Source organism: Apium graveolens, chromosome 10 (assembly GCF_009905375.1).
Source record: "Apium graveolens cultivar Ventura chromosome 10, ASM990537v1, whole genome shotgun sequence".
In the NCBI taxonomy this organism is placed as follows: Eukaryota; Viridiplantae; Streptophyta; class Magnoliopsida; order Apiales; family Apiaceae; genus Apium; species Apium graveolens.
Window position 1 is genome coordinate 227509505 of NC_133656.1, and position 70902 is coordinate 227580406.

A 70902-nucleotide genomic window follows, 5' to 3' on the forward strand; every position below is an offset into this window, starting at 1 on the left:
TCGTCAGCATGTGAATAATATGAAGCATGATAGGTCTAAGACTGCTAGTCCTTCTAAGGCTAGAAAGGAGACATTTGTGCTTAAGCCTAAACAGAAATTTGTTAAGGCTGTTTACAAGGTCAAATGTTCAGTCATTGAGAAAGTTGAGACCATTAAAGTTAAGAATGTTGTTTTGCCTGATAAAGGTCAATTCTACAAGTATGCCGGGCCCAACTAAGTTTGGGTTCCGAAGAAGGTCTAATCCATTTGTAGTGCAGGGCAGTAAACAGGTGGAACCGGTAGTGTGGATTCTTGACAGTGGATCGTCAAGACATGTGACCAGAGATAGAGCCCTGCTATCAAATGTGGTTGAGAAAGCTGGCCCACTGGTTACCTGTGGAGATAACAACAAAGGTTTAACTGAGGGATATGGCTGTTTGCAAGCTGGAAATGTTATCATTGAAAATGTGTATATTGTGCTAGGTTATTATCAGGAAGCAGTATCTAACATATAGCACCAGTGACGAGACTTGAGAATATTACAACATATCAGGAACCTGATGCACATTACACTTGGAATTGGACTCTAGTAAGATGTGTACAAGTGTACTCCTGGTTGGTAAGTCAAAAGAGGAAGTCAATGCACCACAGTTCATGGACTTTGCAGTTGCAGATCTATTGGACTATGCAATCTCTTCTTCACAATCTCACTTCAGGTTGGTATGAACTAGTGTACTACTCAAGCAATCATCAAGAACATGGTATGACACTCTAACTGAAGTTACAGTTTAATATGAACTAGTAGAGTCGTCATATTAATAACTGTTGTGCATATGTTGTGTACTTGATGATTTCATAAATAAAACATCTAAGTAGATTTTACTTAGTGGAATAATGTAGCACTCGACATATAAGAATTATAGTCCCGACGGATAACTCATTATAGTCCCGACGGATGTTAACTTATTATCCATCGAGTGAGTAGCTTATGTAATAATAAGTCTGTAGCACAGTTCTGTATACATCTTTGTATAGATTCTGTAGTAGACTATAAGTCATGTTGACTTTAACTAGATATGCAGAATAGGTTGATTAATTGTATATAAGTGATGTCTTGTAATTCTGCATAAGTGAAATGAAGTCAAGTGCCAAAATAGCTACCGCCGGATGATTAACAAAGCCATCGACGGATGATCAAATGACTATCAACGGATGTTTAGTGTAGCAGTCGACGGATGATCAATGAAGCCATCAACGGATGTTCAGAAAGTCGACGGATGATCATATATCCAACGGATGTTCATAAAATCCAACGGATGATCATATAAAGAATTCAAACAACAGTTGACAGTGAAAGCTGAGCACAACCGTCGAGATGTATACAAATCTACTGTGGAAACCCATTAACTGGGTAATAGAGGACGAAAAGCAGCAAAACTTAAGACTGATAGTTTTTATATTTATTCAGTCTTTTTGACTTTGTAATCTTGGTAATATATAAACCAAGAACGTAGCAAATAGAAAAAAAATGTGTTGAGATACAAAAACAGAGAAATCTTTGTAAGCAGAATCATTAGCATTTCCCTGTATTCTCAGTAGTTCGATTTGTAAGCAGTTGTGAGCATTCTTGCACAGAGTCCTCTCAATATATAATATATATCTATGGTGGAATTGTTTAAATCCACCAGAAAGTTTTTAAAGACTCTTGTTTTTAATTACTTATGTTTTGATTCAATTAAGTTTCTATTCCGCATTGTGCTAATCAAAACACTTATATCTATATTCGAGTTGAACATTTTTATTTCAAGAAAAAGGTTCAAGAATTCCATTCAACCCCCCTTCTGTAATTCTTGCTATATTGTTAAGGGACTCACAATTGGTATCAGAGCAAGCTCTTAATCTACAAAGAGTTTAAAGATCAAAACAATTCAGCAAGATGAACAAGAAAGACGTTGGAGTCAAGATTCCCTTTCTAGATAAAGATAATTACCATCATTGGAAGGTAAAGATGCATCTTCATATGCTTTCTCAAGATGAGGCCTATGTGAATTGCATAGAAAAAGGTCCTCATGTTCCAATGAGAGCTGCAACAGGAAACGAGCCATCAGTTCCCAAGCCAAGGCACGAATGGTCTGAACATTCTGTTCAATGGAGTTGATGCAGACATGTTTGACAATATTATTAACTGCAAAACTGCCAAGGAAGTCTGGGATACTATACAGATAATCTATGATGGTACCGAGCAAGTTAGAGAAAATAAAATACAGCTCTTAATTCAACAATATGAGCATTTTCACAATGAGGAAAGTGAGTCACTCACTGACATTTTTAGTAGATTCCAAAAACTACTAAATGCTCTTAAGTTGCATGGAAGAGTCTATCAGACTAAAGACTCTAATCTGAAATTCCTTAGATCTCTTCCAAAGGAATGGAAACCAATGACAGTCTCATTAAGAAACTCACAAGATTATAAAGAGTTTATTTTGGAGAGACTGTATGGCATCCTGAAGACCTATGAGCTTGAGATAGAGCAGGATGAAAGGATGGAGAGAGGAAAGAAGAAAGGAGGATCCATTGCACTAGTTGTTGATTTGGAAAAGGAGAAGGAAGTGAAGATGGAAGCTGTTGAGTCAACTTCTAAGGTCTGTGAAAGCAAGGGCAAGGGGATTGCAGTAGAAAGTGAAGATTCATTGAGTCAAGATGACATGGAGGACATTGATAAGCACCTAACATTTCTTTCCAGGAGATTTGCCAAGCTCAAGTTTAAGAAGAACTTTGGAGCAGCCAAGCCAAATAGAAACATGGTGGATAAGTCAAAATTCAAATGTTTCAAATGTGGCTTGGCAGGGCATTTTGCAAATGAGTGTAGAAAGTCAGATTCCAGTAAGAAAAGGTTTGAGTCTGTGGATTATAAGCAAAAATACTTTGATCTACTCAAACAAAAGGAAAGGGCTTTTATTATACAAAAGAATGACTGGGCAGCAGATGGTTTGGATGAAGATGAAGATGTCAGCTATGTCAATCTAGCCCTAATGGCCAAGTCTGATGAAACAGAGACAAGTTCCTCAAGCAATCAGGTAATCACTACAAACCTTGCACATTTATCTAAAGCTGAGTGTAATGATGCCATAAATGACATGTCTACAGAATTATATCATTTGCGTGTTACACTTAAGTCTCTTACTAAAGAAAATGTTAAAATCAAAGAAAATAACTTGTTTTTAAGTGAGAGGAATAATGTGCTTGAGTCTCAGTTTGTTGATTTTGAGAAACTAAGGATTGAGTGTAAGATTGCCAAGGAGGAATTAACTGAGTCCTTGAAAAAGGAAGAGATTTTAAAGAAGCAGCTCGAGCGTGAACAAAAGGTGATTAAAGCATTGAAAACATCCAGGGATGTCCATGCTCAAATCACCAAAGTTCAAGGAATTGAGTCTTTTTGTGATGAAGCCTGGAAAAAGAATAAAGAGAAACTAGAACCTAATTTGGTAGATGGTTTGCTGACAGATGTAGACTCGACGGATGATGAGGACTATCCGTCGGATAACAAAAAGTGTTATCCGTCGAAAGATGAAAATCCTCATCCGTCGGCTGTGAGCAAGCCCATTAGCAAAGCCAAACTAATCAAGCTAAATGAGAAGTATGGGTCTGTTTCCAAGAACTTTGTTTCAGGAGAGTCAAGTTAAGAAAGGAAAAAAGGGTAATGTTGGTCACATGACTGTCAAACAACTAAGTGACAGACTTGAGAAAATTGAGATAAAAACAGAGACTAAAAGGAAAAACAACAGGAATGGTAAAGTAGGGATTAACAAACACAATAACTACACACCTGATAAATATGCTCCTAGAAAAATCTGTGTCAAGTGTGGTAGTGTAAATCATTTGTCTGTTAATTGCAAATCTGCCATGCCTACTCCCATGTCTGTTTAGTCTCAATTTCCCAACATGAATGCAATGCCTTCCATGCCTGTTAATGCTATGCCTACACTGAACATGAATGCACAGTTTTCTAATATGCCATTTGCACTTAATCCATATTATGCTGCATACAGTATGCCTCAAATGCCATTTAGCATGCCCTACTGGAATAACATGTTTACACCAAGCATGCCATTTCCTGGTAGCCATAATATGCATGATAATTCTGTTGCATTAAATGGTTTCAAAGGCCCAACCCAAATGACTAAGGAAGAATCTGAAATTCCTAAGTCAAATGAGTTAAGACCTAAGAAACAGAAGAAGAAAGCTAACAGGACAGGACCCAAGGAAACTTGGGTACCAAAATTAACTTGATTTGATTTTAATGTGTGCAGGGAAACAAAAGGAATCTTTGGTACTTGGACAGTGGTTGTTCAAGACACATGACTGGTGATTCTACCCTGCTCACCAGAGTTTAAGGAGAGAGCTGGCCCAAGTATTACTTTTGGAGATGACAGCAAGGGTTATACTGTGGGATATGGCTTGATTTCAAAAGACAATGTCATCATTGAGGAGGTTGCCTTAGTGGATGGTCTCAAACACAATCTGTTGAGTATCAGCCAGCTTTGTGACAAAGGCAATTCAGTAACCTTCAACAAAGAAGCCTGTGTTGTGACTAATAATCAAAGCAACAAAGTGGTTCTCACTGATGTGAGAAGAGGAAATGTGTACCTAGCTGATTTCAACTCAACTAAAGTAGAATCTGTAACTTGTCTTCTCAGTAAAGCAAGTCAGGATGAGAGTTGGCTATGGCACAAGAAGCTATCTCATTTAAACTTCAAGATCATGAATGAGCTGGTAAAGAAAGAATTGGTAAGAGGTATTCCTCTAGTGGACTTTTCAAAGGATGAACTGTGTGATGCCTGCCAAAAGGGGAAGCAGATCAAAGCATCATTCAGGAAGAAACTTGATTCCGCAATTGAAGAGCCTTTACAACTGCTTCACATGGACTTGTTTGGACCAGTCAATGTATTGTCAATCTCAAGGAAAAGATTTTGCCTAGTAATTGTAGATGATTTTTCAAAGTTCTCGTGGACAAATTTTTTAAAGTCTAAAGATGAGGCTAGTGAAATCATCATCAATCACATAAGGCAAGTCAACAATCATCCTGATTTCAAAGTTAGAATAATCAGGAGTGACAATGGAACTGAGTTTAATAACTCTGTCATGGGAGCATTCTGTGAAGAAAATGGGATACTGCATGAGTTTTCAGCAGCAAGGACTCCACAACTGAATGAAGTAGTGGAAAGGAAGAACATATCACTTATTGAAGCTTCAAGGACAATGCTTGAAGAATCTAAACTACCAACATATTTCTGGGCTGAAGCTGTAAATACTGCATGCTACACTCAGAACATTCTCTGATTAATCAAGCAAGATGAATGACTCCCTATCAATTGTTCAAGAACAAGAAGCCAACTCTAAACTTTCTTCATGTCTTTGGCTGCAAATGCTATATCCTGAGAAATCAAACTGGTCAAAATGGGAAGTTTGATGCTAAAGCAGATGAAGGAATTTTTGTTGGATAAGCTGTTGGTAAAGCATATAGAGTCTACAATCTAAGAACCAACATTGTTGTGGAATCTATACATGTTGTGTTTGATGATAAAAAGATTGAAGGACTGGAAGATGGAGATTACCATGAGAGCCTCAAATTTGACAATATTGAGATGGTTAGTGATGAAGGTGATGATGAGAGTGATCAAGAAACAGTGTCTAAGGATAATGCAGACAAATCTACCATCAATGAAGTACAAAACTCAACATCCGTCGAGTTGCATAATGCTTCATCCGTCGGAAGGCAATCTGTGTTATCCGTCGGAAGACAACCTGCCTCATCCGTCGGTACTCAAAATTCACCATCCGTCGGGTTATCAAATGGAGCAGGAGGTCAAGACAGATCACCTACAGAAAATTCTCCTTTCTCAAATCAAAGATCCACAAACTCAGGGGGAGTTTCTAGCAATCAAATCTCAATCACACATCAAGACAATCATGAGGCATCTTCATCTAGAGCTAATCTACCTCAGCAAAGGAAATGGACAAAAGATCACCCCTTTGAGCTTATCATTGGTGATGTTTCTTCTAGAGTTTAAACAAGAAGAACAACTCAGGAAGAATGTCTATACAACAGCTTTCTATCAAAGGAAGAACCAAAGAAGGTAGAAGAAGCTTTGTTGGATCCTGATTGGATCTTAGCTATGCAGGAGGAGCTAAACCAATTTGAAAGGAATAATGTATGGAAGCTGGTACCCAAGCCTAAGGAAAGAATCCAATAGACACCAAGTGGGTATTCAGAAACAAGATGGATGAAAATGGCATAGTAATCAGGAATAAAGCTAGATTGGTTGCTAAGGGCTTTTTCAGCCAGAAGGAATAGATTTTGATGAAACTTTTGCTCCTGTTGCAAGACTTGAAGCCATCAGAATCTTCTTAGCCTATGCAGCCCATGCCAATTTCAAGGTCTATCAAATGGATGTCAAAAATGCCTTTCTAAATGGAGATTTGGAGGAAGAAGTGTATGTTAGTCAACCTCCTGATTTTGCAGATCCAAATTTTCCAGAATATGTCTATTATCTACTGAAAGCACTATATGGACTGAAGCAAGCACCTAGAGCCTGGTATGACACTTTATCAAAGTTCCTTTTGGAAAATCATTTCACAAGAGGTACTGTAGATAAAACTTTAATTTTCAGAAATGTTAATGGCTCTAGTATACTTGTTCAAATTTATGTAGATGATATTATTTTTGGCTCTACAGATGAGAAACTTTGCAAAAAGTTTTCCAAATTGATGCAAAGTAAGTATGAAATGAGTATGATGAGAGAAATAACTTACTTTCTTGGTTTGCAAGTTAAGCAAGTTAGTGATGGAATATTCATTAGTCAAACTAAATATATTTTTGATCTCTTAAAGAAGTTTGATCTAATGGATTGCACATCTGCAAAAACTCCCATGACCACAGCAACTAAGCTTGAATTAAACACTACTGAAAAGTCTGTGGATATTTCAAGTTATAGGGGCATGGTTGGCTCACTTCTGTACTTGACAACTAGTAGGCCAGATATAATGTTTGCTACTTGTTTATGTGCTAGATTTCAGGCTGATCCTAGAGAATCTCACTTGATAGCTATTAAAAGAATTTTCAGATATCTCAAGGGAACACCAAAACTTGGCATTTGGTACCCTAGAGATTCTGGCTTTGATCTAACTGGTTATTCACATGCAGATTATGCAGGTTGTAGAATTGATAGAAAGAGCACAACATGAACTTGTCAATTTCTAGGAAACAAGCTTGTGTCCTGGTTCAGTAAAAAGCAAAATTCAGTTTCTACTTTTAAAGCTGAAGCTGAATATATTGCTGCTGGCAGTTGCTGTGCATATATTTTATGGATGAAAAATCAATTGCTAGATTATGGTTTGCAAGTTGAAAGGATTCCTATTTTCTGTGATAACACAAGTGTAATTGCCATCACTGAAAATCCAGTGCAACATTCAAGGACAAAGCACATAGATATCAAGTACCATTTCATAAGGGAACATGTAATTAATGGTACTGTGGAGTTACATTTTGTTCCAAGTGAGAAGCAACTTGCAGATATCTTTACCAAGCCACTGGATGAATCCACCTTTTCAAGGTTGGTAAGTGAGTTAGGTATGCTTAATTACTCTTAAATTTATCCGAGTTATTTTGCAAGTTGTAATGTAGCCAGAAATTTAGTTGATTTTTAAGTCTTAGATGAAATTTTGGCTAAGTCAAAATTTGCATCTCGACGGATGACCCTTATCCATCGAGTTTAGTCATCCGTCGATATACTACTTGCTAATAAAGGTCAATTATTTTTCTGGAATACTTTATAACTCGACGGATATCAGTTTATCCCCATCTGTCGAATTGTCTAAATCTCAGTCGTTAATTCCCTGAACATTATCCATCGAGTATACTTACAGTTTGTAAGCATTACACGACGGATAATGGGTGGAATTTTTACAGTTTATTTTTTAAACGGCTATTTTAGGCAATTTCTATTGGTTAATTTACTTTTCTTTATTATTGTTGTCAGTTATTTTTGAGATAGTATAAAAGCTTATTTCATTCCAATTATTTTCTTTTATCATTCTCAAATTCAACTGCTTTTATTTCATTCTCTCTCAAGCAAATATTCTCTTTCTCTTCAAGCTTTCATTCTCTAACAATGGCTCATGTAGTAAAGATTATGCCTCAAACTGGGTTCATTTATGAGAAGAACAACTTTACTGCATTGGTCAATAAGGGTATTCAGCAATCAGAGGACTATCACAAGATGATGGACTTTGTGAAGGACTGCAAGCTAAATTACGCCATGCTGGAATCACCCACAATCTTCTGTGAAGTTGTTGAAGAGATGTGGACCACTGCAATCTACAACTCTACTGACAAGACCATCACTCTAACCATCAAAGGTAATGAATTCTGTATCAATAGTGATGTGATAAAAGCATGTTTCAAAATTCCTGATAATAATGTGACTTCACCACACACTGACACTGATATTATCAATATGCTTAATTCCATGCATTATGCACTTCCTACTTCTAAACTGAGTGATATTAGAAGAATGGGTCTTAGGAAGGAGTGGAGTTTCATGTGTGATGTAGTTACTAAGGTTTTCTCTGGAAAAGTTAGTAATTTTGATTCTGTGAACATTTCCATGCTATACATGCTAGTTACAGATAAATTTTACAATTTCAGTGACCTTGTCTTGTTTGAGTTAGGTTTTAAACTAGGTGAGTTAGCTAAAAGAGGAAAGACTGTGTATTATGCTAGATTTTTCACGTTATTAACTAACCATCTATGTCAAGAGATTGTACTTGAGAACTCAAACAACAAACTGGCTTGTTGGGTTCAAGAGAGAAGACTCATTGCAGATTTGAACAGAGCCAACCATCACAGGGATGTGCCAATGTTCTATTTTCCTGTAATGCAGGCACCTCAGGTAAGTGAGGTAAGTTCATCCATTCCTACAACTGTTCCAACCTACTCAATTTCTTTGGGTTCAGGAGTAGTTATGGCAACTGTGACAATGACCAAACAATTGCCTACCAAAGTTGCCAAAACTACTGTTATTTCTAAATCCAAATCAAAGAAAACCCCCTCTGGTATCTCTCAAAAGGTACCAGTTGAAAAATCCACCAAAACAAAAGAGGGGAGTGTGAAGGAGGGTAAGTTAGGTGAGGGAAGGGGTGAACATCAAAGAAACCCCAAGAATAAGGATGGAGAGTTGAGTGAACCCCAGCCTAGCCACACTGTAGTTTCCCAACAAACTGCAGTGCTTAAAAAGGATAAAAACTCACTTCTAGCTACATCCTCCCAAAAGGATGCAGTTATTGAACAAAGCACTCAGGCAAGAGCACATGCCAAAAGGGTTAGGGACACAAGCTCACCCCAAACTTACACAAGAAAGAAGAAATCTAAAACCTCTGGGGATGCACAGGACATACACACAGTGCAAACTGGTGCTAAAGACACAGTCCCCGCACTCTCTCAAATTCAGCTTGATGTGGCTCCAATAAATGTGGAGTCACAGCCAAAATCTCTATTTATAGAAGTATCTGAAACACCATACTCACCAACAAACTCTCTGGAAGTGGATATGATAAACACTTCAATTCCTGATTCCCCTTCTTTAACTCTGTTGGGGAAGCTAAAATCTAGTGCAAGTGAGCATCATCTTTTAGATGATTTGTTGGCTCACTTGCCAAATCTTTCAGATTCTATTGTGACATTTGTGCCCCAAATATCTTCAATCAACACAGAGTCAACAATAGTTTCTCTTCCCACCTCATTCATTTCTACTCTCTCGATGGATATTGCTCATCCGTCGAGTAGTGATTGTATCCCGACGGATAAGCCTAACAGCAGTTATCCGTCGGATAGCATTACCACTCACTCGACGGATATCATTTATCCGTCGAGTATCTATGCACAGCTTCAAACTTCAATTATTTCAAGTGCAGAAGATTTAGTGGTTGTACAGTCACTCCTAGGACTGAGAGAGGAGAGTGTATTGAGTGAGAGGCTGGGTTGTTCCCGGGCAAAAGGAGAGGAAAAGAGTGAAAATCAGCAATCTATTTATTCAGGATTGGCAAAAGTGAGTGAGAGGAGTCCCACCTTAGTAGATGAAGGTGAGGGTGGGGAGCCAGGGTGAGACCCTGATGCAACAAAAGAGAGATTTTGAGAGAAAAGCAGGTACAAAAGCCATAAGGGTGGATCCAACCATTGCTAGTGAGTCAAGGATTGTGGATGATGCTGAAAAGGAAAGACAATTTCAGCAACATTACAAAGCTGTAATTGATAACATTTCCTTCGATGCTGACACTTTTACTCACCCTGTGTCAGCCTATCAACTGTTGGCTGCTCAGGGCAATGTGGAGGCATAACAGACTTTGAACTTAGTACACACCTCAGAATCTCTTCAAAGAGATAAAGCTGTTGTTAATAGGATGCCTTCTCAAGCTGGTGAGCCATCTGAAGAATTTGAAGTAAATTCTAATGATGATGACTCTGTTTCTTTGGATGGAAGCATGAACTTAGGGGGAGATGAAGGCCCAAGTTCTGTTTCAAATTTACCTGAATGGGCATGGACAAAGGAATCTACACCAGGACAATTTGGTGTTTCTTTAATTTAAGCAGGTTATGGCTATTCAAAAGGCCCTTCAGGAAACTTCAGATGCTGGTACCAAGGCTATTCTTTAAGCTCACCTAGACTCTCTACATCTCATGAAGATCCAGCAATTAAGACAGAATCTGAGTGTGGATGAACTCAAAAAGGATATAGCTGACTTGAAGACTTACAATTCTGAGAAGCTGGATTCAGTCATGCCATATGGTACCATGCAAGATCTATTACTGAGACTGAGGAGAGAATCAGATTCTGAAAAGAAGCTGGCCAAGCTGGAAGATAGAGTTCAGGTTATTGAGAATTCAGTGGCTACCCTTCTTCAAAATCAACAGACTCAGACAAATCTTCTCATGCAACTGGCTAAAGCACAAGGTCTAACTCCTCAACTTGATGATAACAAAAAGGGGGAGAGAGAACCAAGTGAGGGGGAGAAACTTCAAGTTCAAATCATCAAAGTAATTGTACCTTCAATTACTGTCTCCAAGCCACCAGTTGCAGATGGTATAGATCTAATTAAAGCAGCAACAGCAAATTTGAAAGTTGCTGAGAAAGGAAAGTTGAGTTTGATCAACTGGAATAAGATTGATGAGGAGATACAGAAAAAGTTTGAGCTTGTCAAGGAGCCAGTTAAGTCAGCCATCCATCACTCTCAACTCAAGCAAATCAGTGTGAATGAGATGAGCATGAATTATCTGGAAAGAGGACAATCTTCCTGCATCAAGTCTACAAAGGCTGAAATAATTCTTAAACCAAGGGCAAACTATCCAAAATCATCTTTGAAGAACCCCTTGGACACTGTGTATGAGACACCTAAGCCTGATGAGAAGAAGCTTCTGTCAAGATCAATTATCTTCTACAAAGATCCAGCTGATTCAGCCTCAAAAAGGAGAATTGCTAAGATATTCAGAAATGGAAAGGAAATTTGTGTGGTAGCTGGACATCCACAATTTGCTCAAGCAAAGAGAGAAGAAAAAGCCATATTAAAGCAGGAAAAGAAGCAAGCTGCTCTAGATACAAAGAAGACTAAACAAAAGAAAGAGCAGATTGCTATCTTGGCCAAGCTACAGGCTGTGAATTCATCTCAACAAATTCCCTCTCAACCATCTGAAGCTGCTGAATCAAAGAAGAAAATTGAAGAACAGAAGAAATCTCCAAGAAAAAAAGAATTGGCTAGAAGAACAAAAAGGAAACTGGATATTGTTGACAAAGGATTGGAAGATCAATTTCCTAAGGTATCCACACCAGCTACAATTCAAGCATCAAGGCCCTCTGTGGTATTTGAAGATATAAGGGTGGTGGATCCCTACATGAATATTTATGGTGAACCTATTGTGCCCAAGGATGAGCCAATAGAGTGGAATAAAATACCAATTCCTGACTTCAGTTTACCTATCCTTAGCAAGCCAAAAAGAACAAAGTCAAGGGCAGTCAAGAAAGTGAAGCTGTCACCACTCAAATCCAAATCAGTAGTTAAAGCTCAATCCAAAGTCAACAAGGGAGACTACTTGTACTTGTGTGACATCAAAGAATTTTCAGATCTAAACCTCTATCTGGATGAACTGGATGAAGTGAGGGGAATTGATGCATACAGGAACCTACCTGAAAAGATAGTGTTCAAGTACAAAGGAGGAAAGGAGATTGTGTGGCCTCTTCACAGGATTCTTCAAGAAAGCCAAGCTGTATTGATTAAAGTTTATTCATCCTTCAAGAAGAACTTTGGGTTCAATGTAACTGTAAGAAGACTAGTATTGAAGAAGATTGAAGAACTAATGAGTATTAGAGCTAAAGATGCACTCCCAAAGACTCTAATCATCCCATACACAGGGAGAATAGTGCATCTAAGGCCCTACTGGCTGATGGAGTTCATAGATGACAAAGGTGTGAGAAGATTCTTTAGGTTAGAAGACCAATTGAGTATCTCTAGCAATGAGACTCTCTTGGAAATGCAAGAAAAGCTAGATCCCTCAGAATCTGATGAACTGGAATTCCACAGCAACTCCAAAATCAGATTGATGAAAACAACAGAAAGCTTGGAAGAAGATCCAGACCTTCAAGAAACTAGAAAAATCTGCTCAGGCTAGAGGAGCATCTTGAAAATGACTGTGAGCCAAACCTTATACATTTTGATTATTTGAAGCACTTTCAGTATTATCTGCTTATCTTTAAAGCTGTATGTTTAGGATGTTTTGTTATCATCAAGTATCTCTTAATTTATGGCTACAATTCCAGTAGACATAAATTGGGGGAGATTGTTTTGCATATGTTGTGTACTTGATGATTTCATAAACAAAACATCTAAGTAGATTTTACTTAGTGGAATAATGTAGCACTCGACGGATAAGAATTATAGTCCCGACGGATAACTCATTATAGTCCCGACGGATGTTAACTTATTATCCATCGAGTGAGTAGCTTATGTAATAATAAGTCTGTATCACAGTTTTGTATACATCTTTGTATAAATTCTGTAGTAGCCTATAAGTCATGCTAACTTTAACTAGATATACAGAATAGGTTGATTAATTGTATATAAGTGATGTCTTGTAATTCTGCATAAGTGAAATGAAGTCAAGTGCCAAAATAGCTACCGACGGATGATTAACAAAGCGATCGACGGATGATCAAATGACTATCAACGGATGCTTAGTGTAGCAGTCGACAGATGATCAATGAAGCCATCAACGGATGTTCAGAAAGTCGACGGATGATCATATATCCAACGGATGTTCATAAAATCCAACGGATGATCATATAAAGAATTTAAACAACAGTTGAACAGTGAAAGCTGAGCACAGCCGTCGAGATGTATACAAATCTACTGTGGAAGCCCATTAACTGGGTAATAGAGGACGAAAAGTAGCAAAACTTAAGACTGATAGTTTTTATATTTATTCAGTCTTTTTGACTTTGTAATCTTGGTAATATATAAACCAAGAACGTAGCAAATAGAAAAAAAATGTGTTGAGATACAAAAACAGAGAAATCTTTGTAAGCAGAATCATTAGCATTTCCCGGTATTCTTAGTAGTTCGATTTGTAAGCAGCTGTGAGCATTCTTGCATACAGAGTCCTCTCGATATATAATATATATCTCTGGTGGAATTGTTTAAATCCACCAGAAAGTTTTTAAAGACTCTTGTTTTTAATTACTTATGTTTTGATTCAATTACGTTTCTATTCCGCATTGTGCTAATCAAAACATTTATATCTATATTCGAGTTGAACATTTTTATTTTGAGAAAAAGGTTCAAGAATTCCATTCAATCCCCCTTCTGTAATTCTTGCTATATTGTTAAGGGACTAACAATAACTCTCTTATTACTAGGCACAAACATATTGTTTAATATGTGCAGTGAGTTTTAGGAGAAAATCAAACTTCTTTCTACATTAGTGATTTCTTATTTCATTAAAATCTTTTAAAATCACTAGTGTACATCATTTCTCTCAAAAGATTAAATGTATAATTTTTATTCCTTAAAGATCTTAAGTACATTTTATCTCTATATTGCCATATGTTCTGTGATACAGGTTCAGTCTCCAATGGCTTTCTTTCATTGACAGTCATGAGGTTGAAAACCCACAACATCTATCCCAGACTGTAAAGACAAACACAAAAACAGAACCAACCAACACTCTCTTACCACTAAAAAGAAGTATGAATGAGCGTGAGGGAGATAGTGCCTTAGTGCACCACATAAGAAAGGTTCTGAAGTCAACCCAGCAGCTCTGTCTCCTATATAGATGAGTAGTATTTAAACCGAGACAACTGCTAGCCCCCATACATCTTCTCAAAAAGATGTAATGGCTGAAAAGGCATAAAAACAGTTACTAGATTCATTCTCTCAACAGGGTGCGTCTATTAAAATTTGCCTGTCGGCCAGGGTATCCGTTGTAGTGTCACCACCTCAAACATAAACAATTCTTGATGCACAAGGAAAGGTTACACACACAAAGGATGAGTTGACAGAAATAAGAGTTTCGACCATTTTAAGGTCAGATTCGATTGTTCAAGGTTCTTTAATGGACCAATTGCCTTTACAGGTGTTAGGAGATGATACTGATCCAAAGGCCATATGTCAGTGATCAGTGTCTACCTCCCCACGCTTAAATTCCCTGGATGCATCTGCGGATAGTGGATCTGACATAGGTGCAGATCGGTAACTTGTTGACAATAATTCAGATATTACCTGATGAGTCACAAGGAAATGTCTTCACAGACATTAGAAGGGAACTTTGATCTTTATCTAAATTCGTTGGATCATTGTTTACCTTCCCAGAATTCAAATCTGGAACCCTAAAAGGGAAACTAGCAACTTGTAGATTATGACTCAGATTCATCTAACGAGTTTAACAAGGATGGGGATTTGTGAACTCCCATTGCACCACCTGTGACCTCCTTAAGGATGGCTAAGGTGATTTACCTTGCAGGTACAACTGAATTTTGGAGCTATGAGAGGAGTGAAACACTTTTGAGAATGAGTGTAAACACGAGTGGAGAGAAGAGTGAAACACATGTGAGGTACACTAAAACAGAATCACACACTCACAGTGAGGAAGAAAGAGGAACTACTTGTTATTTCTTTTCCAACCAAGTGAAATATGAGAACTCCTTCAGACAACGGCATACATTCCTTCTCTAAGGGGGAGATAAAAGCTTGAGTAATAGTTTGGAGGATTCCTCAACTAAGGGGGAGAAATAGCAGGGAGGAAGAAAAAGATCCTACATATGTACACTACACCACACCATTGTTATTTGTAACTACGGATCCTATTGTACGGGAGAGGTGGTAAACACAAGGTGATTTTCTAGTAAGGGAAGAAGTTGTTTTCCAAAAGGGGAGTACCATTGATTTTTATCTACGGATCCTATTGTACGGGAGATGTGGTAAACGAATGTGATCTTCTTTAATCAGTTGATTCTCATAGGGGGAGAAGCAAGAGAGATATGCGCTTCTCAACAGGAAATGTGGTTGTACAAATGAAGAATGAAACTACTTGAAGATATGTTCAGTCTAGAGGAACATCTATTTGGAATCTAGAAAATGTTAAATGTTATCCAGAACTTTTCTGCTATTTACTTTGCATTTATGGTTACATCTTTTTCTTATTTGTTAGTTGAGTTATCCTCTAGGTATTTGTTGTTATTGTCTAATAAACAAATAGGGGGAGATTGTAAGGCATATATCATAGCCTATTTGTTTATTCGAGGATTTAACTCAACTCAAATAAGAATGTAACAAGTAAATAGTGGATCTACCGTCAAAGAGATCTCTCAAAGTAACATTTGTCAAAGGATTCAGAAACAACGTTCATATACAGACTTGAGGAATTAATTCACTGGAAGAAGTTCAAGAAATTGATCAAGCCTCAGTGATACAAATCAAGATTGTGGATTTAATCAAGTGACAGAGATCTTGTTAGGGTATCAGAGAATTACAAGGATTTAATCTGAAGAAAATCAAGTATCAAAGTTAAGACATGAAGAAACATCACGGAAGTTAGTCACTCATGAACCAGACAGTACATCGAGTGTCAACATTGAAGTGGTGGAATTGATTCATTATTTTCAGTGATTTTCAGAAGATCTTCAGAAGAATGGTTGCAGTTCAAGAGTAGTATTAATTCTCTATTAATTAATTAAGTCATATAATTTAATTAAGAAAATAAACTATATCTGCAAAGATTAATTTATTGATTAATTGAATTAATTGATTAATTAATTTCGAATTAATATTATTGATTTTCAGAAGTGTAATTGAATTAAAATCAGTTTAATTTAATAAGACAACTAAAACTTGAATTGGCATGACAATCTGGATTGTCATACCGATTGTCATGCCAGGTCATTTCAATTGTCTCACCGAAAGTTCTACTGGTTCAGCAGATTGTCTTGCTAGTTCAGCAGATTGTCATGCTAGTTCATTCAATAGTCTTTGCCGAAAGTCATACTAGCTTAAACTGATTGTCATACCGAAAGTTATACTGGAAGAAGGACTGTCTTGCTAGTTCAACCGATTGTCTTGCCAGTTCAATTCTATTCTGTTGATTGAAATATAAAATAGAAGCAGCAGAAGACAAAAGAAATCCATCCAACAGAAGTCAACCAGTTCAAGAACAAAAAGAAAAGCAGAAGCTGAAAACATATCATCTCTTCTCTGCTAAATTCAAGATCAACCATTTCTAGTTTTAAAGTTAAATCCAAACAACTAGAAATCATTCTCTTGTTCTTGTGTAACTATGTAGCGGATCAAAATCCCTAGAACTTAATCTCAAATTGCGTTTAGCATTTGATTCTTTTTATTGCAAAAATAGAAAAAGTTCATGTTGAATTTATTCTAGATTTGTGATAATTAATTTGAGATTAATCCCTTGTAATCGATACCATTGTTGTAACACCTTTCAAGTTTAATAATATTCTTATTTAACTTGAATTTTATTTCAATTTTTTATTCCGCACTAAATTCGATTATTCGGTATAGTTTGTATTCAACCCCCCCTTCTACAAACACATTGGGACCTAACATAACCCTATTATGAATTGATTATTTAGGTGACTTAATTCAAGGAGTGTGTTATTTCTCGGGGAATAACTTAAGATCCAGCCTGAGAACGTATCGAAAGCTGTAGTTAAAACAAAATATGGCATCACAATTTTTGGTAATGTTATTGGGATTAACAAGTGTATTAGTCAGTGAACATAGTGTATAAGTAGCACTCGTATAAGTGTAATTGTATTTAATGATAACCTCCTCAGCTGTTCAAGGTTTAGAAAGTCTATATTGAATTTCCAAGGATTTCCCCTCTGAAGATTAGAAGGGAAGCAATGGCATATTAAGTTTTCAAGTATGAATTATGGGTTGAGATTAACAAAAGATTATGATTATTCCATTAATAATCACCTAAGCAAAGTCAGTGTAGTAACAGATGCCCTGTATAGAAGGAAATGATTGAATGTGATTAAAATCGCTAAAGAGTTAATAAAGGAATAGGGAAAAGGTGGAATGTGAAGTGCAAATATTTGAAGGTGAGAAGAGGTGAAGATATGAGATTACTTTCCAGTCTTAACTGATGGTGAGAAGCAAGAGGTGTTCGAATGTTTGGAAACTAAATTGAAAGTGAGCACCGCCTATCATTCGTAAATGAAGGGTCAAAGTGAAAGGACGATTCAGACAATATAAGAGATATTGAGAGTAGATTGTTTGAATCTAAAAGGAAACTGTGGTAATCACCTACCATTGATTGAGTCCTCTATGTTAATGATTATCATATTAGTAGGGAATGCTACTTTGCGAAGCCTGTGTGAGCATAAGTGTGAGTTCCCCTCTATTGAGAGAAAGTGGGAGTAAAAATGTTGTTAAATCCTGAGTAAATTCAGCGCACGAAGGACGTAGTGGTGTTGATTCGAAAAAGAGTTGACACAGCTTGGGATGGACAAAGAAAGAAGACGGATTTGCATCGAAAGAGTATGGATATAAAAGTAGGATCGTGAGTATTGACAAAATTTCACCTTGAAAGAAATTGGTTAGGTTTAGTTAGAAGGGGCGAGTTGAGCCCTAAATATATGTAACCGTTGGAGGTATTGAGGAAGATAGGTGAAGTGCTCATGAGTTAGCATTGTCATTGCAGTTGCAGCAATTTATAGTGTGTCCTGCATGTCATTGTTAAAGCGATATGTTCTTGATTCAAATTAAATCGTTGAGTAGGAACTGATGGGCTCTTGTCCAAATTGTTCTGCATGGAATGATCGACTCATATCCTAGATCGTTATGAGCGAATCCTTAGGAATGAATTTATATCTTTAATGAGTATGCTTTGAATGAATCCTCGAGTAGAAGAATCTACTTGAGAGTTATAGTCATATATGCTTGACAAATATCCTTATTTGTTTAATTAGATCAGATTCTGAGGACAGAATCTTTTTAAGGGGGGGAAGATTAAAATGACTTGTATATTTTTATATTGTTTAAATGTGTAATTATTAAATAATTTCATAAATAAAATAGGTTTGTGGGTTCTGTCAACTGGATATTATTTTTGTTAATATTTTAATTAATTATGTGTGATCGTTGGTGTTCGTGTATTAATTGTGTAATTCGTTGTGAAGCTGTGTTGTGTCACTTTTGTATTTAAAGGTGATTTTATTCAGGATTTATTTTCATAAATACTTGGGTTATCCCTAAAATTATTTTTATGGCTTCATAATTTTATTAATTATTTTTAGGAGTTTTTAAAATTGAGAAATCAATATTTCATCAATTATTTAGCCATATATAATTTTGTGATTGTAATTATTTGTTAAATTCGTATTTAAATTCCAAAATTCTTTAAAAATTATGAAAATTCATATTTTATTTAGTTTGGAATATTTCGAGAATTTTAAAATTTGTTCGGAGATTTTTGGGATTTATTTAACTCGCGCGTGGTTTTGTTTAATTGTAAAGTGCGGGTCCGGTGTGCGCAGTGGAAATGATTTGAAAATTTTCAGAAATTTTATTCTATTAACTCCTAATTACTTCGGGATTTTTAAAATTATTTTCATGAGTTTTCGAATAGTTTTACCCGCTAAATGCTCGATTAATTCTTTAAATTACGGTGTCAGAAATTAGAGATATAGTGATAAAATCGGATAATAGCAATTGTTCTTATCTCCTGCACAAAAAGAGAATCAATTATTTTGTTCCCAAATCTCAGCCCTGCCATTTTTCTTTCTCTCAACTTCATCTCTCGGGTAAATCTTTTCTCTCAGTCTTGCATCTCTCTGTCTCTCTCTCACTTCTCTTACACTCTCCCTCTCTGTAACCCTCTCTTTATATTCCTCTTTCCTCTCTCTCACTCTCTCTCTCTCTCTCTCTCTCTCTCTCTCTTTGTTCTTTCCCTCCTCGCCTTCTATTTCCGCGATTCCGGCCATCGCCCCCTCCCTTTTTCCGGTATCTCGGCTTCCTATTCGGTTTCGTTCCAATACATATATGTATATGTATATTTCTGTGTATGTGTGCCTGTGCATATGTGTGATTATGTGTGTATGACTGTGTGTGTAGTGTATTGCGTGTGTGCCTGTGTGTGGGTGGAGTGTGTGTCGGTGGCGCGTGTAGCGCGTGTGGTGTTGGTGACTGTCTTGTTGTCGGTTCGATTACTATTGCAATTCATTTCATTATTTTATTATTTTTGGCAGGTTGTGATTGATTAATATCCATGATATAAAAAGAAATGGATTTTTTGCGTAAAACATTTCATTTAATTGGCGAAATTCGCGTTAAAAACCCGGGAAATTACTCGGGTACCCGCGGAATTTTGTCGCCGTCCGCGATGAAGTTTTACGAGCGGACGGTGGACGATGATGACGTTGTTCTGAATCCTACGGTTTTAAAAATACAAAATACGATATAAAGCATAAAAATACGACTAATAATTAATAATTGTATTTAATTGATAATTGAGAATTTTGGGACTGATATTGATGGCTGAAATCGGTGGTTGGGTTTTGGATTGCGATTGATTGTAGTTGTGTTTGTTTGGACGTCGGGATGTTCGACGGGTTAGCCGATAATCAAAGGAGGTACTGCCCGATTTCCGGAAAATTTAATTACGGAAATACGAGGCCGTACCCAATGGTTATCGGAACGTCGATCGATTATATGTAACTATTTTGTACGAAATCTGATTATGTGTTGTGATGAAATACTTTACGAAAATCGATAACCCTAATTTCATAAAAGGATAAATATACCTATTTTCTGAAAATGAACACCGAACCGACTTTCGAAGACGTGAACCCTAATTGATACGTGTATTATTATATGAAGTATTACGAGTCGGGTTTTGTTAACGTTCGGGTAGATTGTTAGCGAGGATATGTCAAGCATAATCGAAGGTCTAAATTAGGGTATTTCGACTTTGTAGGTGCTAGTCGGAAAGCCCAAGAGTTGGCGTTGGATAGCCTAGTGGACAGTCGACGAGCTCAGTAAGGTTCCAATCGAAGGACCTGAGTGTTAAGTCGAATCCAGGGTAATCTAGTGGTTATACGTTACAGCCTGAGCATCCGTGTCGGTACAAGGTCAATCGATAATATTTGTAAAGCTCTGCAAGGCAAGTACCCCTGGACAAATCTTTTACGGTTCAGTATATATGAATAATTGTTGATTTAAATTACATACTGGAACATAACGATTTAAGTTACGTATCCCCTGGGTTTTCAAATTGTTTTGTTAACTTGTGTTTTAGGGGAAAAGTAACTTCGGAAAATGCCTATCTCTAAATTTTAAATAAAATGAAAATGTTTTGGAAAGTGTGCTGTGATATAATTGTTTTAACAAGAGATAGGTAAGTGATTTGGAAATTTGGATAAAAATGATCAGATAATTGGATGAGTGTGCGCAGGAGGCCCGTAACGGCCTGAAAGTTAGCGTAAGAGGCAAAATGGTTGCGTACCCTATTATAACCACCAGCCCAGCGTGACAGGGACCTAGCTAGTCTCTGAGTTCCGGAACAAGTTTTTATAGGATAGCCAGGCTAGAGTTATCCTATGGAGATAGCCTGATCAGCTGTCTCACCAGGGATCATCCAATACTTTTATATCTGAGCAAGTGTTTTTGAGGTTCCCGGAGAGGAACAAATTTTATAGATCCTGTGATGGGACAAGTTATATAGATCCTGCGATTGGATAAGTTTTTTGGTTCCCGTAACGGAACAAATGATTTTGGGTCCCCGTAACGGGACAAATGGTTTTATGGTCCTGCGATGGGACGGAAGATTTGAAAATGAAAGAAGCATGCTAAAAAAAATTGAAATTGATATTTATGCAGAGCACACAACTAATGATTTGGTTTTACAGAGCATGCTAGTTTTGATATCCAGTTCATACATGTTTTACTTGTTTTCTAGCAAGTTATGATTTATGCTCCTATAACTATTTATCATAAACTGTTTTTGATTATTATTAATATAGTGGTACTGTTGAGCAATTGATTGCTCACCCTTGCAAAATGTTTTATATATGTATTGCAGATGCCTAGGGGATTCGTCCGTGATAGTCAGGGCAGAGTTCCAGTTCCTTCCGTGTCAGGCTCCTATGAGGTAGTTGTGTTGGACCCAAGTGGGTCTGTTGAGTAGCTGAACAAAGATAGTATTGTTTGGATTGTCTTTAGTAAGTTGGTTTTGTGATGGTTGTAACCTAAGTCATGCTTAAAGCTGGAAAAGATCTTGGAAAAAGGGGTTGTGTTTATATAATAATGTTGAGTTGGATTATATTAAGTTGTTATTGTTGTTAGTGATGACGTCAACTCCTGACCCCGGGGTTGAGGCCGTCACAGTTTGGTTCGAGAAGTGATATGAGGTTGTAATCAGGAATCAGGTTAATGTGCTATGATGATGTATAATTTATGATATCATGTGTTTGGTTAAGTGCTGAAATGAATATTTTAGATTTAAAATATTTTTTAAGTTATTAATTTTATTTAATTTAAATATTATTTTAATTATTATTTTAATAAATTTTAGTTCTTTAAATTATTTCTGTATTAAACATTTACATTTGATTACTTAAATAAAGTTGAAATAGTATAAATAAAATTGATTCCCCATGCCACATACCCCTTTCCCATACTCACATCTTCCCTTGAATATTAAAAACTCATATTTTGGGTATTAAGAAATGAGTTTGGAGAAAAAAAATTATAAACTAAATATTAAATATAAGATCAAAATGAACGAAATTCATAACTGATATAAGAATATCTCCAATCAAGCCCAGATGTCAATCGGGTATATCTTAGGTGGAGGGAAGCAATTTGGTACTCCCTCCGTCCTAATATACGTTTCCTCTTTTGATTTTCGGTACTGTTCACGGTAAGCGATTGACTACTAATTTACGTTTAATCTATAATATCAAACATAGTCATGAGTGATTTTGCTGGATTCATATTTATCAGTACTTTAATAAAGTGAAATTTTATATTTAATACTAATACGAATTTAAAGATATTAACGATCAAAAGTATGCATTGACAAACGTATCCAACACAAAGAGGAAACGTTTTTAGGGACGGAGGGAATATATAGTACCGGCGTCGGCATCTTTTGGTACACATATTAAATGTTTATTTAGGTACATATAACTAGATAAGGACATAAGGTACTTATATCACTAAAATTTAAAAAAACATTTCGAAGTAGGGATGCAAAATGTGATGATTAAAAGAAAAGAAAACTTTGCATATATCCATCCATCCATATCTTCAACGCATGAGCATAGTTCACTTCACGTCCTCGCGTTACTATGTTATGTTACTATTATCAAATTAATTACATTTTGTCTGTATATTTAATATCAATTTTTTGTTATTTTAAAACTGAAAAAATATTTTAAAGTAGATTACATATATTTTTTAATAATATAATTTTATATTTTCTCTAATTATCAATTATATAAAAATTTTGATCAAAATTAGATTAATTTGATTACAAAAAAGAAAATAGAACAAATAAATTGGAATGCAATGATTATTTAAATTAAAATAATAATTAACAAAGACAGCTGCCGAATCTTCTTTACAAGTCAATGATCTAAAATCTAGAAGCCGCCTGCCACTGAAATGAGCTACATGCTACAACATTAAAATATACATTTATTCCCATAATTTGAATACTCAACATAGAATTTTACTATATATAATCTACGCATTTTACGAAACATTCACAAAAATTTACTCAACCTAGTCGTGCACATATCAATACTATTGAACAAAGATGGCTGGTTCAGTTAGTTGTGAATTAGAGGTAAATGCACCAGCAAGCTTGGTGTGGGATCTGTATAAAGGCCTTGAGTTAGCTGCTACTCTTCAAGAAGGTCTCACCGATCTTATTGAAAAAATCGATGCTGTCGGTGATGGTTCTGTTGGTACCGTTCTGGATATCAAGTTTAAACCAGGTATTATTTCCGTAATGATTTACATTTATCATCGTCACTTTTTCTTCATTTAGTTAACGTTGGCGGAAATTTAAATACTCACGTATGTATTAGTAGATTTGCCGAGTTGCAAACCCCCAGTCTTTATTACTAGGGTGTAACAGGTTGCTTTAAAAACTTAAGGTGATAGAGAAAAACTCCAACACGATCTTATATTCTTCAACAGGAGCCTTGAAATTTTAACTTCTTGTTACCATAGTACAGACCACAAAGATATGCCAATTCGAAAATTTTGATTTTGTAGTAAAGACCAGAGTAATTCATAATCATAAAAAGTACCTCATCTTTTTGCCTCATAAAAAGTCATGTTAGAAAATTGTTCCCCTTTGGAATTTATATATGTAATGAAAACTTGGACCGAACTTTTAGCTTTGTTTGGATTATCAGGTGCAGTTCCTTTTTCTTACAACAAAGAGAGGTTTACCAAGGTTGATCACGAGAACAGAGTGAAAGAAACCGAGGTATTTGAAGGGGGTTATTGTGATTTGGGATTCAGCAAATACCTTATTCGGTTCGAGATTGTCGACAAGGATGAGAAATGCTGCATTACAAAAGCCACAACTCAGTATGAGCTTAAGGAAGATGCTGATCCTAAACTTGCTTCCTTAGTTTCAGTTGATCAGATGATGCTTGTTATGAACATTGCTGCTAACAAAGTCATTAACAAGAACAACTAACAAATCGGTCTCTGATGTCGTCGCAGCTAATAGTTTTTCCTTGAGTTCAGTCTGATAAGTCTTCAAGACTATATTGTAACTAGGCAGTTGCTTGATTTTTGTGTTATATTTCTATTGATTGTCATCATGAATACCAGAGACAATAAAGTTGGCCTGCGTTTTTAATACCAAACAATATCTGAGTTGTGGGATACAGATAAATGCACCAACAAGCTCAGTGTGGAAAGTGATTCTGTTAAGGAACCAGTCACTCTAAAACCTCAAGGTGATAGATAAAGGCCCTTCCCCGGATCTTATATTAATATTCTAACAGATTCTACTCCTGGTATACCTGTTGTCATGAAAAGGGGTTCGCTAATGTTGTACAAAGAGTTGAGGTCAAAGAAGGCGACGGTTCTGTTGGTACCATTCTCAATATAGTTTATCGAAAAGGTGTTAATGATTGAAATGTTCTTATTTTCTCCTGATGAACATCTTTTTTCTGAGTACAAAAATGCAGAGTAGTCTTTCCCCTAGTGTTCAAATCTTTAGGACGTGTCACGCATGTCTAAATTTTAAGTATCGTAAAGAGTATCCAGAAATGTGCACACATACACTGTAACATAATTTCTCAGGCGAGGAAAGGACTATGAATCTATGATCATAGCAACACACGAAATAGCATCAAGCCTACTGCAACAGTTTTCTTTATGAGTATTTTACTTTTTAAATATTTAGCGGTCACATTTAAAAAAAAAACTATTAACCAAGATCGAAAGTGATGATAATACTTAAGATATTAGAACTTGAATTAGAGGTCAAATAAAATGCCATCTTATCCGTAGACATTGATGTTTGTGGTTGGAAAAGAACACAGTTTAGACAATGGAAAATGTTCACATGTGCTAGACAAACATATCTGGAAGGACATGTGTGCTATACTGATATGCAATTTGGATTCTTGTTGATATTCTTCTTGTACATTCCATTGTATATGTACTTTACAAAAGTTTAGCAAACATTATCAGAAGATATAAGAAAGATGTTTGGGACACTTAGTGGTGAAATAGAGGTGAAAGCACCAGCAAGCATAGTGTGGGAAGTGTATGGAACTCTTGAGCTAGCTTCTGTTGTCGAAAAGGGACTTGCTCATATAATTCAAAGAATTGAGGTTGTCCAAGGTGATGGTTCTGCTGGTACAGTTCTTAATCTTGTTTTTCAATCAGGTATTCTACTTCTCGGTTACTTCTCACAATTCTTTATGCTCTTTTTTATGCAACTGTGCATGCACATCTAACTATCATAGACTATACTTATCTAAACATATTTCTCCGATCGGTTGATAAATGATCAGGTGGATTTGCTTTTCCTTATTACAAGGAGAAGTATACAAAGGTCGACAATGAGACGAGGGTGAAAGAAGCCGAGGTTGTAGAAGGAGGTTATCTTGAAATTGGATTTAACAAATATCTCGTTCGTTTTGAGGTTATTGAAAAAGATGAAGAAAGCTGCATCACCAAAGCCACAATTGAGTATGAACTCAAAGAAGAATTCACTGATAATGCTTCCTTTGTTTCCATTGACCCACTTATGGCTATTATGAACCTTGTTGTTAATCATGTTGCAGTCAAAAGTAACTAAGAAGTGTAATTCTTTACCTTATTGAATCTTTAAGGTCTTACGGAGCTTTTTTGTCTGCACTATGTTGTAACTTGCTAGTTCTTGTACCAAAGTACTTGTCATATGAATTTGTGGATTTGTTGTTCATAGATAATGCAAGACTACCAAGGGATTGGAAAGTAAACTATTTTATTTTAACTGGTTCATCGTTTTTGGACAGCGCTATACATTATCACTCCGTCAAAGGTTGGATTCTTGTGGCTACGAGAACTAATAATATAGTACAATGATATAATCGAATAGGTTGGATAATATAGTACAATGATGTAGTTGGCCTGTGTGAATATTAATTATAAATAACGATCCTACCGGCCAGGGGATCTCTTGCAAACCTCCTCTTGTCCTTGAGTCCTTGTCCTTTGTCACGTCAAAGAGGGAGGGGGGGAGTATAAATATACAGACACTCCATCTGCATAATAGTAGTAAACATTACGCGTACATTAGAAAGGAAAGATGTTTGGGACAGTCAGTGGTGAAGTAGAGGTGAATGCACCAGCAAGCCTGGTATGGGAAGTGTATAGTACTCTTCAGCTAGCTGCTATTGTGGAAAAGGGGCTTAGTGATGTTATTGAAAAAATTGAGGTTGTGGAAGGCGATGGTTCTGTTGGTACTGTTCTTAAGCTCATTTTTCGACCAGGTATATCTAACTTCGTTATACCCTACTGCATTCAGACATAGAATTAACCTTGAAACAAGGTTCATCATATTTCTCCCAATATTATATTTGGGGTTCGGTGCGTGGCAACCGTTTGCCCCAGACGAGTTATATAACAAACGGTTTTCTGGCCGTTAGATGAACCATTCAACGGCTTTACTTAAAAAAAATAACTATAGGGATCGCGAACATTGTCTATTGTCCGGAGAAATTACATTTTTGCCCTCTTGTCACGGACCGCCGCGGACATTGTTTGCGGTTAAGACTTGATGTTAATGCAGGATTCCATTTTCACTTGGTAAATAAAAATTTATTCCAGGTCTCAACCGCGGACAATGTCTGCGGTCCGTCTCTCCGTAATGACAATGCCCGCGGTCCCTATAGGTATTTTTTTAATTATAGTCGCTGAATAGTTGATCTAACGGACAAAAAACTGTTTGTTGTATAAGGGCTCCCTGGCAAACCGTTGCCAGGGACCCTCCCCCGTTAAATTTTACATTGTTCTTTACCTGAAAATCTGTTCTAGAATCAGAAAGTTGGTTATTGTAGGACATTTTTAGAATTCAACATGTTTCTTGTTATTTGGGACCGGAGAGCAGATCACTGAATAATCATCACTGCAGACATCTTTGAACTATGGACACGCTCAGAGACAGACTCTGATGCCATATTCCATGCTGCATGAGTATGTCTCTTAACACCATTGGAGAAGGCCACTAAATGAATTAATATCTTGAATGCAGGTTTAGTTGGATTTTCTTACTACAAGGAAAAGTTTATCATGATTGATCACGAGAAGAGGGTGAAAGACGTGATTGTTGTAGAAGGAGGTTATCTTGATATAGGGTTTGATCGCTATTTAGTTCGGGTAGAGGTTATAGAGAAAGATGAAAAGAGCTGCATTACAAAGACCACAATTGAGTATGACATCAAGGAAGAATATGCTGCTAATGCTTCCTTGGTTTCAATTGATCCTTTCATCACTATTATGAACTTTGCTGCCATTCACATCCAAAGTAATTAGTTGAAATTTACATTATGCATTTGAATTTTCCAAGTCCTTGTAATACTTTCACATTTGCAAATTGTAATGGATTGTTTCACTTTGGTGTAATTTGGTTAACTTGACCTAAAACAAATCTCATGCCTCCCTTTTATATAATATAATGAACTCATACACACTGCATCTGCAGAATAGTAAACCTATGTCAAGCATTGTAACAGAAGCAAATATGTTTGGAACTCTTAGTGATGAACTTAAGGAAGAGTCTGCTGCTGCAGCTTCTCTTAGAATACTAATATAAGATCGTGAAAAGGGTCTTCCTCTAAAAGGTTGTATATGGACTGGTTAACAGCTTTTTTGGTTTCAATACCATAAACATTGATAACAGTCACTTTCTTGCCAAAACCAACTAAAATCTTACGTTACATTGTAAGTTTGCTAACTGATCTCAAAGATGATCAGTATCAAATGGTGCATGTTTCAAAGTTTAATAAAAGTCTGCCAGAACTAACTAAATGGTTGTTGAGTTGCATCATAACTTTGTGAACCGGTCTGAAAGATGATCATGGTCTCATGTTTTAAACTTTTAAGGAAAAGTCCGTATCTAGTACTCAAGTATGAACGCGACTTTGCTCTTCTTTTTCAAAAAGAGAATAAAAATGCAGCTGTCGAGAATTTAAACTATCAAATCAATCACCTTCCCGGTTTAAAATTTTTACTAGTTGAATTATATGGTTTCCAGGACGCGTCGCAGGAGTTCATATAAACGTAAAAATGAGTTTTAAATTCTATGTGAGAACCTTCAAGAAAAGAAACACACAGTCTGTGTTTTATACAAAATTAAAATGGTGTGTAACAGGGTAGGTGCACCTGATCTGATCAAGATCTACATAAATCATAATATCAAGTCGTATTAACTCTATTCAGATGCTGTATTACATTTCGAACAACCTCTGAAATTCCTTTCTCTATCACTCCGCCTTGACTTGACTTGCCCCTCGAGTCCAGCCACCACTAATCTGAGAACCAGAACCTAAAATATTAAAGATTAATGGACTTGGGAGACGAAGAAGAAAACGCGTAAATTTTATGAGTACAGTAAAAGCTAGGAATCATGAAAAGGTTTACATGAGATGTAGAGTTGGATGTAAAAAGATAAAAATGGGAATCAATAGACCAAGTACAAGATACCAAATTGAAATTTTTCAAAGCTCTTGTGAAAAGATTTAAAAGAATAAGAATAGTTCATAGTATATAACCACCGGCTACATATTATAGAATAATTCTAGAGGTAACAAATTAGTAACCAAAATGATTCCCAAATAACATTTGTCATGATTTGATGGGATACAAATCAATTAATAATTGTGGACCTCCTCATTCACATAAATTCCCCCAATAATATCCTTCCAAATTGTCAACTCATCAGTACCACGTCATTTGGTACCAAATTTTGGTACTCAATTTGCTACCTCTAGCACTATTCAATATTATATATGAGCTTAAATACTTCGAATATATAAACACATCTAAACGACCTTTTAACCCTTAAAGTAGGGTTATTTCTATCAGTCTCAAATATCTAAACTCGTACCTTTTAATCTCTAATGTATAAGATTTCGTACCTTTTAACTTTTTTACCGTTATCGGTATAAATCCGGTATAAATCGGAGCGGCAAAAAAGACATTTAATCTCCAACTTGTATCGTTATGAGTCAAAAGGTACATTCTCGTACCTTTAGGATGTAAAAGTACATTTCTTACCTATTTATTATATCTATTAGCCCTTAAAGTATGTTATGGTGTATCTTTTAACTCTCGGGTATAAAAAATATACCTTTTAACCCTAAAGTTATAAGTGGTAAAATGTCTTTTTTACCTCTCTAATTTATACCGATAACAGTAAAAATGGCTCAAGGATACGAAATCTCATACCTTCGGATTAAAAGGTCGAATTCAAACTTTAGAATTAATGAATATAACGCTACATACTTTTCAGGTCAGAAGGTCATTAAGCCTATAAACACACGTCTGATTGTCGAGGTGATGAAAACAAATAACAACACTGCAATGATTCAATTGTCTTGGTATAAAAAGATATGTTAAACTAATGCTCCACCAGCTAGCCGTCTGCATCTTCCTTTGAGTAATACAAACGAATCTTCTGTAGACATTTTCTTGATATTCCAAGCTTTCGCCCCTTTGTCCTTCGTTATTTACAAGGTCTCGTATATATATAATAGTGTAAGCGTGTGTGTGCAAACACACTACATCTACAGAATAGTAAACGTATATCAAGTGCTGTAACAGAAGTTAAAGATGTTTGGAACACTTAGTAGTGAACTCGAGGTGAATGCACCAGCAAGCGCAGTATGGGAAGTGTACGGTTCTCTTCAGCTAGCTGCTGTTGTCGAGAAAGGGTTCGTTGATGTTGTTGAAAAAATTGAGGTTGCGGAAGGTGATGGCTCTGTTGGCACCGTTCTTAACCTTGTTTTTCAACCAGGTATATGTGCTTTCACTTTAAATCCATGAACCATCCTGTTATGTGAAGGATGTTGTAGTAGCTAATTACAACATCTGTAGTCTGATGTCTGAAGAACTCTGGTTCTTCAGACAGAGTTTAAGGTGTCAAAAGTCAGTGTAATGAACTTGTATTTTGGATGCAGGTATAATGCCATTTCCTTCATACAAGGAGAAGTTCATCACGATTGACAACGAAAAAAGGATCAAAGAGACTTTAGTTGTGGAAGGAGGTTACCTTGAAATGGGATTCGAACGGTATTATGTTCAGTTCGAGATCAAAGAAAAAGATGAAAAAAGCTGCATTACAAAAGCAACCATTGAGTATGAACTCAAGGAAGAGTCTGCTGCTAATGTTTCTATGGTTTCAATTGATAGTCTAATAGCTATCATGAACATTGCTAACACTCACATTCTTGCCAACACTACCTGATTTGCTACTTACTCCTATTTGAATCTTTCAAGTTCTTATTCGGCTTTTATACATGCAACATCAAAATGTTGGCTGCACTGTACTGTAACTTTGTTAGCTGGTCTGAAAGATGATCATATCAAATTGTCTCATGTTCCAAACTACTGTCAATAAAACTCTGTATCTACAAGTCCTATTAAAGTCAATCTTGCTCTTTTTTCGGGAAAAATTGCTACTGTCGATCGTTCTAAAATAGCAAACCAATCGCCTTCCCGTGCCAGATCTCTGACGACTGAATTAGTCAGTTTCCAATACGCTTCACAAACATATATATAAACATACACTATAAAGAGATGAGTTTCTAAATTTGTGTGAACCTTTTGAAAAGATATAAACTGTGTCCAATACAAATTCATATGGTAGTTAACAGGGTAGGTTGTTCACATAACCTTTTGACTAGAAGTATATTAGGTAGTAACACAATCATCATGACAATTGATCAACCAACACCATAAACAGGACAAGTACACTCATTCAATCTCATATTACATGATTCATTTTCAATTCTCATACTAACTATCTACATTCCACTTAACCAACACTCAACATGATAATCTACAAAATTAAGCACACTTTGCTCCCTATTTGTTCAATAAATTCACTTTGACTTGGACTTGGCCTTCATAGTCAAGCCATCAGTAATCTGGGAATCCAAACTAGACTAAAACTAATCCCTATCACTCCACTTTGACTTGGACTTGGCTTCCGTAGTCAAGCCACCGGTAATCTGAGAATCAAAACTAGAATCACGTCCATCGTTACAAAATTCGACAGTTAGGCCTGAACCTTTAGAATTGAGTATTTCTAAATGTTAAAACTCTCTAGCAAAAATCTTAAGATGCACCTCTGATTCTCGTGGCAATGAAAGCAAATGTACAACTATAGTGCAATGATTCAACAATTCTTGGAATTCAAGAAAGTAGTACTAAAACGAATGGTCCACCAGCTAGCCCTGTGTCTTGGAATTCAAGAAGCTACTACTAAGACAAATTCTACATCAGCTAGCCGCCAGGACCTACTAAAACTACTACTCAAACGAATCACAAGCCTTCCCTTGTATATAATATAGTGCGTGTAGACATAAATATACTCATACACACTGCATCTACAGAATAGTAAACATATATATCAAGTACTGTAACAGAAAGAAAGATGTTTGGAACACTTAGTGGTGAACTAGAGGCGAGTGCACCGGCAAGCGCAGTGTGGGAGTTGTACCGTTCTCCTCAGCTAGCTGCTGTTGTTGAGAAAGGGTTCACTGATGTTCTTGAGAAACTTGAACTTGTGGAAGGTGATGGTGTTCTTGGTTCCGTATTTCATATCGTTTTTCGACCAGGTATGAATACTTCTACTCTACATATATCCAGCTATATCCAAAAATTGGATGCTGTAGTGGAGTAATCGTAAATCCCTAATATTAGTTCCTGTTATTAGATCTTAAAGGGAAAACGCATAAATTCGAGACTTCAAAATGATACTACCGTCCGTCCCTCCCACAACCTTGAAGTGTTTAGAAATCTATTAAATGAATTGATTTTTTTATTATGCAGGTGTAGGATTTCCGTCCTTCAAGGAGAAAGTTATTAAGATGGATGACGAGAAAAGGATAAAAGAATCTTTAGTTGTAGAAGGAGGTTATCTTGAAATGGGATTTGAACGGTATGTTATTCGGTTCGAGATCATAGAGAAAGATGAAAAAAGCTGCATTACAAAAGCCACAATTGAGTATGAACTCAAGGAAGACTCTGCTGCTAATGCTTCTTTGGTTTCTATTGACACTCTAATGGCTACCATGACCATTGCTAACACTCATGTTCTTGCCAAAACCAACTAAATGCTTGTTGCGTCGGTTATGTTATGATCAGTATACTACGGTCTCTGTGTTTCAACTTTTAATAAAAGTCCGTATCTAGTACAAGTCCTAATAACTGCAATTCTGTACTTCTTCTCCAGAAGATAATAAATAATGCTACTGTCAAAAGTTTTTCCTCGCGCTAGATTTCAAATTCTTATTGTCAGCACATATTCCAAATTCTAGCCAGCACACATCATGAAAAGACCATGCACACACGCATCATTTTCGACTTAAGGAGATGAGGGAAACAAAGAACTGTATGTAAAATATAATAACACAGGGAGAAAATATCACGAAATGGCTTACAGAAGATATTAAAGAAAAGGAACCAAAAGACAGAAATATGAACACGAGGAGAAAATATTATGAAAAGGCTTACAGAAGATATAAAAGAAAAGGAACCAAACGACAGAGACCACCAAGTAGAAGATACAAATTGAAAGTTTTTACAACAAAATCAAGATAATTAAGAGATCAGGCAAACTGACATCCAGTAGCAGTAGTTGTCAACATTCTTTTATTCTGTGTCATTGGAATAAGGCAGCTGCTGCTTTCTTTACATTTCATCCACCTGGGGACCTCAGTCCCTTTTTTCCACCATAGTCGGGATGCTGCTAATCTAAAACCACTTCTTACATAAGCCACCAAAAGTGTGGCAAGCTCTCTGCAGAACAGAGTGACCAGGCATTTAAAATTCATCTATGTTTCATACTATTTAATGTTAAAACAAACATACGCATAATACAATTGTCTTTCACTTGCGTCTTCAAACTCTATATACCTATCAATATACCTTTCCATTTGGCATACAAGCATATAAAGCGACATATAATAATGCTATTGAGGTGAAGTTGAGATCTTAATTTAGCAATGACACATAAATTAAGATTTGTAGTTCTCATTGACATATAATAGACATGTTGCAAGTTGTTAATATGTAACCGTCTCCTCTTCAATTTATAAAAGTATTACTGTACTGTATCTCTTGACATATATAAAGACTAAATATTAAAATACTAATTGCTGATGGGGAGAGACAAGGGTTTAGTTAATAAGGTATTGTGACTAACCCCAATAAAAATTCTCATGCGGAGATTAAAAAATCTCAATATAATTCAGTATCAATAATCTACTTGAGTTACAAAAACAAATCCTCAGTTATAATTCGCATTAAATTACCTTAACTAATTGAAACACGACTATAGAAAGATAAATTTCCTATTTCAAAAAACATAATCACTTATTATAATAAATAGATTATTCTAGAATCCTTCTAGTATTAGGCTTCCACTTTCCAGAGCCTATAATAATTTTGAACCCATGACTCTTTAGTTTTTTTAAAGGGTTGTCCTGAATGACTTCAATAGGAAAAGACAGGGTGGGGAGAGGCATACTCTGGACATTCGTATGCTTTGGCAATATAATCTTGACAATAACTTATCACAAGACATAAATTGGAGGTGCAATTAGCTACCAAAAAGGTGTTCAGCCTAAAATAGGGAAAGTGAAATGTGGTCTAAGGAAAGCATCCCATGTTCGTTCTGTAAGTTTAGCGCACCGCGGAAAATCGCTAGAAGTCATATTTTGCAATAGTGAAATCATATATTTCTATCAAGGTTGTTTATAACAAAGACGCCAGTTGTCAATCCGCTCCAGCACCGTGAAAAGGACATCATTAAAACAAAGTACTGAAGTTATACTGGAAACAAACAAAAAATTACTTCGCAGCATACTCAATCCTTTGTTTCTGTCAACATATGGCATTCTTATATGCAAAAAAAAAAAAAAAACTAGAAATTGTAGCATTTTTTTCAGGTAAGACTAGAAAAATAGATTAAGAAAGAGGCACACTTACAAAGGTGAGCAAGGAGATCGACCACCATTTACATAGTAAATGAACAAGTATGAATCATAATGCTGACCGTTTATGAAATAAAAGGCATGCAACCTCCGCACACACTGAAAGGACATTTTGTTGTACAAGTGGATTGCAGAGTTATTGTAGGAAATGACATGCAGGTAAACTGCCTGGCAAGTTGGGATATTTGAAGCATATTTGATGACCTCTCGAATTAGTGAAGTAGCTGGGAGTCAGGAGGTCACGCCAATTATTGTAAATTTTGTAAGGATGTTAGAAACCAGGGAAGAAAAAAAACTGGACTAAAGAGATAAAAGCTAACCTATTCCATGATTTCTATAAGAATCTACTACTCCAAGTGTCAATATATAAACTAGTGTTTCGTCCACTTGTGGTCTTTCAAATCTTAGCAAATCTTCTACCTGCAAGAGAAATATTATGGTAATTAAGATGAATAAAGTTAGCATGCAAGAAATTTCACTAATTTCACTATCATAGATTATAATCCATGCATTAAAATATACAAACTACCATATCCTTCAATAATTTGCAATGCTAACTAAAGAAAAATCTTTTTATACCCCGGTGATTAACTTTTAGAATGATTAATATCAACATGCTGCACTTAAAAATAAACACACGCACACACACACAATTTACAAAGAAATTTAATAAATAAACATTAACTGCGAATTTCTTATGCTAAATCTTAAAAAATAACAACACTTCAAGATTTTGTAAACACTAAAATGAGATATTTAAACCTAATATGAAAGTTAAAAGCTTCATCACTCAGAAACTAAGAGGCAAAGAGAATATTTTTACGAAGCATTGTTCAAAAACTAAGTTTTTCTTCAATGAAAGATAAATATTTTATCAATTACTCGAGAGAAGGCTACAGACTCACCTCACTTTCTCTTGCCATATTAATCCTTGCGGTGACAAATCCGATAAGTTCATCGCTCTTACCATTATGCCGATTCCGGTCAACAGCTCCCCACGACACTATATCACGACCATTAACGACATTGAGAAAAAACTCAGACTCATACCTAGCAACAAATAAAACTGTTTCTGATAAAGGTCTACAGGCGTGATTTTACTGCTTCTAATGTAATAAAATAGCATGTTTGGATTCTCCAACCTTATTGGAAATAATTCAGCATGTATTTTCTCAATAACCTCTAAATCAGATGGCCTTATTGGTCTGTAAGATATGCTTGGACGATGAGATCGTCGGTGCTCAAACATTGAAGAGTGTGGTACTGGTATCAGTCCCTGAAAAATATATGTTGTTTTCGAAAATTCAAGTAAAGTTTCCTCCATATTTTACAAAACAGCAAGCACGGCCAATATATAGTAACTGGAACCTCGTAACAATATTTTGGCTTCCATATCCTGCTGATTGCCAACTACACATTGTAAAACAAGAACTATTTAGGTAAATTAAGGTTGAACATTAAATAAAAGGAAAACAATAAAAAGATAAGATTGGGTGGATAAGGGTTTGGTTTACCACTAACCCTAAATTTTCTAATAATAACTGTAAGTTTACTACCATTAAGTTGAAAATATGTAAGAATCTACATAATATGATTGAATATCACTATAATAACTGTAAGTTTACTCTTAAAAAATAACAAGAAATAAATACATATTTAATAATCCGCATCACAAGTCTCATAGCCATTAGGCCCATTACAAAGAGAGAGAAACCCATAAAGAACCACACATATCATCTGTCTCAACCTATTCTTTAGCAACCTGTGCTGGTATTTTCCGTTTTGCTCTAATTGAATTTGTGCATGCTCAAAATTTAAAAAGAGGGTCTAAATTACCAGTGAATTTGTGCATGCTCAAAAATAAAAAAGGGGTCTAAATTACCCTCATATGTCTTTAGAGAATGAATTGCCTAGATATCTGCAAGGATTAGGCTAGCGCGGGGAGGGGGGAGGGGGGAGGGGGGAGGGGGGAGGGGGCGTGTGTATTCAAATTTCTGTAATTGACCTTTACCACAAACAAAACTAAAATATGTGTTGATCAGTAATGTCATGCGCAATATTAAAAAGGAGAAAGAAAGGCACAATTTTTTTTTCATTCTAATTATTCTACAGGTTGAATAATAAATTTAACTAAAAAGAATTGATTCAAATTTTATAGTTGGGACCATTTTAATAGTGATAACGATAATACATTTAATCTACACACCAACTTATATTTTAGCAATGTAATAGTGTTTTTTTAACTCCTCGATGCAAAGATAAATGTAGCAACATCACCGCTAGTAAAGAGAACGCTAAGAAAACTTTTATTGCCAATCCAGAATTAATATAATTTTATCAATGATTCATTGTTAACATGTTTAACACTCTTCTGAATATTTTATGGTCAAGATGATGGTTGACTAACCAATAACTCAAAACATAACCTTTTTTTTCATGAACTAGAATACACACGTATAAAATATATAAACAGTATTTCCTAACATAAATCTATTTTCATGAGATTTTTAGGGTGCACGCAAACAATATATGACAAAAATCATCACCCAGGCCGGAATATTGTAGTTTTTACTCAAAATTTAATTCTCGAAGTTGAATGAAGTACTCATAAGGTAGGTGATTTCATTGGATTCACCAAGGACATGGTAACGTATTATATTCAATTAATGATGTATGTATCAAGTTTAAATGGCAATTTAACTTTAAAACTGAAAAGGGACATTAAGTCCTACTTATGTGCCTAACCCGGGTCAAATCATAAGCTAAATCAAATATCTAGGTCTATCCTTAATCCAAATTCAGAATAAAATCGAGTCCACTAATTCAATTGCAACCAATTTATATAATTCACAAAGACCAGGACATGCCACTAAAATATCATGATTTGATGGTTGCTTTTGGCTAGCGGACTCGGGCTTATTCTTAATTTGGAAAACACCTAGGTTTTCAATTAGGGATCAGAATTTTGGATATGGTCAATTATAGAATTTTGAATACTCATGCAACCATGTCTTCATAGGGGCTTGAACCCTCGAGGGGAATCCACTAGGCTAAACCTTACATTTATTAAAATTTTGACCCAAATTGTTGCATGATATTAAAGCCGAACCAACAAGAAGTGTTTTTGCACACCTTCCGGAATTTGCTAATTTGCTTGTGGGCTCGACGAGGGCATTAACTGAAATGTGTTTGACCCAATTAGGTAGGAACATGGGATGATCCTAGCATCCCATGCTATCATATCGGTTAAGTTTAAATGCCTTTATAAACAAAATTTCACAGTAAGCATAAATCTACTGGTGCTATCGAGAATCAAATTAGCTCGCATTTTCAGATCAGGCCTCTAGCTTAAGGCATTACACGACTTAAATCTAGATTATGGTCAGATAGAACTCTAAGTTGCAAATTGCAATACTTGACAAAATGATACATTTATTTATTTATAATGAAGAGAATTGATCATACAAAGACAATCACATATATAATTTAATCATGAAAAATAAACAATACTTACATAAGTTTGAAAATCTTACACACGCAAAACTGAAGAGTTTGTGAATGAATCGTAGAGTGAGCTGAGGATTTGTATTTCAGATGTGATAATTGCTGTCAAGTGTGAGAGAGAGAGAGAGGGAGAGAGAGAGAGAGAGAGAGAGAGAGAGAGAGAGAGAGAGAGAGATGAATTGCAGTTATGCGTAGAGGTGATCAAGGGTGGGGGAGATGCAACAGAGGGATGGTAATAAAATTGGGGAGAAATAGAACAGGAGGATGTAAATTTGGAGATCAGAGAATTGTTTCACGGTTAGACCCTACGTATTATTTTCCCCAACTTCATTACCGGTTGTATTTTTTTGAGTTCTGGTCAATGAAAATTATAAAACTAAAATGGTTTATATACTAAACTATAATGGCCAAAAAAGAGTATAATTTGTAATTTGGTTAACACTCATTTCGGTTATTCTTTTTAAATTATTATATTATAAATAAATAAGTGCAAATAATAATATTAATAAGCAAAAAACAGACAATTTAGAGAATGCAGACTTCCCGACAATACAAACAATACACAGGCCACGAACGTCAGAGACTCTCTCTGCAGTTCATTTGTAGGTGTTGATCAATCTTTTGCATTATGGTTTTGCAATTAGATTCAGATTTTATAATTATAATCAATCTTTATTTAATTACTCGGTATTTAGGAAGTGACGTGTATCTCTTGTGATTATTTACATTATAACTTTGTGATTAGGTCCAAATTTCAATTTATGTTATATTATAGGAATTGGTATGTATGTATTACGAAGTTGTATCACTGGAGGTACAAAGCCTTAATATATTTTACAAAAATATGGAAAATTGCTATGATAAAGCTCAATGTCAGGATAGGAATATCGAGTAATTAAACAGAAACTAAGGTTGCCCATTCACAAGGACTCGATTCTATGTCCAAACATCACATGCCAGCAGATGTTAGAAAGAATTCAATAATGGAAGCTGATTCACAGGTCTACTATATATATGGTACAGTCACATTGCTCTTTATCCATGTCTGGTACCTGCTATGCTAATCATGCTCACTTATTAATCTTAAAGAAAGCATAATAAACTATAAAGATATTAAAAAAATCACAAGACGACACTTCTTCCTTTTGAAGAATTCCCTCAATAACATTGTACATTCGTTATATTGTATCTGGTTTCGCATTTAGAGACTCTCTCTGCAGTGCACCGCTACCGCTCCATACGCATAACATACGCATCACTCCATACATACAGGTCTTTCACTTTGTTCATTTGTTCCCTGCAGTTTAGATGCTACTCCGCAGTCTATAATCTGCAATGTTGTGCAATCCACATGATTAGATATCGTGTCGCATTTTATTCTCTTAGAGAGTAACAAAATAAGAAACTCATTCAAGAGTTTGAGCTCTTTCGTAAGTTAAAAAGTACGAAGGATATACATATATTTCAGTTAGACTAGAAATATACCTCATAAACTGTCAAAACATGCAACTCTGCAGAGTTTTACGACATCACTCACAAAAAATTGCTCACTTATACATACATATATATTTTAAATAACTAAATACAAACTCATGACTTAAAATAATGAAATTATAAGCAATAAGATACCTAAAATGACAGATGGTGCAGATAACTCTTTAGTAAACTTCGGTATCCTAGCGGAATCAGTAACTCCGGCACCCATTGTAGACTTCTGGACCTTTTTGGTTGCACTCTCATTAGTTGAAGTTGACGTTTTCAATTTACTATAATCTGAATCAGTGTTTGTCTGACTTCTAGTGTGAGTTTCTTTCTACATTAAACAGTTATACAGACGTACAATATAAATGATACAACCTAGATTGCTTTGATAAGCATATAAAAATCTGTATTAGCTTCTTTATAATATATCTGTTATAATGTACTAAAGAAATACTATTAACAATACCTCAACGGAATCATCCATGTAATTACTGGGTCCACAGTTATTATCTGTAGGACTCCTAATGTCTGGGGACAACAATATTGGGTAATCAATCAGGTATGTTATCCTGGCTATTAAAACTTTTCCAGGAAAACTGCGGCCTTTGAGCAACCTATACCAACATTAAAATGTAAAATTCTTAAAAGGTAAATAAAAAGTACCAAGAGTTTAGACACACCACGGACTATGGGAATAAATATGAATGCAGTGAAAGGATAGGCATGACTAAAACTATATATATAAAGCATTTGTCACGATCTAAGTTCCACTGACCTCATGTTTAATGGCTACCAGAAAAATAACTTCTCTAAAGTCTTAGGTGTTTTTGTGCAACATTAGTGTGTGTGTGTCACAATTTACAATGATTGTAAATTGTTATGTACACCCTTTTCCCCTCAGTTAGGACTTGGGGTCATAGTAAAGCACCAAGTGGTGAGAAGCTGTAGTTAGCTCTACCATTTTAACGGATTGTTCAGTAGTAGATGACAAATAAAATTGTATATGAACATGATACATCTATTAAAGTAATTATTCTGTGAAAAATTGTTATTATATGTAGCTAGCTCGGTGCAAGAGCCAACTTTCTTAACTGACTCGAAAAATGCAAAGCATGTCTTTGCTTGCTCCAATGAAACTGATTTAGATCTTATTTGCATTTTACTTCAGTATCCTGTATCAACAGAGTGCTTTGCTGATGAAAATGGCCAAATTAAATATTCTGGAGGTGATGAGGACCTCTACAAGGTATAATATGCATTATTCTTTATTCCAACAGAAGCTATTAGCTGGTTTATGGATTTCAGAAAGTCTATGCCAGTATTTTTGTAGTTATTGGTATTTCTGCAATAAGGTTCGTAGTTAAGTTTCTAACATTTACAGGTATGGGATAGACTTTTTTTTAAAACAAGCATCCGGGATCTTGATGGGCATTTAGAAGGTGTGTCATTTATTGATAGCCGAAGAGATATATGTCATCTTATCTCGAGATCATACCATAAAACTTTGGGATATTCGAAAAATGTCCTCTAATATCACTCTATAAGCCTTCTTTTTCACGATCTCCATTCCACACGTTTGCTTCTCTTTACCAAACAATTTAAATAAAATCTCACATTTTTCTTTTCGAAAGTTTCACTACATCATAAGTTTTTAAATGAAGCTTCATAAGATGGACACCAAAATGGAGAATATGAATTTAGTAGATATACTCCACTAATGATCAATTAATTGTTTGTGACATATGCTCATTTTATCATGATCCAATATGAATAACCAAGGGATAAATCAAGTAGCTATTGTGGTCACTTCCAGGTCAGTGTGATGAAAGCATGAAATATTTTCTCTAAGATTCTTCATAATTTTAATGAAACTCTTCATCCAAACTGTCGAAGACAACATGTATTTCACATTTATTGATAACACTTAATAAGTAATTGTCAAGACTAAAGCCTGCGATATATGATAGGTAGGCAAGGCTAATTATAAACTTTGGTTATGTATTAATATGGTTAACTACCTGATAAGTTTGACTTAAGCTATAATTTTCTATATATAACATTATTAGCCCTTTTCGATATAAGTGACAAATTATTAATGTTGTGCTAATTGATTATTAGCTAGCAGCACCGAATTGTGTCATAACCTGCAGATATACTTGTCGTGGCAACAATGGAGGAGGACCTGAAGTACGATTTTCTGCAATATTCTGTAAATTTTCTATGCAATGGGTAGGGTTGCCAGGAGAGTAGCTACAACCATCCTTTCCAGGAGAAAAGTCTACAAACTTCGTGTAGAGAAATGTATGAACGTACCATAAGGTTTCAACTGCGTTTAGCGAACAAATTTTTTTGATCTAATGATATGTTCTGAACAATAGTTCAATGTATTGTGCTGAGCAACCAAAAAAAGTGCTTGATAAATAAAATTGACTGTTTTTTATTTTGGTTCTGTATAACGGATAGGTTTTGTTTTGTTGGCTAAATGTTGCAAAAACTACTCTTGCACCTTAAATGTCATGTGTAGAGCAAACACAACACGAGTTTCATAAAAAAAGTGGAATAACTGAATGAAACAAATTAACTTTATCAAACAAATCATGATAGCAATGCCACTTCAAATTAAAATTTCTCATAAAACTTTTAGACCTTTTAAATTTTAATTTTATATAAAATCAACAAATAATTTTCATAATAACTAATATGGAAACATATCATAAATTAATAAAATTACATAACTCTAACTATTATTTGAAAAATAATATTATTAACAAAAAAAATTCAAAACATTCTAGTTAGCTCGTGCATCGCACGAGTTATAAGCTAGTACTATTAATAATTGTAACTACATATATAGTTGCACGAACATGTTCTATATTGCATAAATTAAATTTTATTTTTCAACTATAATTATTAACGTTATATTTATATTGTTGTTCTTATTTGATGGATAAATGATGTATTTATTTGTATATATGAGCATGAGTATCTGTGGTGTGGATACAATATTGTTGCGAGTCTTTGTTTTAATCGCAATTATTGACAGTATATATATGTCATTGCCGGGTCGATTGAGCACGTATTTGTTTGTCTATATGAGTTATTTTTGGGATGTGGTGATACGTGTCTTGAAAGTGTTCTTGAAAATTTGGCATTAAGTTGAAATAATAGCGGTCGGAAGTGGTATTTCTTGTTTTCCACTGTTAATGGCGATCTATGGGAGTTGTTGTAGAAATGTTTGTGGTATTTTTTGTTGTCAACTGCTAAGGGTGATCCTGTAAAAGTGTTTGTGACTGTTTAAGATATTGCAGAATATAGTAGTTTGTATGCTTATAATTCTATTTTGATTAATAATTTGAATATTTATTCCTGACCTTAGTAACTTTTCACATCCTTCATTCAATATTAACAAATACGTAGTTATGAACATGTCGGACTCCTTTTAATTTCATTTGATACAGAAACATTACTAAGATTATTTACTTCAGTCGCTACTTTTTCAAGTTGTGACGTGTAAAGCCACAACTAAACATCAATATAAACCAACATGATCATTTGTTTAATGAAGACTATTAGCAAAAAATTATATTTGTGTATGTGTTCATTTTATACCTTACATCTCAAAGAAAACAACACCTGAGAAATAGAATGATATATAACTCACTCGAGATGAATGAAAAAATAATAACAAAATATTCTTGGAGGTCCATTATTTATACATAACACAATCTTTAGCCACTGTGATGCATGAGCATTCTCTAAATATGTATAATATATTGTTTTGTTCATAATTATTTTATTTGTTTATATGTTAGAAATATGTCAGTGTATTTGCTCTGTTAAAAATGTGATTTATAAGTCATACAACACTTACAAGTATGTATTGTACTTATATAGATGAAAATTCCGTAACCTTTGTATGAATTTGAATTTATTTCTATCATAAAAATGTAATAATTAAAGTATGACAATATTATATATAATTTATCTAATTAGAGGCATAAATAATTCAATACTCGATACATATTTTTTTTTGTTGACATCTAACTCATATGTTATTAATTATCAAATTAACAATATAAATCAGTGAATTGTAAATGTTAATATTAAGAATTTTAAATTTCACTGAAATATAAAAAAAACTTAGTTTGAATTAAATTTATGTTTGATATATTTCTCACGTATAATTATTTGATGATATATTATTATGATTATGACAATTATTATCATTTTTATTGAAAAAATATATGTAGACATATTTCTTAATCATGAATCTAAATAAAAAATGAGTATTTTTTTATATTTCACTGACATTTGAAAATATAAATATTAATGATGCGTTAATTGAGGGAATAAGTGTAAAACAAATATTATTAAATTATGCACGGACATGAAAAAATATATAATTCGTTGATTTTTTGAGATTATTTTAAGTGTTTGTATTATTAAGGCGGTTAATTATTTTGTGTGTCAAAAATGTGATTTATGAGTAAAAATTTATAGTACAGTCGAGTATTCGCTTTTGACCCCCTAGTCTTGTTCAAATTAGTACATATGCACATGTGTATATGTATTTATGTATATATGTATGTACGAATATGTATCTATGTGTATACTAATCATGCAAAATTAATAAATTTTAACAAATGATGATTTAGTTAAATAAATTTTACTATATTAATGTATATATATAATACATAATGATAAAGCATATTAATGATGCATCAATTAATATATATTAATTGTGAGTCATAAATATTGTATAGGTATTAATAGTAACTAATAAATATTAATTGTGAGAATAAATGTAAATAAATATTATATAGATATTAAATAGGGGCATAATAGTCATATGAATTAATTTGCTCAACAAACCCCATGTTGTTGTATTATATATATAATAAAAAAAAATATGTTGTATGAGTAAAAAATTGTAGCCAAATCGAGTATTCAATTTGAGTATTCGCTTTTGACCCCCAGTCTGGTTCAAATTTGTACATATGCAGATGTGTATATATGTATTTATGTATATATGTATGTACGAATATGTATCCATGTGTAGATTAGTCATGCAAAATTAATAGATTTTAACAAATGATGATTTAGTTAAGTAAATTTTACATTTACATTAATGTATATATATAATACATAATAACTAAGCATATTAATGATACGTCAATTAATATATATTAATTGTGAGTAATAAGTATTATATAGGTATTAATAGTGAACTAATAAATATTAATTATGAGAATAAATGTAAAATAAATATTATATAGATATTAAATAAGGGCATAGTAGTCATATGAATTAATTTGCTCAATAGATCTTGTGTTGTTATGTTATATATATAATAAATAGATTATAATAATAACAATTTAATCAATTAGCAAAAAGATAATAATAACAATTTGATAAGTATGAAAATATGTATTACAAGATTAATTATATTTCATTTTAAATATATATTATGTAAGTGGGATATTTATTTTAAAATATATATTCGCTTTTTATTGATAGCCACAACAATTACAACAATTACACAATACATGTATTTTCATTCTTCGCCCTTTCTGATCTACATTGATTAATTTTTTAAATTTTAAAAGGTAAAAAAGACAAAAAAATGAATCAGATAATGAATTTTAATCAATATTTAACAAATAAGGTAAAAGTAAATTGAAAATGTGAAAGAATATATTATTCGGTCAAAATACTTTTGAAGATTAAAAATTAAATATTTAGACTTAAAAAATTGAGAGGGATCATAACTTTTCTTTAATTAAAAGATTTATTATTTCTAACAATTAAAAAGTATAAAAATAAAAGTTGATTGGAACAAGCTCACAAAAAGCGAACTTACTTATATAGTCAGTTGTAATTATAATTTCTCCTAGTCTGGTTCATTTTAATTGGCGAAATATTTGTGTACGGTTGTCCGGTTCATCTTTATTAATAATCTATATTATACTATAATAACTGTAATGTGGTATAATTTGGTATACATTTTTTTGGTTGGTTTAGTTATCCGCGTTTATGACCGTCGAATTTTTTTAATCAAGTGATTAGAACCGTTAGATTCAAATACTAAAAGAATATACACTACTCAAACTCTCAAATTCGAACCCCGCCAACAATAAATATTTATATTATTATTTATACACTAAAAAAAACTTCCATATTCGAACCCCACCAACAACAAATATTTATATGATTATTTATACATTACCCAAGATTCAGGTTCAAATCTCACCAATAACATATATTTATATATTATTTATAAATATACTAATAAGGTAATGATCTAAAAAAATTATTATAATTTTAAATAATATAAAAATATCAATGAAGACCCGTGTATCACACGGGTTATTAAGCTAGTCTTTATTAAGAAGTGAAACTCATGTTTAAGTGGTCCACAAATATTAATTTTGGTTTCACCAATTTTTGTTACCACCAAATTTTGGTTTCATTTAGGGGCCATTTGTTTACCCCTGTATCTATCTGAGTTATTTCCATCTGAGCGATTCTTACCATTTAGCCTGTTTAGATAATATATGTTGTAACTGAGCGAATCATTTAACTCCATAAATGATTCATTTCCGAAAAGTTACATGAACTCGTTCAGTTGTTTACCCTGCATATACAACATATAAAATTGGTACTCTAGTTCACGTACACTAGGGTGCATGTCACAACGGCACACGGCACGTGCATGCCAAGATGGGCATGCCATGACGTCAATTAGTCAGGCATGCCTTTTCATGATTTGACATACCTTTTTACTATTTTTCTTATTTTTTAATAATTATTTTAATATTAGAAATATTCGGAAATATAAATGAGTATTATGATAGTGTTTTTATCCAACCCAGGGTGTAAGGGTTTGGATGCTTTTCGACATTTTGACTGTGTCTATGCCTATAATATTCTTCATGCTACCACTATCAATCACAACTGCAAAAATATGCCCATTAATAGTGCACATGGTAAGAAATAACTGGTGTCGTTGAGATTTTCCTTCATGTTTTTGGGCAAACATCATCCTTCGAACAAAGAAAGTTATTTCATCTTACACATAATCCTCAAATTCACCATCTTCACCATCCGACCATACTGATACCCTTTTTCATCTTCCTATGCTTCTCGTGCAATCATATTTACTGCCTCTTTGAGGACATTCATTCGACCTATGACCAGGAAGATTACACATATAGCACTTCCTAGTCATGGGTTTAGCATAAGAAGTTACTAATGTAAATGAGTATTATGATGGTATTCGGTTGTTACTATCAACTAACTTTAATTTTACATTCATCACTGTATATTAGTATAATAAATATGTTTTAAATTTTATTATATTTAATTGATAAATGGCATGCCATTTGGGCATGCATTTTGGCAAAAAGCATGCCTATAGGCATGCCTTCGCGGAGTTTCGTGATAGGTACCCTGACGTACACACTTCAATGGTAAGTTAATGGTTATCATTGTTATTTTAAAAATATACAGAAGGTTGTCCATAAAAAGTAGATTTTTATATAATAATGATGTCAAAAATTAATGACATTGCCACATTGGTTTTGACTGATTTGACATTCGATTTTTTTAATTTTAAAAATTAATTTTTAAATGTTCAATATATTTATTTCAATGATTTACAAAAAAGAAGCATGCACGCATTTTACTGAAATTTATTATATGACTAGAGAATTAAATTTATATTAAATTTGTTTGAATTAAATAAATAAAATTGGGTAAAATGACATTCAGATAGTGTAAAAATTTATTTGTCAAATAACATTTTTCATTCATAGTTCAGATTATATGATTTATTCATATATTCGGAAATATTATTCATTCAGATATAAATCACTCAGATTTGCCAAATGTATAACGACTCGTATATTTTTGTATTATTTAAAATGTAATTGTTGAATAATTAATTAAATAAAATATGTGTATGGGTTCTGTCAGCTGGATATTACTTTGTTGTTAATTATGTGTGATCATTGGGTTCGAGTATCATTTGTGTAATTCGTTGTGAGCCTGTGTTGTTTTATTTTTATATTTAAAAATGATTTTAATCAAGATTAATTTTCATAAATACATGGGTTATCTCAAAAATTATTTTTATTTCTTTATAATTTTATTTATTATTTTTGGGATTTTATAAAATTTAGAAATCAATATTTCATTAATTATTTAATCCAAAATGATTTTCTGACTGTATTAAAGTGTAAATTCAGTATTAAATTTCAGAATGCTTCAAAAATTATGGAACTCGGATTTTATTATTAAGTTTGGATTATTCCGAGAATTTTAAAATTATTTCAAAAATTTTTGGGATTAAATTCACCCGCACATTTATTCGTTAAAATCAGAATGCGGTGTTGAATCTAGATAATGAAAAGCAAAAAAAAAAACATATAAGTGTTATCATCCTTACCCTTTATTCCCCTATTCTCCCATTTCAGTTCACCCTCCCCACCCCTGTTATTTTTCAGTCGATCTCTCTCTCTTGCTTAACCTCTCCTGATTCATGTTATTTTTTTCAATCCATCGATTCCTCCTTCTATCGTCTTGTTGTTCCTGCCGTTTCCCCTTGTGCCGCCGCCTGGTTTTCCGGTCTGTTCTCCATTTAGCCGCCGATTTAGTCCCTGTTCTTTGATATATATACCCACGTATGTATATGTGTGTTGTGTGTGTGCGTATTGTAAAGTGTGTGTGTATTCTGCTGCAGTGTTGTGGTGTTTTTAATTTCTCAATCGCCTTTCCCCGTTTTCCAGTGAGGGGGGGGGTGGCGCGTGTGCTTCAGGCTCCGTGTGTTGGTTCATGTTTGCGTTATAGTGGTTCCTTGACTTCAATTACAATTTATTTTGTTTTATTTTATTTGTTTATTCTTTGTAGAAAATATTTGAGTAATATTCATAAAGTGAATTAATATTTTGTGCGGGAATTGTTAGTAATTAATCGGTGAAAATCGTGACGGGCATCCGAATCGGGTACCTCCGAGATTCGCCGCCTTCAGCGATGAATTTCGATGAGCTGACGGTGGACCGTGATGAAATATTGTGAGTCCTAAATCAATATAAATAGTAATTAGTCCATAAAATTATTTTTCGGAACGAAAATTTATTATTTCATATCGAAGTCGAGCACGTATTTTGGATGGTGAATTGTGATTGTTGAGTTAATTGTTGGGTTGTTTGTTGATTGAGACGTCGATTATGTTTCGACGGGTAGGTCGACAAACAAAGGAGGTGCTGCCCGATTTTCGGGAAAATTAAATTCGAAAATGCGGGGACATATCTTGTAATTATCGGGACTACCGGTCAAATGTTTATAGCCATATAATTATAAATAAATATTATACAAACCTACTTGCATATTATGATAAAATATTTTATAAAACTGTTAACAACCATGTTTTCTCGAAGTGACGGGTATATGTATTTTCCGAAAATGAGTACAGAACCGAGTCTTGAATACGTGAACCCTAATTGTTGCGTGTGTTATTATAATACGAATAATTACGAGTTGGGATTGTTATCGTTTAGATAGGATTGATATAGAGGATATGTCAAGCATAATTGAATGTCTAAATTAGGGTATTTCGACTCTGTAGGTTATAGTCGGAAGGCCCGAGAGTTGACGTTGGACTAAAGATAATCTATCGATCAGTCGACAAGCTCAGCAAGGTTCCAAGCGAAGGACCTGAGTGTTGAAGTCGGATCCAGGATAGTAGTAAGGCGATAAAGCCGAGCGTCCAAGTCAGTCCAAGGTCAATCAATAATAATTGTAAAGCTGGCAAGTACCCATGACCATACTTTTGTGATTCAGTATATATGAATGAAATGTTGTTTTATTTTCGAACAGGATTAGAAACGTTTTAAGTTACGTATCCCCTGTATTTGAAAATGTTGTTTAAAATATGTTTTTGGGGGAAAAGTAACTTCTAAAAGTACCTATCTCTAAAATGTGGTTAAAAATGGAAAATATGTTTTGAATGGTGTGTTGTGACATAATTGATTTTAACAAGAGATAGGTAAAAGTGATTTTGAAAACTGGATAAAACAAATCAGATATTGGATAACGTTGCGTAAGTGGCTAATTCGGTTGCGCACCCTATCTTCACCGATTAGTCCAGCATAATTAATTAGAGACCTAGCTAGTCTCTGCGGATCCGGTTAATTTGTGCGAAAGCCCGACCAGCTTTCCTAAACAATTTGTGTGATAGCCCGACCAACTATCCTATATAACTTGTGTGGAGGCCTGATCAACCGTCCCTAGATAACATCCAATATATATCTGATTATGGTTTGTGGTTCAAGTAACGGAACAAATGGTTTTGTGGTCCCCGTAACGGGACAGATGGTTTTATGGTTCCTGTAATGGAACAGGGGTTTTGGAAATAAAAATAGCATGCTAAAATTGGACTCTGGTATTTATACACAGCACATGACTGATGATATTGTTTTATAGAGCATGCTAGTGTTGATATCCAGTTTATACATGCTTTACTTGTTTTTTAACAAGTTATTAATTATGTTCATATAACTGCTTTAAATCGTTTTACTTGTTATTCATATAGTGATACTGCTGAGCAATTGATTGCTCACCCTTGCAGAATATTTTGTATATATGTATTACAGATTTTTAGGAGACTCTTCATTTGTCGTCAGGGCAGAGTTCCAGTTCCCTTCGTACCAGACTCCTCTGAGGTAGTTGTGTCAGACCAAAAATGGTCTGTTGAGTTGCTATATTAAGATTATAATGTCGGGATTGTTTTAACAGGTTGGTTTGTAATAATTGTAACCTAAGTCATACTTAAACCTGAAAAAGATCTTGGTAAAGGGGTCGCGTTCATGTTGTGAAAATTAAATGGAATTATATTATATTTGTTGGTATTGTACTTAGTGACATCAACTCCTGACCCCGAGGTTGAGGCCGTCACAAAATGACCCCTTATTTATGTATATTTTTATAATTTTACTTTATATGTCTTATAATTCTACTAAAACTTTTGAGAGTGAAAAATTAAAATACCCACCATTTGGGGGCAAATGCCCAAAATACAGTTTGACGAAATGTTCCGCCCAAAATAGCCACTGAATACGCATCTGAGATATGCGTGTACATTTTTTTAAAATTCTGTGAAAGACAAGCATGTGAGACATGCATGTTCCTTTTTTATTTTACTTGGGTACGCATTTTTATGATGTGTATTCTTTTAAGTTCAAATGGGAACACACATGTGGCACACGCATGTTCTTTACAGAACTTTAAAAAGCTGAATACGCACCTCTTAATTGCATATTTCGTGGGTATTTTGGGCGGTTCGTACCGCCAATCAGCATTTTGGATAGTTGGTATTGGAAAGTAGTGTATTTTGGGCATTTTTTCAACTTTTGATTACACCTTTATTTATGTATATCTTATACTTCTACATGTCTTATGAATTTATTCAATTTTATTTAATTTGAAACCCTTTTGAAGTGGTACACAAGTATTAATTTTGGTTCTACTTTTTAAATCATATACTTTTAAAAAATTTAAATAATATTTTTAGCCTTTTTGAATCATATACTTTTTTAAATATAATTTTTAGAATTCTATTTTAATTATAATTCTTGATTTCTAAGACCATCCTAATATATATATTGTAAGAGATTCTTATTTAAAAATATATTATTTTTAGCCGTTTTGATTTAGTATAATTAGTAGAATTTTATTTTAATTCTATTTCTTGATTTCTAAGTATCACCCGGTCACCCACAAATTATATATATATATAGATTAAATCAATTTTTCAAGGAATTCGATACATAAAAACTTATTGCAAATGCAAAAAATAGATGTATAAAATACATACAAATATATATAAGAACCATTGTTGAAGATCGAGATTATCATCCATCACCAAAATACAACAGAACATGAAAAAAGGTAAAGACTTAAAAACCCACTACACCTTAATTTTTTCAGCATGCTAATTTATGCGCATATACATAAGCTTTTTTATTTTTGTTAGTACTTCTTAGACCGGCAAGACCTTGCACTAATTTTCTACGTCAAGGTGATGTGTTATGGTATCTTGCATGAAAATCAATTTTACGGTGAAGATTAAAATATTTTTATCATCAATCACAAGCGTATAAATTGAATTAAATAGTCTTATTACACTAACATAGTCCCAAGTAAATTTAATTATATCTATCATGTTACGGTTAACTAGATCATGAAGAAGCTTATAATATTTATATTATCCACTTTGTACTATTTTGTACTAATTTTTTGGCACATTTACAATTTTCTATTATAGATATGACTTCACAAAGATAAGAGGTTGGCAAAATAAGATATCCTCAAATAAGAGAATCTAAAACGAAAGAGCAACATGATAAACGTAATGATAAACGTCGGAAACAATAAGCGATACGAGTATTATTGACTAAGTTTAGTTTTTTTCCTTATTTTATAGAATTATTTAATCAGAAAATGATATCTCGAGTTCTATGCAAAAATAGAATGATGTTGTTAAAGAAAAAGAATCTCAGGATGAGAATCTTCTAGATATTATTAGCATAGATTGTATAAACAAAATTATAATTACATATCTGTATAAATACATACTTTGTACCGTATTTGGCTGACTTCTTAGTACCTTTTTAATAATTGATGGTCATTTACATATATTTTTTTAATTTTTGTTAGTACTAGTCAGACCAGCAAGACCTTGTACTAATATTTCATGGGAAGGCCAAGTGTTGTAACTTTATGCGTGTGTACCTTCCTGTATTGGAATTAATTTTATAGAAAAGATAAAAAATTAATTCAAATATAAATATTATATTAAAGTCAAATTATTTATCACCAACCCTTAGATAATCCCAAATTCCAACTACATTTATATATATCATGTAACTGTTGGATAAATCAATAGGCCTATTAATACGATATATTTTTTATATTTTAAATTTATGTTTAGAAAAAGTTATGAAATTTAACTCTCTGTAAATATAATTTGAATTTTCTATGTTGGTCCGTGCATGGGCTACCAACTAGTTTATAAGTAAAAAAGCATATAAGAATTTGATTACTAACTTCCTCAGGGAAAACAATTTCTTTATAAATCACATGTTCTCAATGTGGTTGTCCCCCGACACCCCCAAAATAAAAAAAGTATGTAATTAACTCTTATTTCCATTTAGCAAATGGTTTCAGAAATTCGCCAATGAGGGACATTTTTTAAAGGCCAGGAAGCAGGAACAAATAGACTGGTTCCTCGCAAAAAGAGCCTGTTAGCTAAAAGTGTACATGTGCAAAGCTCTTGTTAGCTAAGCTGGAGAAACAAGCACAGGCAACTGATGTCAAAAAGGGGCTTGCAGCTGGATGCGAGGTGCAATTTAGCCTCAATTTCTAAATGAAGCAACTAAATGGTGATGTACATTCTTCTGCACGCAAGTTGGATACTGATCATTCCCCTGGTTAAATCATTTGAGGAACCCCCAGATGTTCTGCCAGCTTCTTGTTTTAGTCGATCTACTGCAAATTCTTAGATAGGGGCACTTAATATTGTTCACATTGGAACTGTTCATTCGTTCATTGTAATATGCTCAAATGTAAAATAGCCTAAAGCCAAGCATTGCTCTTATATTTTTACTCGTCTATTATTCAACTTTCAAATACAAGTAATAATTAAAAAAGGTGCTTGTTACAATGCTGATACATGTGTTTTTGTACGAAAGGGAACAAATATATTAATGTTTTTGAGTTTGTTTATTTGTAATGGGACACAAATCAATCACACAATTACTGTGTGCATGCATGTAATATATTTTCAGGTTAAGCACCTTTTTCTTACTTCCACTCCTTCAGATTCTACCCCCATTTTCCCAGATGGATCAGTCGATATCTGTCTTATATATGCACTTATTAATACCCTAGTCTCTCTCTCCCTCCCTCTCTCTCTTCCAAATTATTTTAATCAGTGCTCAGGATGATATCTATGATGCAGCATTGTTATATGTTCAGATCGAAATTTTTAACTGAAATTATTGTTCAAAGTAATAAATTCTAAGAATCCTTTACCAAATTGCCTCAAACTGCTAATTTTAACAACAAAATATTTAACACATTTTCAAGGGAGCACCATATTTGGTCGACCAATTAACTAGACAACGACCAATTAATTAGACAACATCCCAAAATCGTATATCATATTAAATAATTAATCACTCTAAAATTGTAAGGTGTGAGAATAAGAAACTAGCTAACATAATGTTATGATATTTAACGCTACATACTTGTGAATTAGGACACCATAACTGGAATTTGATTAAGGTTTCGTGAATTTTTGTTCGGCTACATATGCGTTTATAACGTAACTTGTAGGGACATAAACGAAGCTAGCCAAATCTTGTCCTTAATAAGAGCCCAGCTTTCTTTAGCACAAAAAATGTATTGAATACATTTGAAATTCAAATGAACGCACCTCGATTCCTAAATTCAAGACATTCAAATTTTAGTACATATATGAGAATTTTAAATGACAACTTAAATCATGTCATTTAAAATACATCATTTCAAATGAAATGCTTGTTTCCAAACAAGACATTATGTAAAATCAAATTATATGTATGCCTTTTGAATTTTAATGAGCCCAGTTCTAGCTGGACAATTTTAAACACATGCCAAAACTTGGGTCGAACTTGGTAGCTTTAACTTAAGCCTTTAAGGCATACATTTTTGAGTTCATGCCTGACTTCTTAGTCTAGTAGATTGCAATGTGTTTGAATGAAATTAACATAGATAGAGAAGTGCATGCATTGGGTGAAACTGGAAAAATTTTAAAGAGACGGGGCTCCTTTGTGGGTTGCACAGTTTTTTAAAAACATAACATAATGGCTGAAAGCTGGAAAGTTGTAATTTTGTAAAGCAATGCATGTTGTTTGATGAAGCATTTCAATCTTTTACCTTGTTTATTCATCCCCCATTTGTTTGCAAACACGTCTTAAATTGACCCGTGAGCTTATTTTGGATTTAGATTATATTCCTTTAGCCTTCTTGTAACCCTTTTTTTATTCATAAATGACATTATCTAATTAATCATTTCTTAATTAGCTAAATGAGGTCTTTCAAGGGTAATTTTTCCTCATTTAATTGCCTACATTAATTAAATATTTTTTATTGGTACTAACCTACAATATTAATTAATTAGTACAAGTACAAATGTACAATATAGTAAAGCCCCTTGAAAATGGAATGCCAGCATCAGTCCTTTATGATCTAGCAGCCCAGCTTCATCTATTTATATAAAAAACCAATTAATTTATCATTAAAGATTGTACTATGATACGGCAACTAATTAATGGTTGAGAATGAATGAATGTTTTGCACATACTGTAGTAGCAAAGTTCTGTTTTTATTTATTTATAAAAAGTAAATAAGAATTTGTGTACAAGGGTCATGGTACAAATTCAATATTTGTTGGCCTAAACAATCAGCATAATATTTTGACATTATATTCTGACATTCTTTTGAAGAGGAAAAAGTATGATGGGCTGAAAATGAAATCAATCTGGTAAATTCTAATTCATAAAAATACAAAAAATGAAAAAAGTTTGGAAAATTGTTTGACAGAGATATTTTGAGTCTCAATCTTGTGAGAGTGATACATGATAAAAAATGATGAAACAAGAGCTCAAAGTTGTACAAATTTGAATTGACATCAAGTCAAGTCTGTAAACAGAAATTAGGAATTTCTGAGGAAGAAAAAATTAAGCACTAGCCACTTACCATGCACAAAAAATAATTAAATAATGCAAAGTATGCCAAAAGAAACAAAAGGGTAAAAGATAAAAACAAGAATAAATGAGGTAAAGTTAATAACCCCAAAAACTTTAAAGTGGTTAAAGTTTGACACATAAAAATTCCATCTTTCTTACCCCCATAAAGAAAATCAAGAAAAGTAAGGGAGTAAAAAGGAATTTACAAGATAATATTACCCAACTTTTTTACTTTTGTCTAAAATTTCTCCATCTTCAACCTAGCCTAGCTCTCAAGGTCCCCTAACCCCACAATCTATAATAAAGAGAAAGTATTCTTTTCTCTTCTTCTTGGCTTGTGAGTGTCATTTTCTTGCATATACTCCACACAAAAACAAGCATTAATCATCCTCCTCCTCTACTCACTTCTCCTCACCTTTCTTTATATCCTTCATTCCCTTCTTCCCCCCCTACCTTTAATTCCCTCACTCATGTAATTTGTTGCATTATAACAACTTATATATATTCTCTCAATTCTTCCAAAATCCACATACAACCAGAACAAATAACCACAAACCTTATCTCTCAGTCTACGATATTTGCAGTTCATCATTTCTAAATTTGATCATCATGGAGCTTTTTCCAGCACAACCTGATTTATCACTTCAGATCAGCCCTCCAAACACTAAAAACAACACACCAAGCTTCTGGAGAAGCCCTCTTGATCATCACACAACCAAGATCTCTTCATGCAAACCCGATTCAACCGACATAGCTTTCGAGCTCTCCCTTCTTCCCCATCATCACTATCCAAATTCAGACAAGCCCTCCTTATTTCAACCTCTTCATCAAACTAATAATTACATTAACCCTACTAATCATCATCAATATAGTACTCCACCTCATCTTTTCCAATACAAACAAAATGGTTCCAACTTGGTACCTCATCATCATCAAATTCAAGAAGTGCCACAAGGGTTTCATCAACAATATCAAATTCAAGAAGTACAACAAGGGTTTCATCAAGATTTCGATTATTTAAGGCCTATTAGAGGAATTCCTGTTTATCAAACTCAAAAACCAACAACACCACCTTCTCCATTTCTTTCTGGACCTCAACAACATTACTCTGATTCTTCTAATCCATCTTTCACTACTTCAACTTCCAACATCTCAAGATCTAGATTTTTATCAAGATTTCCGACCAAGCGAAGCACCCGAGCTCCCCGGATGCGATGGACTACTAGCTTACATGCTCGTTTTGTACACGCTGTTGAATTACTTGGTGGCCATGAAAGTAAGTAATATAATCACATTCATTTTTATTTATATAATTCTAAACTTTTTCTTGATATTTATATATTGCACCATTTCTTGATGTTTTGTTAGGAGCAACACCAAAGTCAGTACTTGAGCTAATGGATGTCAAGGATCTTACCTTATCTCATGTGAAATCACATTTGCAGGTAATTAATCATAAATAATTAATGATCATGATGATATCATTTGGTTCAAGTTCCCATCATATGTGTAACTACCTAATTATACTGTAATCATTACACAAACTCATGATTAGATTTCAGATCTTTAATCAGTTTTGTTAAATTAATTAATCAACTATTTTGCATAAAGTAGTAGTACTAGTAGTAGCTGTATTTTTGTTGCATATTTTAGTTAATAAAGCCAATGAGCAATTAATGTGACTACTGTTACAGTGTTGCAGAACCCAATGTTTTGTGTTTTGGTGAAAGATCTCTGCAACCTTAGCTATCTATAGCTAGGTCTTTGCTCTTTTACTTAACTATATATGTATTTATATACACACAAATATATATGGATCTGATGGTTGACAGAAAAAGAAGCAGCTTTTAGATGGAAGAAGAAAACATCTAAACATGGAAAAGGGTAAAAATCAAGTAAAAATAGTCAAGGTGGTAACTTTGGGAGATAAGACATTTCTCGATTGCAGAGATAACAAATTACGGTCAAGCAACTTACAAGGAGTCAGGACCACCTAGACTTATTCAAAAATTCATAAACCTTTGCATTGCAGATTTTCCGAAAAAAATATTCTTCGTTTACATCATATTATCGTGATTATTAAGCGTTATAAGATAAAATACACTAAAACCCTAACCCTAAGCAATGTATATAAAAAATAAATAAGTATTTTACTTTTTTGTCGTTAATAAGAGCGGAAAGTATGTTGAATCAATCGTTTTTAAGGAAAACGGGGTCTTTGATTTTTCTATAATTTACATAGTAAATGAGGTCTAAATTTACGGTCCACCAGTGGACAGAGGTTAGAGAAGACATCTGTGGATTATTTAAGTGGGTAACAACAAAGTGGACAAAAGAAGTACTGTGGTGCTATCATTTCGCAATGATGTCTTCATTATTGGTTTTGATAACCCTATAGATGGATAGATACACAACACTGTAACTACCAAGTCTAACTCAGGGTTAATATTCAACTAGTACTTGTTTAAACTTTAAAGTATACATTCACACACTTACAAAAACTGTAAGTAAAGTAGCAGGCAAAACAGACAACAGTGAATGCAGAAATAATAATGTAGTGTGTCTGAGACAGTAACTTACATGCATGGTGCCATGCAATTATCTACATTTTTCTGTTACAGATGTATCGCACTATTAGGACCACAGACAGGCCTGCAAATTCTTCAGGTAACTAATTTAATTTTCTTCCCACTGTTCATTCTTATTTTCTTCTTCATCTTTTTTCTGTCCTTCTTAATTACAACACACTAATTATTAGGGACCATCTAAATTATTTAGATTCTTATTAAGATTTGCTCCCTTAATCACTAATAATCATACTTTTATGTGTTGATAGGGAACCAGTCAGATGGATTTGACAGCGATTTGGTACTCGATAACTCTGAGGATCAGAGTAGCAATGTAGGCGAAGCATATGGGGCATCATCTTTTAAACGAACAAGGCCGTTGGTTATTGAACAAGATCAAGATTGTTATGGCCTCTGGAGCAATTCATCATCAAGGTAAAATACTCCTGATTAATTAAACTTTGCTGCTGTGGGGTTATGATGATCTTAAAATAATTATACATGTAGTCACACGTACGTAGCATGCGACTGGAACAAATTATTAGAATTACGTATATCAAGTAATTAAAATCAGTGCCCTTCTGAACATTAAACTTTTGCAGTGTAGAGTGAAATAGCCTATACAAGATATGCCCACGTAGTAAGGAAATAATATTTTAAGTAAGGCCATTTCTGTGTGTAATACTATGTGCTTGCCTGAAGCTTTGGATAGATGTAGAGAAATGAAGGGATGAAATGGACTAGGCAGGGATATATATGTGACAAAAACGCCAGACATGTGAATTTAGTCAAATTTTTTTAATAAATACATTATAAAATATTAGAGAGAGCATTACAGCTAGTTGTGATTTTGTTTTCTTCCTAGACTGTTGCATGCATATGCAAGTACTATTTGAGGAGACACTGCAATTATTTTCTCTTTTTATGAATGCTAGCTCGAACGATTTAATGAATAGGTAAACATGTACAGTTTGTTAATCTAAGAAAATTATTCTTCTTGATTTTCTTAAACTAAAACTTCCAATAGAAGCTTCCTGGTAGTTTCTTACTTAAACAGTTCTTTACATGTTGGATTCTATATGTGTGTGTGTGAGTATAAAGCAAGCAGAAATGGGGAACATACAAACAGAAAAGGGATTTGATATCCTAGTAACCTGAGCTTATTACTTTGATAGCTTTCTTTTACCCTAAATAATCATATTTATTATTCTCCCCTTCATCTTCTGTTGATTTCTTTTGCAGGGATGCTGGGATTCATGGAAAGCCTATCAGGGCCACTAGCGGACACTCTTTCCCTCCTTTTGAGGTACCTTAAACATCCTATCCCCCCTCACTCTTGCGCTTATTAATTAGTTATTATAAACTCTGAGAGAGAGAGAGAGAGACCACATATGTAACACAGACACACAGAAGAATAAAAAAAAGTGAAATGGTAATTAGTTCTATCTTTTATGCAAATTAAAGACTGCATGAAAAGAAGAGCAAAGAGAATGGACTTTAAACTCACCATTCATGCAAAATTCAAGAATTGGTCCACTTCATGAACAAATTTTTGGTCAATTACTTTTCAATATAGTATTTTTAATTTGGTGCAACTATTTACTTTATTAATTTTAAAATTCTTGTATAATTCATACAAGCCCCAGTAAAATAATAATGTTGCTACTTGCTACAATTTGTGCAGGAAATAGTGAGTTATGAAGATATATGTGAGAAGCAATTGAAATCGCAAGCAGCTGTAGAAATGAGATCAAAGAAGCCTAATTGGGAGTTCAGCTTGGGAAGATCTTACAATGATCATCACATCTCCTGTTGAAATTGTGTAAAATGATCGCTGATACATTAGTAATTAACTAGAATAGTACCGAAGCCTTGGTTTTTGCGTAAATGTTGATGACGGAAAATATGCAATTCCGTATCTAATTGACTGTCGTTCTCCATTGTTATTGAATCTGGAAGAACTACATTTTTTCGTAAAATATTAAGAAGACTGAGTTGTTTTAATTCATCAGTTTCGAAATCTTTCTTGAAATTCAAAGATCAATATGGAGTCTTAGCTATATAGTATTAGTAATTAGTAATGGAAATGGGAATCAGGTGCCCTTTAGTTTTTAAAAAAGATGAACTGATTGATGAAGGAAAGGAAAGAAAGAAAATGAGGGAAAGCAAAAGGGGAGAACAAAGTAAGACAAAAGGAGACATCACAAGAAAGTGAGAAGCATATACCATATCTTTGACACCCCCCATTGAATCTTCACCTTTTTTTTATTGTTATTCACACGTACTTCTAGTTAGGGGGTGTACACAGGATCGGTTTGGGCGGCTTGGGAAAATTTAGCAACCCAACCCAATTAATTCGGCTTTTCAAAATTTCAACACAACCCAAACCGTTTAAATTTGTAACTGAAACCAATTTGTATACTTCGGTTTGGTTCGGTTTGGATCGGTTTGATCGGTTTATTAAATATACAAAATTAATATAAAAAATTATAATAAAACATAAGGTTTCAAAGTTTAAAACACTTGAAAATAGTTCAAAACAATATTACAATCCTCCATATTCAATAGTCTTAAACATCTAATTTTCGACATCAAACGTACTAATAATATTGTTTACGCTTTAAATATTAGAATGAATTATAAATGCAAAAAATATAACACTAATCAAACATCTATTGTTGCTACGAAATGAACTATGAACACGGAGGTTATAAGTTACATTTAGAGTTAGAGATATATGGATCTATGTAAATGGCCTAAACATAATTTTGGATTAACTTTTTAGCATGTATATATATATTTTAATCGGGTTGGATTGGATTGATTTAAAATTATCGAAAATCATATCCAACCCAATTAAATCGGGTTGACATTTTTTCAACCCAACTATATATCGGGTTGAAAAAATCGGTTTGGTTCGGCCGAAATAGGGTCGGTTCGGTTTGAATTGGTCGGGTTGGCCAAACCGTGTACACCCCTACTTCTAGTTATATTTTCTTGTCAATCACCTGTGTACGTATGTGCGAGTATAATCGAGCCGAGACAAGTCGAGCATTATCAGGTTCGGCTCATATTCGATTAAAATAGTTAAAACTCGAGCTCGAGCTCGAGTTTGATCAAACTTTTAATTTGAAGTTCGAAACTCGACTCGCAAAAAATTCGATAAGTTAGAATTCGTCTCGAAAGCTTAAATAGATTTCGGCAAATACTAACAAAAACTCAAAATATTATATGTTCGCCTCAAGTTAGATTCGATTATATATAAAAATATATAAGTAAAATACCAATTATTGCTATTAAATATATATTTATAATAAAAAATAAAAAATAATAGAGTTTCAATAAGACTCGCGAATCATACAAGACGGATAATTTAAAGCTCGAGCTCGGCTTTATTGTTACCGAACCGAATTCAAATATTTAACGAGCCGAATTCGAGCAACCGACCAACGATTTAACTAGTTTACACCTGTATCAGTATCGTGTCCATTTGACTCGGTGTATCCTACCTCCTCTTTGTAGGCGTATAGAATTAAGCAATGAAATTCAAACCAATTAGGGGACGAAGTATTATTTTTCATTTGTTTCTCACCATTATAATTTATATAGAAATTTTAAAAAATATTATTTTTCTAAGTTTATCTTTAATTAATTTTTTTTTTGCAAAAATACGGTTGCAATAAAAAGCAATCACATCTGTATTTTTTTCAAATATAGAGCAGATTTGATTAATAAACCGAAAGAGATTCAATCATGACGAACCCTCGACATTATGTAATCAGGTTGAAAAATAAATAAACGAAATAAATAATTAGTCATTTTGTTTCCAGATTCCTTAACTAACTAAATACACAACTTTTATTGATTGAATCAAGTCGCAAAAAAAAATGAAAAATTATATTTTTACAAACAAAAACTTAGAGCTTAACTGATAGGTTCTTCTTTCTTGTTGTTAAATAAGCGGGAGATCCACATAATCATGCAATTTATTCCCCGATATGTAGTATGAATGAATATAGGGAAATTGACAAATATACAAATTTTGATGTATTTATTTGCAACTCTACTATCTTATTAAATATCTTGTAAATTTACTATTTTTTAAAAAATACACACAATTAAATTGCAAAAATACAATCCATCTGCTCTCTTTATCATCCTCATCCTTTTTCACCTCATCTTCCTCCACCACCACCACCCCCGAACCACCGCCTCCAGCCCCGAATCCACCACCTCCGCTGCCTCCCCATCTTCGCCCTCGAATTCACCTCCTCCACCCTCAATTCACCACCACCTCGAATCCCCTCCACCCTCAATTCACCACCACCTCGAATCCCTCTGACATGATCAAAGTAATAGCCACTCACTAAACCCCTAACTTTCGAAACTTTATTACTCTCATTTTCTAATTCAACTCCGCGGTGAATCTCGTCCTCCTCGTGGGAGATCGTTGATGGATCGAAGTCGATGTCATCGAGCTCGTCGATGCGATCATCGGATCCGGCGACGGTTTTGAGGTCGTCGGGATATGTATAATTAAAATATACTTTGTGAATTAGATATGTATAATTTAGTAAAACTATATATCTAATTAGCAATTATAGTATTTTAATTAGCAATTATAGTATTTTAATTAGCAATTAGTTTCCCATGATTGCTTTTGTGGTATTTGTATTGGCCCATAGGGGCATTCATTTTTCGCCATTTACAACCGCTTGTACAACTTATTTTGTAACTAAATGTAATTTTCAACAGATTTTTTCAAATTTATATTTGTGGTTGCATATATGATTGCAGATATGGTTGCAAATGTAAACCTCCGTATTTTTGCAAATATTTTTTGAAATGTAGTATTTTTGCAATTTATTTTAAAAATTGAGAGTATTTTTATAAAAAGTTTATAAATTTTAGGTATTTATGAGAAAAGACCATGAATATTCAGTACGTAGTGAATGAATTGAAGAGTAATAAGTTACACAGAGGTGTAGGGGGCAGGGGCTAATTTAGGTTAAGCACGGGGTAAACTGAAGTAAAAAATATTTTATAAAATCAACCTATTTAAAATGAAAAATGAGTAAAAGTTTTACTTCAAGTGTTGTTAAATGGTTAAACTCTAAAAATGATGAATAACTGATTTTAACCCCGGATAGTTTGATATCCTGGTTGAGTCAAAGCAAATTTAACTTATAAAATGTAAACGAAGATGAACGGAACGGTGGACAAGTGGGTATAAGGGAGACAAGTGGTAAACCCAATGTAATGAATGGAAGGCGGGAGATTTGAGAGGTGTGTATTAATCTCCTGTGTAAGTGTATATAATTATAGGTGTTCACATTCAACCCATTAATCACTTCCAACTTAAAAGTATCTAATTTTTTTTATTAGAGCATATATAATTTTCTTTCAAAATTAAAAATATTATATTCATTTAAATATGAATAATTATAAAAATTATGATATAATAAATATATATTTATTAATAAATAATTAATATAATCATAATAATATATTAAATATTATTTAATACTATAATACATGTGATTTTTACTACGATTAATTCCCCTATTTTCAATTAACACAAATCGATAGCTCGATCGATCTTCCCGAATTTCGATTCCCGATTTTTACAATACACATAATAATTAAGAAAATCATAATAAAAAAATAATAATAAGTGTAACAGACAGACAGACAGACAAGTGGGATAGTGTAGAAGAAATAATAAAAGAAGAGAGAGGATTGGGAGGTTGGTGCGTCACATAGTAATGATTTTGCACTTGAGTACACTATCATTGCCACTCTGCCTTTGTTTTGAATTGTCTTTTCATTCCTCCCATGCATGCATTACATATATTTCTATCTTATTATATTCCGTGTGTGTGTTGGATTTGGAGGAGCTACATATTGCAAGCATTTGCACTAAAACATAACGGGGCGCGTGTGGAAGGGGGATGGTAGGGTAGGGTAGGGTAGGGTAGGGTAGGGTAGGGTAGGGTAGGGTAGTATGTCTACTGCTCCCTCCGTTCCTAAAAATATTTTTCAGTTGTGTTGTATACGTTTGCCAATATAAATTTTTGATTGTTAATATCTTTAATTTTGTATTAGTATTAAATATAAAAATTTCATTGTATTAAAGTACTCATAAATATAAATTTAACAAAATCACTCATGACTATATTTGATCTTATAAATTAGATTTAATGTCGGAAGTTAAAATAGGAAACGTATAACGGGACGGAGGAGTACATTAACGGCAGCAGATGACAAAACAAAAACTAAACACTTTCTCCCTCCGTCAACACTTTGTCCTTTTTATACTCATTCCCGTGGGTAAACATGAGTCCGGTTGACCGGGTTTGAAGGAAAAAAAACCCAACTCTATTAGTTCAAAAAAAAACACTCTACTGCAAGAGTGTCGTCCTGTGACTACTAAATATGATAAAATTAGTGGCGTACCGTACTTCGATCAGGGGAACATTGTATGAAGGCATTGGGTCCCAGACCATGTTACCGTTGGCGTTTTGTCCTTCGTTTTAGCGCTAATTCCAAGAGTTTCGTCCAAATTTGGATCGAGTTTGAACCGAATTTTGGTCCAAATTTGGACCGAACCCCTCTCCAACTCCAATAGTTTGGTCTAAATTTCGGTCCAAATCTCAAAATATTTATTTAATTATTTTAAGGTCTTATAATAATAAATATATTATTTTTGTATGATATAAAATTTTATTTTTATATTTTATTATTATTATTAATTACTTGTTTTATGTTAAAATTATTAATAAATGAATAATAGAATTCTAATTAAATTTCAAATATATATGAAAAATAGTAAACACATTTAGTTATAATTTTTATAATAAAACCGTTAATAAAATATTACATTCAAATAAGAAAAATACAAATATTAATTAAATCTTAAAACATCGTTAACTAATACTAATTCTCAGAATTAGTATATTCTTCCCACAAACGTTCTTCGTTTCAAAGTTGAGGATCTGAAGATGAAGGTCAAGGATCTCAAAACAACCTAAATAGTTAGGTGCAATATTTTGACTATCTTGGAGGAAGTCGATTTAATTTGTCGGACTAAATTAATAATTTAGTTCTCATCGCATTTTAATTTATGTTGTGTTTCAGATTAAGTTTTATGTGTTGTAATCTTTATTTTAATATTTGAATGTATTCGTAATTTGAATTCAAGAAATGCAATGATATTTATTTAATTACATTTAAATATTTTTTAATTTAAATTATTATCTAAATAAATAATAATAATATCCTAATATCGGTTAATTGCATTTATAAATACCCGAAATCAAAATTTTATGTAATAAACTAAAAGAAATATATTAAAAACTATTATTTTAATCTCGGTCCAAATTTGGACCGAGATTTAAGCCACTGTTGGGTGAATTTGGACCGAAATCGGTCCAAATTTGGACCTTTAGGCCACTCTTGGAGTTGGCCTTATTACGGGGATGGCCCAAACTCAGCATTGTCAATTTATTCACAATTTTATTCAGTAAAGAGGATGCATGTTCTAGCCTCGAGGGGATGAACTTTGAACTCTACATATACAAACCCCGTTGTATGTCTATATTGCATGACAGGTACTACTACTAGTGGTGGCCACTTGGGTGGTTCGGGCCGGGCCGCCGGTGGGTTCGGTTCACTAATCCCAGGCATTGAACCGGCACTATCAGGTAACGAATCGGACTCGGACCGGATTTGAACCGTGAAAAGGAGAACCGGATTCGACTCGTGAGTCGTCAATGAGCTCGCGAGCCCGCGAGCCTGGGCGAGTTTGATTCTATATATGCAGGACTTTAATTACCCATATAGCGCGTTGAATTTGGTTCTGTTGTTATGCAAATCGAATTTCGCCGAAAAAAGCTTGAACATCGCCGGATTTCATGGCGACATGGCTCGAACTCGCGAGTTATCGCATGAATACAGTCGTGGTTAGCTTAATCGGGTGGTTGGGGGCATGTTGTTGTTGATTAGACGAAATAAACGAGTTCAAACAACTCGTTTTGGTCCCGATTGGACGGTTGGAGTTGTGCCGGAATCTCACCGGAGTCGAAGAAACCACCGGTGTACTTGACGAGCCTGTGCTGGCTATGCGGGCCGGTCCCGGTTCTCCAATATTATATTCGTAACCGGCTCGATTGATCTAACGAATTATGCGGGTTTGAACCGGTCCGGTTCGGACCGAATAATTACGGATTTTCGTACGAACCGATCCCGAATGTGTGGTTCAAACCCGTACATTTGGCCAGTTAGTAGGAGGTAGGTCGCCCATTTTCAATTGACACAGATGGACTGACAAAGATACACAGGTGTGAGAGAGAGAGAGAGCTACTTTATGTACTCTCCCCCTCCTTTACTTTCTAGTCCATCCTCCTTTTTCATGTGAAGTCACTTTCAGTATCAATTCCTACTATCCCCCCTCGTTCTTAATTGGTCACCCGACCTTGAATTTAAACCAACGTTATTTTCACAACATTTTTTATTTCTAAATATATATATATATTATTTGTGGCATATTTTTCTAGAAATAATATTTTTCTGAATTTAAAATATATTTTAAATTTTGTATTCTCACCACAAAATGTGTTGCCCACTATAATAAATCCTTGTTCCTTCATATGAAAATGTACGTCACTTAAATATATATTTTATCATGTGTGTTGTGTTCTAGAACAAATGATAGGAAAGAAAATAATGGAAAATAGTTAATTTTTCTCTCTCCCAATCTCCTCATTGGAAGGAAATTTTAGAGACAATTACATTAAAACCTTTCCGGGTGTATATAGATGAGAGTTGGTTCTCATCTTGAGATATATAGAAAACAAGATTAAAAAGTTTGGTTTTTATGAAAATCTGAGTGAATTCGGTTGTTTATAGGTTATTCACACTCTACCAACCCAACTCACACAATAAATTATGTTGTTTACTCTTCTAATGCTTATATAATAGGTAAAAGCAACTTCTTTTACTTAGCAGAACTCTCTCTTCCTAAAGAATGGGAGAGAAGAAATCAGATTGAAATATGATAGTTTGAACTCTTCGTAGATACAACTTCATATAAAAATAGAAACCACAAACTTTAATTAGTTATAAATTTGAAAAAAAAATCTGGAATCAAACAAAATTCAATCCTTTTTAAAATATCATTCATCTAGTATTTACAAATACTAATTTGGTTTACACTTTTTTCTACAACCATTCTTTAGATATCCACGTACCTCTTACGTAATAAAATACCCTTTATTTTGTGGGTTTCCATGCGTTCTCATATGTTTTACTTTGCACTGTTGTATTCTTTATCTACATGCAATTTTTCCATTACATAATAAACATTGTGCATACTGCATAATATACTTATAAAACAATTCAAACTCCCTCAGTTTATAATCCGGTCACTAGTTTAGGATTCATTCATACTAAAAGATAGCTTGCATTTTTCTTAGTAAGTCTCACTCCGAACGGTACATTTGAGTCTAAAGAAGCTACACAGTTTTTTCGCCATCATCGAGGATCGAAAAGAGGAATGTGGTAATTCTCTACTCAAGGAAAAGAAACTTGGAACAATCACCATAACTGAGATACCTTAAAGCAGTTCCACTAGTAAGAGGCCCTGGGAAAGTAAAAACAGATGCTGCTGCTGCTAAAGCTTCCACCCTGGGATAAATAACATCCTTAACAGTGAAGCTATCACTACAAAAGCTTCAACCCACCAGTTACATCATCAACTAACTCGGCAGGGCCTGCACACGGCATAACATCAACACTTAAAGTTGAAAAAACATGGGGTGCAAAGAAGAACAAGTACACTATTCAGCACAGTTCTGAAACAGTAGTCCCATTTTACTTGTACTAGTTTGCTCAAATCTTGATGCCAGTATAGATAGATACTTTGCACCCAAAATTACCATCAGAACTAAATATCATTTTACAAGATAATTGTTACTCATTAATAAAAATAAAATTGAATATCAACCAGTTAGACAACAAAACTAAACACCACTGTGTGTAGAAAAGGATTAAAAGAGTATTGTCGAAACATTTGAAATTTGTAAAAGAAACTTCATACTAGTAGATTAGATGTCTATTCCGAAAATTTCACAACATAATCAAGAGAGATATTTCTTACCAAGAACAGCCATCACCGTCCTTGAATCTGAAGAAAGAATAGTGAAATAACATGGTCAGGCAAATTCAAGCTAGAAATCACAAGTAGTTGGAACTGCAAAACTATGAAGGCTCACTTAAAATTGGGTGAAATTTAGGTACAAAGTTGGTGCTATTTCATTCAAACTGAAAAGAGGAGTGCTATATTTGTCGTCCCCTTTTCTAAAAATATTGAAAAGCATCAAAAGCAATAAATTGCCACTTGATGACTAGAAGTTGGTGAAAGACAAGGGATCAACACTTTCATACAACAGCAGCTAAAAACAGATAATGGAAAGGCAATGAAATTGAAGATTTGCATAACGTTATGATATAATCTGTGTTTTTATTGCATAAGTATTTTTAATCAAGCAACCTATTATTGATTCAATTAAAATAATTATAACTAGCACATATAAATCTATTTGTCTATCTCAATAGAGTTTATTTCAGAAAAAAAATTGGAGTTCAGCATTCCGAACAAGGAAACATGTTAATTAAAATCGATTCAAGTGTTAATATAGTATACCTCTTCACATGTTATACACTAATACTGAAGAGCCGGGATAGATCGTCAGTTAACATGCATGCATCTATTTATTCCACAATTTTTTTGGTTTTTACTACTAATTTTTTCTTCCATTTTATGTGGTTTACTCCTTTCATTCTCTGAATCCATATCTATCATTCACAAATTTCACCATCTTCTTGCAACAATCCATAATCTCCCAACTCTCATTTTCTACAATACTCTTTCTCCCTGTATACCTAAAAAACTTTCTTCATAACCTCCATATGCCTATTTCAGTCCATTACTCCCAAGCCAACACAACCCAAGTGCTTACAGTTTTTTTAGAATTCACAGCATGTCAGGCAGCAACTTAAGTTAAGTTAAAAAAATTAAAGCCTACATTCCAACTTTTGGGGTAATAAAACAAATTATAATTTAAAAATAATTACAGAAACAAGAATATTTATTTACTCACTTGGAGCAATCTGTGTTCGTCCAGCATCAATAACAATATAGGTGGGTATGTTTAAGGATTTAGCTCGTTCCTGTCAGAATAATATAAGTTCAACTTAATTAGCAAGAGGATATTTCTATTTCATCATAGAACCGAGTTAAAGTTTGCAGTAGACATACACCAATATTGAAAATTTAAGATTTAGACAAGATAAGCAGGACATCATATGCTAAACATGCTCCGATCATGCAAAATAACACAATTCACTTCTAAAATAAATACTGTTTCTAGTCAAGCTTAGCTCTTTTAGCTAAAGGAGGTAAGCTGAAGCGAGCCTACAAAGAGATAAAGAATGTCAACTAGATTGGGCCTTTAATTTAAGCCCACAGGGTTTCTTAATGTGGCTTGGTTTTAGGATAGGTAACCCAAGTGTGTTCAAACAGCTCTTTTCATTTAGAACCCTGATCAAATTGTCTTCCATGTGTGGATTTAACTTTGAAATTGACGAGGAATATAAAGCAAGAAACAATGTAAGATTATATAAAGTAGATAAGTAGAATAGAAGATCCTACCAACCACTAAACTTTACTAGTTGTCACCATTGTATCTATAATTGATTTCACTACTATTGCTAAATTATATTAATTAACACGGATTGTACTATAAATACCGCCTGATTAATAATATCAGTGTCTAAGTGGCACAAAGTATAGTAACATGACAGGTCAACAATTGTGACCACTGACTTGCTGAAAAGCATGATGGCAAAAAATGTGAAAAGAGTAGCACCGTTAATATTTGCTCAATGTAGAACATGGTTTTTTTATAGGATCAAGCAATTTTTAGTTTGGATTTTTATTTGTATTAATCTAAACTTATGTTTTTAAATTAAAGGCTGTTATCAGAGGTAGTAATAGCAGCAAGAACTAGTCAGAGCGTGTAGCTAGTTTTTAGGATGTGATAAGTGTAGGTAGTTGGTTGAGTCAAGGATGCTGTTGTAGCACTCCTACTTTCTAGCCACCACTTTGGTGTGCTGTGTTTTAAGTCTGGGTGTATTTTGCAGATTAGAGTAATATAACGTTCAGTTTGTTTTTCTCCCAGTTTCATATCAAACACAATAACGGAGACCACCCTTATCACTATGCTAATGCATTCACTACTAAAGTACTATTGCAGAAGACTCTGGATATACGAAGCTAGAGCTAATTGAACTTGTTTAAACAAGGAATAACAGAAAGAAGGGTGAGATGTACATTAAGGCTTGAGCAGCAATATAAAGAAAGAACCCTCTAAAAAAACAAAACATAAAGAAGATCTATCCTTTTTAAATATGACTGCTAACTACTCTCAGACCGTAAGTCTCCAGAACTTTATTTCTTGCTTAAACCTGCAGGTAACCTTTTTAGTGGGAAGTGGTAGGATTATGCTAATGAGACGGGCTTCAACCACTAACTCTAGTTTGTTTGGTAATATATAACTAATTTGATTTCAAATATAAAACCCAGTTTAATCCAGAGAGTATAAGCCCTCGGTCCATCTTTCCCTAATTCCCCATTTTCCACAAGGAAATCAAGTGATACTTTATTTATACAGAAAACTTAAAGTAGTATTTTTCCCACACACCATCAAACTAGAAACTTTTGTCAGTTACTTCAATATTTGAGCATAAGCACAAGCAGTTCAGTGGCTAGACCAAATTAGGCAAGTTATGAGTTGAATTTGTTTGCAAGCATTACTTGTAGAACCAGCATATCATCTTCGCTATCAATTTTCACAACCACCTTAACTTGGCCACACATCTCCCACCTATTGGCAAGAAAAAGAAGGTATATATATGACAAACACCATTATGAAAGTAACTATTTATGTTCACTGCACTGACAAATCAATAAATTATTTTTAGCTTTTGATATACCTGTTTAAAGCTTTTGGTGCCCGGTGAAGGATCTTCTTATACAGACCCAGTGTTGCATGGCTGACAAATTAGCAATTATTTTATTAGTATACATTAATCACAAACAACTGCATAATCATGCACTACAGGTACTCCAAAACACAGCATAATCTTGAGGCAAGTGCTTCTGACTCACTCCACCCTCGATAAAATTTGAAAAGTTGATTTTGAACAGAAACATGCACCTTC

The 70902-nt window shown here is 33.9% G+C and overlaps 8 protein-coding genes and 1 long non-coding RNA gene across 13 annotated transcripts in view; 7 read left to right on the forward strand and 2 right to left on the reverse strand.

Moving 5' to 3' along the window:
• Window positions 1-23290: 23290 nt before the first annotated feature.
• Window positions 23291-25365, forward strand: LOC141690493 (norbelladine synthase-like). The gene is made up of 2 exons (XM_074495287.1): window positions 23291-23540; window positions 23967-25365. Exons 1-2 carry the CDS (start codon window positions 23360-23362, stop codon window positions 24254-24256), a joined length of 471 nt encoding a protein of 156 aa, XP_074351388.1. The 5' UTR covers window positions 23291-23359; the 3' UTR covers window positions 24257-25365.
• On the forward strand, window positions 25278-26002 carry LOC141690492 (norbelladine synthase-like). Its single transcript, XM_074495286.1, has 2 exons — window positions 25278-25461; window positions 25590-26002. Exons 1-2 carry the CDS (start codon window positions 25278-25280, stop codon window positions 25874-25876), a joined length of 471 nt encoding a protein of 156 aa, XP_074351387.1. The 3' UTR covers window positions 25877-26002.
• A 152-nt stretch (window positions 26003-26154) lies between these two features.
• Window positions 26155-27721, forward strand: LOC141690494 (norbelladine synthase-like). The gene is made up of 2 exons (XM_074495288.1): window positions 26155-26552; window positions 27314-27721. Exons 1-2 carry the CDS (start codon window positions 26369-26371, stop codon window positions 27592-27594), a joined length of 465 nt encoding a protein of 154 aa, XP_074351389.1. The 5' UTR covers window positions 26155-26368; the 3' UTR covers window positions 27595-27721.
• Window positions 27722-29650: 1929 nt separating this feature from the next.
• Window positions 29651-30734, forward strand: LOC141689630 (norbelladine synthase-like). The gene is made up of 2 exons (XM_074493981.1): window positions 29651-30076; window positions 30240-30734. The coding sequence occupies exons 1-2, from the start codon at window positions 29893-29895 to the stop codon at window positions 30524-30526; spliced, it is 471 nt and encodes a 156-aa protein (XP_074350082.1). The 5' UTR covers window positions 29651-29892; the 3' UTR covers window positions 30527-30734.
• Window positions 30735-31644: 910 nt separating this feature from the next.
• On the forward strand, window positions 31645-32555 carry LOC141689631 (norbelladine synthase-like). Its single transcript, XM_074493982.1, has 2 exons — window positions 31645-31901; window positions 32116-32555. The coding sequence occupies exons 1-2, from the start codon at window positions 31718-31720 to the stop codon at window positions 32397-32399; spliced, it is 468 nt and encodes a 155-aa protein (XP_074350083.1). The 5' UTR covers window positions 31645-31717; the 3' UTR covers window positions 32400-32555.
• A 104-nt stretch (window positions 32556-32659) lies between these two features.
• On the reverse strand, window positions 32660-38128 carry LOC141689629 (histone acetyltransferase MCC1-like). Of its 4 annotated transcripts, none has more exons than XM_074493980.1 (7): window positions 37814-38128; window positions 35649-35690; window positions 35423-35556; window positions 35186-35330; window positions 34601-34700; window positions 34276-34504; window positions 32660-33084 (listed from the first exon to the last, which is right to left on the reverse strand). In XM_074493980.1, the coding sequence occupies exons 3-7, from the start codon at window positions 35527-35529 to the stop codon at window positions 32895-32897; spliced, it is 771 nt and encodes a 256-aa protein (XP_074350081.1). In that variant the 5' UTR covers window positions 35530-35556; window positions 35649-35690; window positions 37814-38128; the 3' UTR covers window positions 32660-32894. The 4 variants fall into 4 exon arrangements, with proteins under 4 accessions (XP_074350081.1, XP_074350080.1, XP_074350079.1 ...); XM_074493979.1 differs by having other exon boundaries at window positions 37795-38128; XM_074493978.1 differs by having other exon boundaries at window positions 35423-35690.
• Window positions 38129-47687: 9559 nt separating this feature from the next.
• On the forward strand, window positions 47688-50161 carry LOC141688956 (uncharacterized). Of its 2 annotated transcripts, none has more exons than XR_012562199.1 (2): window positions 47688-47947; window positions 48892-50161. It is a non-coding gene; the product is annotated as an uncharacterized LOC141688956 (long non-coding RNA). The 2 variants fall into 2 exon arrangements; XR_012562200.1 differs by having other exon boundaries at window positions 47688-47891.
• Window positions 50162-55354: 5193 nt separating this feature from the next.
• On the forward strand, window positions 55355-59629 carry LOC141692968 (putative transcription factor KAN2). Its single transcript, XM_074497940.1, has 6 exons — window positions 55355-56330; window positions 56423-56499; window positions 57676-57721; window positions 57891-58056; window positions 58864-58927; window positions 59306-59629. The coding sequence occupies exons 1-6, from the start codon at window positions 55664-55666 to the stop codon at window positions 59435-59437; spliced, it is 1152 nt and encodes a 383-aa protein (XP_074354041.1). The 5' UTR covers window positions 55355-55663; the 3' UTR covers window positions 59438-59629.
• A 7340-nt stretch (window positions 59630-66969) lies between these two features.
• Window positions 66970-70902, reverse strand: part of LOC141693137 (uncharacterized) — a 7592-nt gene continuing 3659 nt past the window's right edge. Inside the window, exons 4-8 of the mRNA XM_074498144.1 lie at window positions 70675-70734; window positions 70496-70565; window positions 68781-68850; window positions 67778-67804; window positions 66970-67391 (exon numbers count right to left, since the gene is read on the reverse strand). Coding sequence (XP_074354245.1) covers window positions 67342-67391; window positions 67778-67804; window positions 68781-68850; window positions 70496-70565; window positions 70675-70734 — 277 coding nt within the window. The 3' untranslated portion in view covers window positions 66970-67341. The remainder of the gene's footprint in view (window positions 67392-67777; window positions 67805-68780; window positions 68851-70495; window positions 70566-70674; window positions 70735-70902) is intronic.

What these genes read in the sequence shown, in the direction of transcription:
- LOC141689629 (XM_074493978.1), bottom strand. Translation starts at nt 35,604, where the DNA reads ATGGAGGAAACTTTACTTGAATTTTCGAAAACAACATATATTTTTCAG. An exon ending in ATATGGCAAGAGAAAGTGAG is followed by an intron (nt 34,701 to 35,185) that starts GTGAGTCTGTAG and finishes TTTCTCTTGCAG; the next exon opens with GTAGAAGATTTGCTAAGATT. An exon ending in CGATCTCCTTGCTCACCTTT is followed by an intron (nt 33,085 to 34,275) that starts GTAAGTGTGCCT and finishes TCTGTTCTGCAG; the next exon opens with AGAGCTTGCCACACTTTTGG.
- LOC141690492 (XM_074495286.1), top strand. Translation starts at nt 25,278, where the DNA reads ATGTTTGGGACACTTAGTGGTGAAATAGAGGTGAAAGCACCAGCAAGC. An exon ending in TAATCTTGTTTTTCAATCAG is followed by an intron (nt 25,462 to 25,589) that starts GTATTCTACTTC and finishes ATAAATGATCAG; the next exon opens with GTGGATTTGCTTTTCCTTAT.
- LOC141690493 (XM_074495287.1), top strand. Translation starts at nt 23,360, where the DNA reads ATGGCTGGTTCAGTTAGTTGTGAATTAGAGGTAAATGCACCAGCAAGC. An exon ending in GGATATCAAGTTTAAACCAG is followed by an intron (nt 23,541 to 23,966) that starts GTATTATTTCCG and finishes TTGGATTATCAG; the next exon opens with GTGCAGTTCCTTTTTCTTAC.
- LOC141689630 (XM_074493981.1), top strand. Translation starts at nt 29,893, where the DNA reads ATGTTTGGAACACTTAGTAGTGAACTCGAGGTGAATGCACCAGCAAGC. An exon ending in TAACCTTGTTTTTCAACCAG is followed by an intron (nt 30,077 to 30,239) that starts GTATATGTGCTT and finishes TTTTGGATGCAG; the next exon opens with GTATAATGCCATTTCCTTCA.
- LOC141692968 (XM_074497940.1), top strand. Translation starts at nt 55,664, where the DNA reads ATGGAGCTTTTTCCAGCACAACCTGATTTATCACTTCAGATCAGCCCT. An exon ending in TGGAGCAATTCATCATCAAG is followed by an intron (nt 58,057 to 58,863) that starts GTAAAATACTCC and finishes TTTCTTTTGCAG; the next exon opens with GGATGCTGGGATTCATGGAA. An exon ending in ACTCTTTCCCTCCTTTTGAG is followed by an intron (nt 58,928 to 59,305) that starts GTACCTTAAACA and finishes CAATTTGTGCAG; the next exon opens with GAAATAGTGAGTTATGAAGA.
- LOC141689631 (XM_074493982.1), top strand. Translation starts at nt 31,718, where the DNA reads ATGTTTGGAACACTTAGTGGTGAACTAGAGGCGAGTGCACCGGCAAGC. An exon ending in TCATATCGTTTTTCGACCAG is followed by an intron (nt 31,902 to 32,115) that starts GTATGAATACTT and finishes TTTATTATGCAG; the next exon opens with GTGTAGGATTTCCGTCCTTC.
- LOC141690494 (XM_074495288.1), top strand. Translation starts at nt 26,369, where the DNA reads ATGTTTGGGACAGTCAGTGGTGAAGTAGAGGTGAATGCACCAGCAAGC. An exon ending in TAAGCTCATTTTTCGACCAG is followed by an intron (nt 26,553 to 27,313) that starts GTATATCTAACT and finishes TCTTGAATGCAG; the next exon opens with GTTTAGTTGGATTTTCTTAC.